We start from the raw sequence: 69690 nt of genomic DNA, 5'->3' as shown, positions 1-69690 counted from the left end.
TGGTAGTGAGCGAAGGCGAGTTATGTCGGAACAGCTTTCGCGGGGAAAAAGTTAGACCGGTCACAACTATGTGCAATTTAGAGCACATCTTATTTTTAATAATACCAGCATTTCGTCGATAGAGCAAACATTAAAGAGAGCATCCCTCAAAGAACCATTGTAAAACGCCGGCCGTTGGTAAGACGCTACAGACTAGAGATTTACCGATTCTCATGCTTCTAACCCGTAACAATGCTCATCTTCGCTTGTCAGCCATGGGCCATGATCACCCATGTTTTACTTTGCAACTTTTATAAAGAATTCACGTTTTCGAGTGACGTAAGTAATTCGTCCCCGCTGCCACTGGCCGACCACCGACCACCGCCTGTCACCTGCACCTGAGCCATCTCGACGTCCTTACAGTACGCCTCCTGGGACCTGGCATTCCATATGGTGCCGTTCGCGCTGGTGGACGTGGACTTCGCCAAGGGTCAGCTCATGCTCTTTCTCCGGGAGTGGTACATGCACCCTAACGGCCAGATACCAGGTGGGCACGGATATATATAAATAGAGAGAGAGGGAAAGCACGACCGTTTGAAATGACCATCTCGAATCGGGAAACTGATGGCGAAACGACCGCAGAGGTCCGGACGTGCTGCAAGCAAATTTCCAGTTGCATTTGGAGTCGCGATATTTATTAAACTCCTATCCGTTTATGCAAGATGTTAAGTGCATTTGCGAGGAACATTATGCATATAGATAAGATGCTAGCAACAGCCTTATCCCTCGTGGAAGAGAACGGAGGAGAAACGCAACTTTCTTTTTAGTAAAAACGCACTTAGATGCATGAACACACACACACACATATATATATATATATATATATATATATATATATATATCCATCCTTCTGGTTTTTCTATGAGGAATAAGGCTACTACCAATGTCTCATGAACTGTTTGTCACACTTCTTAGGTCACCGCTCCATCCGGGCGACGTTGTAACCGGCCGTAAGCGATTGAGCGTCCGCAGTGCTGCAGCTCCGCACGCCCTGTCACTGTGCGGAGCTGCCTGACGGCGCAGGCTTCCGTTTGGCAGCGTACGAGTTCGCTTTCGACGACGTCAACCCACCGGTGCACGCCTGGGCCGTCCGGAAGGTGTTCAAGGGCACCGGGCCTCGCAAGCAGCGCGATACCAAGTTCCTGGCGCGCTGCTTCCAAAAACTCATGCTCAACTTCACCTGGTGAGCACGCCATGTTCGATTACGTGTGTGTGTGTGTGTGTGTGTGTGTGTGTGTGTGTGGTTGTGTGTGTGTGTGTGTGTGTGTGTGTGTGTGTGTGTGTGTGGTGTGTGTGTGTGTGTGTGTGTGTGTGTGTGTGTGTGTGTGCGTGTGTGTGTATCCCACCACGGCTTTCATCATTAGATCCAGGTGGGTGAACCGGAAGGACCCGCGGGGGAGAACATCTTCTCCGGAGGCTTCTTGGGCCTGGACAACATCGGCATCTTCGACCGCTCCAAACCCCTGCCCATCCACGGACAGCTGGAGCAGGTTAGAGATGACGGCATCTAATGACCGTTGGGCCGGCCCACCCGTCCCGACCGTCTCCGCCTGCGTGCACGTTGTCTTGATCAGTCATGTATTCTCCTTAATACTGCCCAGTGATGCCTCTGATCAGAGGCCGTATTAATCGAAACCGTGGACACTCCCTAACGTTCGAGGAAATATGCAACCCCACGCTTTTATCTCTAAAATTGGGCTATTTTGATATGTATCCTGTACCGGATACTACCTATTCCGGTCTAAACGTATGTCCGCCCTCGCCGCTGCACCCCAGAGTGCTCAGTAGCCTCCAACTCCGGTCTTCTCCGCTGCCAGGCGGATGGCACGGCGTGGATGGCCTTCTACTGCGTCGTCATGCTGGACATCGCCCTGGAGCTGGCGGAGGTGGACGCTACCTACGAGGACATGGCGTCCAAGTTCTTCGAGCACTTCATCCACATCATGGATGCCATCAACAGCGCAGGACAGGGAGAAGGTCCGAAACGGAGGAGGGAAGAATCTGTCTCGACAGTGCGTCGTTCATGAGTGAAGGGAGGCACTTCCCATCAGTATGCCGTTTCAATCGTGGTTCAATGCATCATTGCCCGGCGTTCCAGATAAATCCAGGGCATGATGTCGAGCCTCCATCCCACGCTGTAACTAGAAAAGCAAGTGGTAATATTAACGTGTTTTTATCACACTCATGTTCCAAAAGATGCAAAAAGGTGAACGGCACTAATTGTGTTGGTAAAAAATAAATGTATCTGTCAGCGTCATTGGCGTCGCGACCTTTCCCATTGACACCGCGTGGGGCTGGAAAAATATATGTGAGATTCGAACCAGGGACCTCTGGGTCACTGATGCTCGCCTCCCACCGCAGGCCTGTGGGACGAACAGGACGGCTTCTACTACGACTTCATCCGGACCGAGTCAGGCTGCTCGATCCCGCTGCGCGTGCGCTCGATGGTCGGCCTGATCCCGCTCTTTGCCTGTCTCGTGCTCGAGGGCGCGCGCGTCAGAAAACTCACCGGGTTCTGGAAGCGCACGCAGTGGTTCATGCAAAACCGAAAGGACCTCTTTGGAAGGGTACGAGACTGAAAGAGATGACTGGTCACGGATGTGATGTTGTTTAGGTGGACTTGAAGTGGTACTCGAGGCACAGAAAGTGTGTTCTACATAGCTGAATGTGCGAACGTTTGTTCAACCAAAATAGTATCGCTGGGTTTTTGAGTGATAAGGGCGGCTCAGTTTAGGGGCAACCGTAGTCTTGCATTGTAGATGCTGTTGTCATCGGGATTTATAACGTAATCAGCCGCTGAGGCTTTTCGGCGTCGCCCGTCTTTCACGCTGGCGGGAAAGGCGGACACCGCGGGGAATCGAACCCCGTACCTCTGCTTTCCCAGACGCGCAGTGGTTAACGCAAATGCGTTAACCACTACACTATCGCCATCCAACCGTAGTTGACAAGGCATCCTGACCATTAAGAGAGTCGCATCCAACGCGCCACGCGTGCGCACAACATCGTAAGCTCTGTGGACGGCGTTGGCTGATGTCGCTGGACGCCGAGCGGCAGCTGTCTGACGTCACTGGGCACCGACCGGCAGCTGTCTGGCGTCACTGGGTGCCCACCGGCAGCTGTCTGACGCCATTGGCGTCCCACCGGCAGGTGGCCTACATGACGTCTTCGGAGGACGGACTGGACAACTTCCTCCTCGGCATTCCCACCGAGAAGCAGTTGGTCAGCGTCCTGCGCTACCTGTTGGATGAGGAGGAGTTCCTCAGCCCGTACGGCGTGCGCTCCCTCTCGAAGAAGCACAAGGTGGGATCTCAAATAAAGCAGCTTAGGTCACCATTTCCTAGGATGAAAGCACATGACGTGACCATTCCCAACGGTAAAACTACGTCACGTGGCGATTCCCAAGGATGGAAGTACCTCACGTGGCTAGCACGAGACAGTGGCGGGTTACGGGTGATACCTGCATGTGCTATGATCAGCTCCGGTAAAGGTCAGCTCAGCGAGTCCAGCCTGGCATAAATGTGCAGCTTAACGCGCAAAAGACTGTCACAGCTCACCTTCTAATTACATCGAATCGTGAGTTCCAAACATGCTTCGCTCAGTTTGGGGACACAGGAACGTTCGCCTTGTAGTTGTACAAATTACCCTGTCCACTAAGTAAAGGAGTCGCATCCGATACGCCATGAGTGCAAATAACATCCATGGCTCTTTGTACTGTGGAGATATAGCTGTGTTATATACATATACATATACATATACATATATACACATATATATATATACATATATATATATATATACATATATATGTATATATATACATATATATATATATATATATATATATGTACATATGTATATGTATATGTATATGTATATGTATATAACATAGCTATATCTCCACAGTACAATGGAGTACACAGTACAAATATATATATATATATATATATATATATATATATATATATATATATATATATTGATTACCCTTACGTGAACACATTAAAACACGTCCTTATGTCAACAAATATCTGCATTGTCTTGAAGTGATCGTCGTAAAGTAATGTGCGCATGCATCTCCCAAGTACATTTCAAAGCGCTCAGAACGTTTCTCTTCAGTCTGGCGCCTGGAACACGCAGGACGATGTGTTCGTGATCTGAGGTACCTCTCCCACAGGACCACCCGTTCGTGATCTGAGGCACCTCTCCCACAGGACCACCCGTTCGTGATCTGAGGCACCTCTCCCACAGGACCACCCGTTCGTGATCTGAGGCACCTCTCCCACAGGACCACCCGTTCGTGATCTGAGGCACCTCTCCCACAGGACCGCCCGTTCGTGATCTGAGGCACCTCTCCCGCAGGACCACCCGTTCGTGATCTGAGGCACCTCTCCCGCAGGGGCATCCGTTCGTGATCTGAGGCACCTCTCCCGCAGGGGCATCCGTTCGTGATCTGAGGCACCTCTCCCGCAGGACCACCCGTTTGTGATCTGAGGCACCTCTCCCGAAGGACCACCCGTTCCTGACTGAGGCAACTCTCCCGCAGGACCACCCGTTCGTGATCTGAGGCACCTCTCCCGCAGGGGCATCCGTTCGTGATCTGAGGCACCTCTCCCACAGGACCACCCGTTCCTGACTGAGGCAACTCTCCCGCAGGACCACCCGTTCGTGACCGATGTACCTCTCCGGCAGGACCACCCGTTCGTGACATGGGGCACCTCTCCCGAAGGGCCACCCGTTCATGATCTGAGGCACCTCTCCCGAAGGACCACCCGTTCCTGACTGAGGCAACTCTCCCGCAGGACCACCCGTTTGTCATCTCGCTGAACGGTGAGCGGTACTCGGTGCCGTACGTGTCTGGCGAGTCCAACACGCACCTGTTCGGTGGCAACTCCAACTGGCGTGGCCCCATCTGGCTGTGCGTCAACTTCCTGCTGATTGAGGCTCTCGACCGCTACTACTTCTTCTACGGCAAGAGGCTGACGGTCGAGTGTCCGGTCGGCTCGGGACGGCAGCTGACGCTGCGCGAGGTGGCCTGCGAGCTGGCCGCCCGCCTCATCCGGCTCTTCGTGCCTGGAGAGGACGGGCGCCGGCCCTGCCACGGTGAGAGGACGCCCGGTGTGGCGTGCTGGGTCTCAGCCGAGTGTCACAATCAGGTCGCGGCACGAGGTAAGGTGAGGTATCCTAGAGGAATGCCAGGTGACATCCGAACAGAATATCTAGGTAAGGCACAGCGTAATGTCGTTGAAAGAGCGGAGCGAAATAGTGCGGCGACACAACCTGATAATATGGTGAACTCAGCGGAATGTCATGCGCCACGTTTCAACAAAACATCGCTGGAAGATACCAGCGAAGCGTCATGAGAGAGATGCATGAGAAGTCTGATCATGTGTGAGATCGAGATCAGCGTCAGATGTGAGATTAAACCAAAAAGTCATTTAAACATCGCGATCCCATTAAACGCCACGGTCCCATTTAAAAGTCGCGATCCCATTAAGCGTCACGGTCCCATTTAAACGTCGTGATGCCATTAAACGTCACGGTCCCATTTAAACGTCACGATCAGGCTACACTGCCACATCATGGCCAGATCCCAGCAGGAGGCAGCAATTGCATGGTGACCAATAGCTTAATGATACGCAAAGCTGCTGGCATGATAAAACCTAGAAAACGATGAGAATGGCACAGTGAGATCAATCCGACATGCATACAGCTATAACAACTGACCAAATGCCGTGCTTACCACTACCTCTTCAAATCCCGACCACACAACTATGCGCTTAGCTGGAGACCACGGACCACGGATCGCTGCCTTTCAAGCTAGGCTGGTTGTGGGACCTCACAGTACGAGGACGAGTGCCGTCTGTCGACAGTCCTGATCTGGCATCACTCTCCCACCTCAACCCGCGCTCTTCTTCCGTTTCAAGCTAGGCTGGTTGTCGGACACGTTAGACCTCACAGTACGAGGACGAGTGCCGTCTGTCGACTGTCCTGATCTGGCATCACTCTCCCACCTCAACCCGCGCCCTTCTTCCGTTTCAAGCTGGGCTGGTTGTCGGACACGTTAGACCTCACAGTACGAGGACGAGTGCCGTCTGTCGACAGTCCTGATCTGGCATCACTCTCCCACCTCAACCCGCGCCCTCCTTCGGTAGGCAACTCTGCCCAGTACGCAGAGGACCCGTTCTGGCGCGACCTGGTCCTCTTCTACGAGTACTTCGACGGGGACTCGGGCCGCGGCTGCGGCGCCTCCCACCAGACCGGCTGGACTTCGCTCATCGTCAACTGCCTAATGATGAAGCTGGGCGTGCGACACGCCGGCCTCGCCTGGCGCTACGACGCCCAGCCGTGAGCGCGAGGAGCGCTGGCGGGCCGAAGTCGACACGTGGCCAGCTGCGGAGGACCGGACTTCCGGCGGTGACTAGACGCACCGACCGGAGCGGGCCGGTGCCAGCCAGGAGAGTGGCGTCGAAGCGGCTGGGCTACGCCATGCCAAGGGGCGAGGGTAATGTGGGGCCAATCTGGATGGCACCTCAAAACCGCGCGGTGGATTAGCACGAGACTGTAGGGCTGTTCATGAGCCGCGAAGCGCCTCTCTTGAGGCACCGAACGTGGAGCTGATGCGCTAGAACTGGAAACGAGACGGGGGGCGTACGGCATCTCTGAGGTCGTGTGCTGAGACCGCGGTGGAATCCGGAGCTGCTGTCTATCTAGGCAAGCAGCACGGTGAGGGAGCTCTTCTTAAATCCAACGTAGTTCTGAAAGCCTTGTAGAAATCGGTGTAATGCAAAGAGCCATTCTATGTGTTTCTATATATTACGTTTTTTATTGATAATGAACCTTCGTGGGATGTGCTGTTCTGGCATGTTGAATATCGTATTCTTTACGAGCGTGTTGCTGGAGAAGAGATATGGGATTACTCGACCGCTTCTAAGGTGACAAGGCAGTCTCAGCTGCTTTTGTATGCGGAGGCGAGAACACAGTGTTATTGGCTCAGACTGGTTGACGTAGCTGAGACATGATGAAATGCTGTCGACTTAGTTGGTACCATTCGGTCCCGCCTGTGAAGCGGTCGATTGTATTGCGATACTCAGCCGAGTTGAGGTGGAGGGTATCTTTAGCCACGGGATGCTGCCGTATCGTAGTAGTCGGAGCTCTCCGGCCGGCCTGCTTCTCAAATGCACTGCCATGGAAGTGGACTTTACTGTCACAAAATAAACTGAATGCTTTTGCCTTTTGCCAAGTTTCGTGTTTGTGGCCAAAAAACAAACACGTGGAAAGCTTCGTGTCGCCCTGTTGTCAAATTGTATCCATGCTGAAGGCGACAGGAAGACGAATAGAAAGAGTTATTCACAACTTTTTGAGGTTCTTTGGATCGCTTTTTTCCTGGTCAACCTCAGTGGTGTCGGAGTTAACTGTGCTCCTGCAGAATGCAGGGTTGAGCACAAACGGCACCAGTGCACATCGTCCCAACCACTGTGCACCCATCACCTCCACAAACTGCGCTCAGGAAGGAATTCCACGATGGGCAGGCGACACAAAATCAGCAAGCATAACAAATACGTACGTAACACGAAAGTTGCATGCGTGAAGACTTCGGTGCTGCCGACATTAAAGCAAAACGGAACAGAGAAAGAATGAGCCGGAGCCATTAAAAAGTTAACAAGCATTGAGAAACATGCTTAAGATAACGCACCGTGGAATGCCCTTTGGATTTCTTGGGATGCCGTGATCACGACTCTGAGATCGCGGGAGCAGTCAGGATTGGAGGGTTTGACTGGAATCTAGAGGAGACAGGCTGCACTAAGACTGACGTTTTGAAGTGGAAGGTTAAAAAAAAGCAATCTACAAACAAAATGGGAGGGACCACGCGCATGGACATAAAATGCACATGAAGGACGGGCAAAAGTCATGTTTTTTGTTCCCCACTCTCCACAGACGTTCCGTCATCACCAGGCTTGACATGGCAGCCAGAAGGCAACGCACTCGCTTCCAAAGACGACTGAATCTTGACGGCTTTGCTGAATAGAAGCCCACAAAACGAATGTTCATACTTGACAGTTAACTTTGCGTGATAGGCGTACGAATATATGCGCCCATCAGTAATGATATTCTTGTTACTGATACGACGGTAGCCCAATATTCAGCCTGGCTGTTTCCAGCAGTTCGCGCGTGCACGGTTCAGCCGTTCGCGCTAGTCAGCTTCTTATCTGCCACGCATGCAGACCTGTAATCGGCACATTGTCATACTATCCGTTAGATTCTACGCATTTGGCCACTTACTTATGTGCACCCACCACCAACAGTTTCTTCGTTATTGGCATGAGTGCGGTCTAATAACCCGGCCTCCCATATCTGCAGTGGTTTTCACGTGAGCGTTTTCAATTTCCACGTTGATTTCATTGCAATGGTTGGCCGCATCAACTTGCAAAGTCATCTTTTCTCCGGGTAACTCAAAGCCTCGTTCAATGTCTAGATGTCAACATAACAAGAGTAAACGCAAGAAGAATAAATTAAAAACGATGAACGCAACAATGTATTAGTGAAATCAAGACGCAGAGCGAACAAAATAAAGAAGTAATGTGCCCGAAGCGCAAAAGACGCCACCACATACACCTAATTTACGCAGACGGGGATGTCACGGCCCCGAGACGATTCTGGCCGCCAAGTTCACGATTGTTTGCAACCTGGCGACATAGTAGGCGAGTACTATGGTCATTGTACTTGCGAATAATGGATCTCACGACAGAAAAAACGGCTCCGTGGGAGTAATGTGTCTACGGGTAATAATCATATTTGCTGAGATTAATTATACGTGTTGTTAATGACGGCTGCTGGTTAATTGGCCAACGGTACTGATCTGCAGTCAATTGCATGAAGGCAATACTCTATCATAAGCTGACTAGCAGGGAGCGACCGCAGGTGGTGGCGAAAACATTGGCGCGCCAACATCACATGGGCTTTTATGAAACAGATGCTTTCGTCCTAACACGAGCAGCACACGCCACTTTCTCTCGTCACAAAATGATGCCGGAATCCTTCATCGGCACGTCGGAATTCCCCTCAGCGTATTATCCCCAATCGCCAGAATCACACCTCGGCACGCCGGAATCCCTCATCGGCTCTGAGGAGTCATAACGCAGAGCATTTGTGACGCATTTAGCCCATTGTGATAACAATTATTGCATTACACTCGTGGAAAATCCATAGTCGGCCCAAGCTGTGCACAGCATATGAGCCATGCAAGATAATTAATATGGCATGTAAACATGGACCTGACTACGACGCGTCCTCTCATGGCACACAACTCAGGGCGCACATTACTCATTAATAAATACTGCCTTTTTTCCTGTATACTGTTCGCCAAATAACAGGCGGGGTGGGCACGTCAAAGAACAACACACATTAGCGACATATTTATATGTTAGACATGCTGATAACTGCGATGGGATGTAAGCACTAAAAGAGATCACGCCATATAGTGCGATGTACTATCATGTACGGTAGCCGTCCTATATTTTAGTGACGGCTTCCCTTTCATATCGTCGGCGTTCGGTGGCGCACAACGCTTGCATATTGCCGCATGACGCGGGGTCTGAAATATAGGCCGCGTTTCATTTCAACTACTGTGTTATTGGTAGACGAACACAAACCTCGCCCACTCGGATGCTAGGCTGTTTCATACCAGCTACTGACTACTGGAGAGCGTTACATTAGCTGCGCAGTTGTGACCATCAAATTTGGGAAGAAAAATAAGTTTGTGAGTGGGCGGCAGCGCGACCGCGGTCAAAAACCTGTTAGATGAAGGTATGAGTAACGGGAAAGATCTTGTGTGCTTGTCATCCATACCTCAAAAACATACACGGGAATGGAAGCATTTACGTTTGATGAATTACAGAGAGAAACTGCCCCAGTGGCTCCATTAGGCGACGACCCACTTGAAGTCGTCCATTACCGCGATCTTGATGGGTGAGTTGCATCAGACATGATAAATGATAATGCTAGGGGTGCAGTTTCGGAAAATGCTTTCCCACTTTACATCAAACTTGAGGGGAGATGAAGCCCAAGTTGGGGGTGGGTGGGCTGAACCCCCCCCCCTCCCCCCAGCTGAATAGGAACTGCACCCTTGAATTAGGATTTGATCAACTCTATCTAAGCCATGCATTTTTACTCTTCTGGACAAGCTTGCATGATAACATTGGGTGATGAGAATGTCCATTGGCTTTTGCCTAAAATATTGAACATCGTGTTGTTGTTGGTGATGCCTTCCTGATGCTTTCCTGGCATGTGTCTGCAGACCTTACCTGTTCCTGCTGGTGTTAATTTTCCAATCTAATAATACTCCACATGTTGCAGGGAAGTTTGGGACCGAAGGAGATTGGAAAAAAATGAAGACTTTTATGAAAAAACAGTGCCACTACTAACGGACGAGCAGTACGCTGAACAGTTCAGATTGAAGAGGGGCACGGTCGGGAGGATTGTTGGACTCTTGGGGGAAAGGGATGAGAATCCCTCTGGACAGGGGAGGGAACCTTATCCCAGAGAGAAACAAGTACTCCTCACTCTTTGGTACCTGGGAAGCATCATCAGCTTCAGAAAAGTGGCAATGCTCTTTGGTTTGGCAACATGCACTGCTTGGAGGTTTGTGGATGAAGTTATTGAAGACCTGGTCACAATGAGGGATTTGTTCATCAACATACCTCCTTTGGAAAGCATGGCACAAGTGATGGAGGGGTTCAGGTCGCTGAAGGGGGTCCCCGATGTGTGTGGTGCTCTGGATGGGTGTCATGTAGGAATACTACAGCCTCATAATCATCCTGAGGCATACATCAACAGAAAGGGCTTCTTCTCAGTTAATCTGATGGCCCTCTGTGATTCATCCCACAAGTTCATGGACATCTGTGTGGGGTGGCCAGGGTCAGTTCATGACTCACGTGTGTTTAGAAAGAGTACCCTGGGTAAGAGGCTGGCAGACCCCATCACTAGACATGCAATCCTGCCACAAAATGGTTTCATTGTTGGCGATTCTGCTTTTGAACTACAGAGTTGGCTCATGACACCATTTCGGGAAAATCAACTGGCAGAAAATAGGGAAAAGAAAAAGAAGTACAACTATCTGATCTCAAGCACACGTGTGGTTGTGGAGAAAACCTTTGGCATTTTGAAGGCAAGATTTCGGCGTCTCTCCTGTGTGGAAGCTCAGTCAGTTCAGAAAGTTGCGAAGCTCATAGTGGCAGCCTGTGTACTTCACAACATTTCACTTCAGGAGCATGACTTTTGGAAGGAGGATGGTGAAAATGAGGTCACTGAAGGCGTATATGCCGATGAAGAGGTGCGACCGAGAGCTGGAGTACTGCGGGAGCATACAAATCCGGTACTCGTTGAACCATCCGCTGTCGTGGTGCGTAAAGAGCTAGTGGAAAGGCTTTGGGTGCTGTAGCAAGGCTGGTGGTGCTGCTGGATGATCACTGGCTGTGTTGCAGTGTCTAAGGTATTTTCGTTGTGGTGTTCGCTGTAGGTCAGCATGATGTAGATTTTGCAATGCTGTGGAGGTCTGAAGGGCAGTGAACAAAGTGTTTTTTGCTGGCAGGAAATACAACATTTTTGTGATCTATGTGCATTCCAAAAGTCCTTACAGCAGTGACTGAAGCTGCTTCCAAGTGAAATGTTACAATGAGAACAGGAGTCATCCAGAGACAGGTTATCATCAAGACACAAGCTTAAAAAAATAATGTCCCGCTAAATCCCTAGCAGCCCCCACATTAACTAAAATATCCAAAGCACTAACGCCATGTCGCCCGCCCCGCGCGCCGCCATGTTTGTGGATGCCCCGCCGACTACCGAGATGTTAAAGGGTTCTGCCAGTCCAGTAGTCGACAAGTGTGACGTCACACCCTTCACGTCACGAATCCATCATGGCCGCCCGACCAATCATAGAACAGGATTTCGACTATTGGTAGTACGATAGTTAAAATGAAACGCGCCCATAGATGAGGAGCTTGAGCGCAGTACATGGTGTCTAAGACCAATTACTGATAAATAGGACTTGGAAACGGCACCACATGGTGGCAGCGGTGGGATTCGAACCCACGCCTCCGAAGAGACTGGTGTACTGAGAAGGCTGTTCCTCCTGCTTCAGGCGTTGGAGGAACAGCCCGGCCACTCTGAAGTTGGTCTTAGGCTCAACTGCAGCACAATCTAAAAACGAGGGGAGAAATATCTAGCTGCGATAAGCCAAATTAAGGGCTTCAATAGTGCGCGTCACGTACGTCGCAATCGCCGCAGAAGACAAGAAAATGTCTGATTCTTTCATACCTCGAATGGATTGGGAAGCTGCTGACCAAAGCCTTGCCCCAAAGCTCTTCAAGCAGAAGTGTGAACTGTTCTTCTCAGTGAAAGAAATCAAAAAAGAAAAACAAGTGGACCATATCTTGCTGTTCTCAGGAGAGCCAGGCCTGAGATTTTGCAACTCATGGGGCCTCCCAGCAGAGGAAGAGAAGGATCCCAAAAAGGTATGGGACAAGTTCCAGACCCAAGCCGAGCCTAAGACCAACTTCAGAGTGGCCAGGCTGTTCCTCCAACGCCTGAAGCAGGAGGAAGGCGAGTCGTTTGATGACTTTGCATCCAGATGCAAACACCAGGCCCAAAAGTGTGCCTTCAGGGAGGACCAGGATTTAATGAAAGGGTCATGGAACAACTTATCATCGGCACATGCCATGCTGAGGTTCAAAAAGAGCTCCTCAGCAAAGATAACACTCTCAACCTGGACAAAGTGCTGGAGGTGGGTCGCGCACATGAAGCGTCCATGCAGCACATGCAACAAGTGAAGAGGGTCCGGTCCAAAGATGCCAACCAAGTAGTGCACTATGTGCAAAGAAGCCAAAAAGGTAACAAAACGTGCACCAGATGTGGCTACAAGGCTCATCTTCACAAACAAGAGTGCCCAGCCATTGGTTCAGCATGTAAGGTGTGAGGAAAGCTGAACCACTGGAGTACTGTCTGTCGGGAGGCTCAAGATGTACAGCCTAGGGACAGCAAACCAAGGTCACTGAGCCAACAGGGAGCAATCCAAAGGCATCAAAGGTACAACCAGCCAAGTCGCAGACAACAAAACAACCAAAACAGGCCAGTGCATGCCATCAGCAAAAATGATCCGTTCAGTCAGCTGACCATCAAGTCTCAAAGTAGCAGGTGCAAACCCAGTGAGTGAAGACACTCGAGATGAGGCATTCGCCTTCCTGCGAACAAGGCTGGACAAACAAAAACTGTTGGTGAATGTTAGAGTGAAAGTGGACACTGGTGCTCAAGGCAACACCCTGCCTGTGAGAATGTACCAGCAGATGTTCCCTCACTCCCTGACTGCTCAAGGTATGCCACGGGCTGCTGATGTTATGAAATCAGATGTGATCCTCACAGCCTACAATGGCACCACCATCAAACAGCATGGATGCATGGAACTGCCCGCAGGTTTGGCACCAACAGCTGGACCCCAACCAAGTTCTTTGTGGTGGATACTGAAGGACCAGCCATTGTCGGACTGCCAAGCTCCCGCCCGCTGAATCTGGTGACGCTGCACTGTGCGATCACAGCCACAGACAGCAAGGTGAACACGGTTGAGGACCTCGTGAAAATCTACCCGGACCAGTTCAACAAGATCGGCAAGTTCCCAGGGAAGTATCACATCGAGCTGAAGGAAGACGCCCAACCTGTGATACACGCACAGAGGAAGTTCTCCATCCACCTGAGAGAGCAACTCAAGGCGCAGCTGGACGAGATGGAAACCACAGGTGTAATCAAGAAGGTCCAAGAGCCTACAGACTGAGTCAACAGCATGGTCTGCACCAAGAAGAGCGATGGAACTCTCAGAGTGTGCCTTGATCCGAAGGACCTCAACAAGGCCATCAAAAGGTGTCACCATAAGACACCAACGCCGAAGGAGCTGACGCACAAGCTGACAGGCGCCACCGTCTTCAGCAAGCTGGACGCCAAGAACGGCTACTGGTCGGTGACGTTGGATGAGCAGAGCTCGTTCCTCACCACCTTCAACACCCCGTTCGGAAGGTACAGGTACCTCCGGATGCCGTTCGGCCTGGTCATGTCTCAGGACGTGTTCCAGCGCAAGATGGACCAGATCCTGGAGGAATGTCCTGGAACAATGGGAATCGCAGACGACGTGGCTGTCTTCGGCAAGAACGAAGCCGACCACGATGCAAGCCTCCACCACCTGTTCACCGTCGCCAAGAAACACGGACTGACGTTCAACAGCAGGAAGTGCGCCATCAAGCAGCAGTCCATCAGGTTTTACGGCATCACGTATGACTGAGACGAAGCGCACCCTGACCCTGACAAGGTCACAGAAATCAAAGCGATGGCAACGCCCTCCAACCAGAAGGAACTTCAAGAGTTCCTGGGCGTCATCACATACATGTCGGCATGCATGCCAAAGCTGTCAGATGCAACAGAACCATTCCGAGGACTTCTGAAGAAAGAAGCCGAGTTCTGCTGGACATCAGCCCACGAAATAGCCTTCCAAAAGGTGAAAAACCGAATCTGCGAGGAGATGACCCTGGCATACTTCGATCCAAGGAAGCCGACACGAGTGGAAGTCTACGCCTCGCAGAAAGGCCTGGGAGCCGCCCTCGTGCAAGACGGGAAGCCCATCGCGTTCGCCTCAAAGTCGCTGTCAGAAGCCGAGCAGCGCTACGCGAATATCGAAAGAGAGCTCCTGGCGGTCGTGTTTGGGTGCGAACGCTTCCACACGTACCTCTTCGGCCACGACTTCATCGTCGAGAGCGACCACAAGCCACTTGAGATGATCCAACTGAAGAACCTCCGAGCAGCACCACCAAGACTTCAGAGGATGCTGATGCGTCTGCAAAACTACGACGTACAGATCACCTATAAACCTGGCAAGCAGATGCTACTCGCAGATGGACTGTCGCGCCTCCCGCCGGCAGAAAACAGCCACATTGAGCTCGACCTGCAGATCCATCTCGTGCACTTCGGTGCCAGAAAGCTCCAAGAGCTGAGGGAAGAAACGTCGCGCGACAAAACGCTGACGGAACTCCGTGACGTCATCGTCGCAGGCTGGCCTGGATCTCGAAAAGGCCTGCCTCCGTCCCTCCGACCGAGATGAACTGGCGGTGGAAGATGGACTCGTCCTGAAGGGGGAGAGAGTCGTCATCCCCCAAGAAATGAGGGAAGAAATCCTGCAAAAAATACATGAAGGCCACCAAGGACGGGTCAAGTGCAAGCTGCGAGCAAGAGAATGTGTCTACTGGCCAGACATTAACAGAGACATCGAGAGGGAGACGGCAAGATGCGAAACCTGCCAAAAGCACATGAGGAGTCAACAAAAGGAGCCGATGACACAAATGGAGCTGCCAACGCGCCCATGGCAGATCATCGGCACAGACCTTTTCCATCTGAACTCCCAAACGTACCTGGCCGTCGCAGACTACTTCTCGAAGTTCCCGATCGTAAGGAGGATGCCGGAGCACTGCACCAGCAAAGCAGTCATCAACGCTCTGAAGGAAATCTTCGCGGACTATGGCATCCCAGACACCATCAGGAGTGACAACGGACCACAGTACGACTGTGAGTCGTTCGCCTGCTTCACGAGGGAGTGGAGCATCGAGCACATCACGAGCTCACCACACTTTCCAGAGAGCAACGGCTTCATAGAGCGGACCATCCAAACGCTGAAGCAGACCATGAAGAAGGCTCTAGAGAGAGGCAGTGACGTGCTCATGGCGCTCCTCACCCTGCGGACGACGCCCATCGACAGTCACCTGCCAAGCCCAGCCGAAATCCTCCAACGTCGGAAAGTCCGGGGAAATTTGCCCATGACGGCCCGACCGGGAAGAGAGCAGGCCGACGTCCTGCCACGCCTGGTGGAACGCCAGACCACCCAAAAGGCGTACCACGACCGACATGCGACTGAGCTGTCAACACTCATTCCCGGACAACCCATCCGCGTACAGCACCCTCAGAGCGGCCGATGGGAACCAGTGACCGTCGTGGACCAGCGGCCTGAACCAAGGTCGTACACCATCAGAGCGGCCAACGGCGCCGTCTATCGGAGGAACCGGCGACACCTGCGCAGCCTCAGCCCGTCTCCAACTCGCTTGGACAACACCACCCCAGCCAGGACGGTGCCAGCGCAAAGCAGCCCACCTCCACGAGCTGCCTGCGCTCAGACGAGCCCCAGAGCAGTAGCGGTACCAGACCACGAACCGCCGAACATCCCAACTTCCCGTTGCGGTCGAGTTCTCAAGAAACCCGACCGCCTGGACCTTTAGTGTGTAGTGCACATATGTTGAAAAGAGGGATGCGATGTACTACCATGTACGGTAGCCGTCCTATATTTTAGTGACGGCTTCCCTTTCATATCGTTGGCGTTCGGTGGCGCACAACGCATGTATATTGCCGCATGACGCGGGGTCTGAAATATAGGTTAAGAGCTTGAGCGCAGTACATGGCGTCTAAGACCAATTACTGATAAATAAGACTTGGAAACGACACCACATATAGCACAGCAGAATTTAGGTGCGAGCATGTTAACTCGAAAGACCTACCGAACGCTTGTTCCTTACTATCTAAAAAGAGAAAAAGGGGCCGGGATCTCAGAATCGCCGAAGGGTCGGCGATTCCTCCGCCGGCGAGGACATTTTAGCGAGGTGAAGACGTCGAGTGTCCAGCCGTCGACGCGCCAGGCCGATAGGGCTCCCCACAAGGTGCCTGTCTCACTTTCTGAACCCGGCGGGGTCGGTGTTTTTAACGGGCCACCACCTACTGATCGTCCTGGCGCGCATGTCCAGAATGAGCACTCGGGCCTAACGTAACGAGAACCGTACTGGCACATTGAAAAAAACAGCATGTGGCCCACGGCGGATAGTACGCCGCGCGCCGCAATATCTCGCCCAACATGCCCACCATGGAATCCGACGCAACTGTGGCCAAAGCCTGCGGAATGTTTCCCACGAACGTCAGGTAGCGCAGCAGTCAAGACGATGCTTGCCATGAGCGCGAAGAAACCATCCGTGCCAGCGGTGAGCCCACACCCGGCAGACTTTCCGGACGGATGTCACCCGTACCACATGGGATACAGCTATAGCTGACCACCGCGGGGCTCGTTCTAGACGCTGGACTGGCGGATGGTGGCCTCACTATCGCTCGGTGTGAGCACGGCGGACCGTCCGCACAGGCAGCGGTCGTGGAGGCCGGCGGCGACGATGTCTCCACGCGGGGATTTAATGGAACAGAAAAAAAACAACAGATAGGTGTTTCAGAATTATTGGTATTTGGTTTAATCTCCTTAAGCCCTTTCAAGATCGGTTCCAGCTTTCTTTTTTTCGAGTGATTTTCCACAGGACCGCAAGCCAGTGAGCATCGCCAAACTTCTTGTTGTGTCTCCCAACTGTTTATTGATGTTAACGTGAGTCCCATTTACAAGGTGTGAACAAGCAAACGCACTGCACGGCGGCTCCGGGCCGACTGCCCCGCAACGCCCGACAGTGGCGCCACTCGCGGTGCGCCCATGAACTACAAACATGATGTCGAGGCTACGATACAACGCCCTCCGCCCCCATACTGGAGCTTCCCTACAGGCTGAAACGAAGCGGAGGTCGGATGGTGCGCGCTAATCGGCGCGGATGCGTCTCGTGACGCGGCGCGCTGGCCGTGTGCGCCTGCCCCGTCCGCAGGGGCGGCGCGCTGACGGCGCGCGGCTGCCCCGTCTGCTGGTACTCGGCGTCCGGCCCGTCAGGAGCTCGGTTCTGTTGAGCTGATTCCGGCTCCGTGGTGGTCTGGTCGTGACCACCTGCCTCCTCCCTGGCCGGTGCCGGTCGCTCTTCCTCCTCCCCTTCTCTCTCCCCGAGAGAGCTGTGAGCCTCCGGGATCTGATGCTGCTGCCAGCCGGGAGCAGGGTCGGCCGGACACTGCTGCGACGGCTCCAGCGGAGCTGACTCGGTCGGCTGCTGCTCTTCCCATCTTGCTGTTAGCAGGAGCTGGTCCGCATGGCGGTCCCAGACGGCCTCGCCGACGTCTACCTGATACGAGGCGGGGCCCGTGATGCCTACCACTTCGCCGCGCCGCCACCGTCGGGGGCCGCCAGATGTCCGCGCCCACACGGTCTGGCCTACCCTGAACTGGCGCGACCTTCCTCCCGCCGCCTCCCTCTGGTCTTGTTGTTTCTCTTGTACATCTCGTTTGATGCTTGGGTGCACAAGGTCGAGCCTGGTGCGCATCGGGCGCCCGAACATCACTTCCGCCGGCGTCCGACCTGTCATCGAGTATGGCGCCGCGCCGTATGCCATCAGAAACATGCACAGCCGGCGAGACAGGGAGCCCCCGTCCCTCAGCGCCGCCTTGAGGCCGTTCTTAACGGTCTGGACCACTCGTTCGGCAGCCCCATTGCTGCTCGGGTGGTATGGTGCTACTCTGACGTGTCGTACGCCGTTCCCACTCAAGAATTCCGCGAACTGTGACGCTGTGAACTGAGGTCCGACGTCGGAGACAAGCTGCCGTGGTATACCGAAACGAGCGAACATGGCTCGCAGCTCCCGGACCGTGCTAGCTGTGGCCGTGTCTCCCATCGGACACACCTCCAGCCATTTGCTGAAACTGTCATGTACCACGAGGAAGCTGGAGCCCTGAAGCGACCCGGCAAAATCCACATGGATTCGCTCCCACGGGCCGCCAGCCGGCTCCCAGGTGTGCAGCGCGCTCCGTGGCGGGGCTCCTCGCTTTTCTACACATGCGGTACAATCCCGCGCTAGTGCCTCCAGTTATGTGTCCATTCCCGGCCACCACACGTACCGGCGCGCCACTCCTTTCATCTTGGCGCTGCCGAGGTGTCCGGTGTGCAGCTCCTGCAGTACTCGCGACCGCAGCCTCTGGGGTATTACCGCTCTGCTTCCCCACAGTACCACGCCGTGGTCTGTGGACAGCTCCGCCTCCCGGTGTCGGAACGGCGCCAACTCCGGCTCCGTTTCTGTCGGCCATCCGTGTCTTATATATATGAGCACCTTCGCCATCAGCGGGTCCCGCCGGATGGCGTTTTCGATCTCGTGGGCTGTCAGCGTCCTCGACCCGAACATGATTGGTCGTTCCGTGCCGTCCGGCATGCGGTGTATCCGAGCCGCGCCGACTCCAGTGGCGCTGGCGTCTGTTACCAGTTCGAGTGGCAGGGCGGGGTCATACCGCACCAACACACGGCCGCTCGCCAGCAGCCGCTTTACTTCATCTACTGCAGGCGAACATCTCGGCGTCCAGCTCCACGGCGAGCCGCGCCTCAGCAACGCGTACAGTGGGGCTAGCGGGCGTTGACGCGAGCCCGGGCAGGAGACGACTGTAGTAGTTTACCGATCCCAACAGGGATCTGAGCTGGTGAACGTCACGTGGTTCTGGCGCCTCCAGCAGCGCGGCTGTCCCATCTTCCTCCGGCTTGATGCTGTCCGCGGTGATCCGCCATCCCAGGTAAGACACCTCGCTCGCCCCGAGTGCATTTTGAGCGTTCTAGCCGAAGGCCGTGGCGCTCCAGCCGAGTCAGGACCCGGTCCAGCCGTGTCGCCAGCTCTGCCTCGTCTTCCGCTGCGATGAGAACGTCATCAATGCCGCACACGCAGCCCGGCAGTCCCTCCAGCACCTTGTCCATTGCCTGCTGGAACAGGAAGCCGCAGCTGGCGATGCCTTACGGCATACGGATCATCCGGAACGAGCCGCGGTGCGTCGTCACCGTGGTGAGGTCCCGTGACGTCTCGTCCAGCTCCATGTGCTCGTATGCCCGCCGGATGTCCAGCTTTGCGAACACTCGACCTCGTATGTTCGCGAATAGGTCCTCTGGCGCAGGCAGTGGGTACGGATCCACCCGGAGCTGTGGATTCACTGTCAGGCTGTAGTTTGCGCACAACCTGACCTGACCGTTGGGCTTCAGCACTGGGACCAGCGGGGTCCCCCAGCCTGACAGTTTCTGTTCTGGGCCAACCTTCTCTGCGACTCCCTCCGTGATCCAGCGCTCCAATTCCTTGTCAGTTAGAGACATGAGGGCGTACGGCACAGGCCTGGCCTTCCTGTACACCGGACGCGCGTCAGGCTTCAGCGTGAGATGGGCCTTCATCGACATCTTCCCCAGTCCGTCGGTGAACACTGTCTCGTGCGCCTTGACGACCAACTCCAGCGTCGTCTTCGCGCCCGACTCCGGGCGTGGTTCTCCCGTCAGCGTCCCCCGGCCGGCCGACCATGCTAACCGCTCGCCAGTTCAGTCGGAGCTGGCGCAGCCAGTCTCGTCCCAGCAGCGGCGCGCTCCCCTGCCGGTCACATATCACCAGTCGCAGTGACCGGGCCTGGCCTGCGTGTTCCACCTCCACCGTTGCCCCTCCGCGGAGGGGCACCGTCTGACCGGTGTAGGACTGCAGACGTAGCTCCGATGCCCACATGCGCAGTCCCGGGATCTGGACATCTCTGCCGACGATTGTCACCGGCGAGCCGATGTCGATCATCATCGTGATGTCCTGACCGTTGATCCTCACTGTGATGAGTGGCAGGCCATCCCCCTCGCTCGGGATGTCGATTTGTAGGAGAATGTCCTCGAAGCGCTGTGGCACACCTCCTTCAGTCTCAGTCACATGGTCCACTGTGCGGCGCTGTGGACAGCTGCGCTGTAGGTGGGCGTCCGACCCACACCGGAAACAGCGTCGGACGGGCGGGGGACGGCGGGTCTGTCCCTGCTGCCGCCGCTCCTCACGCCGTCCATTATCCCCGAACGATGGCCGGTCGGCAGCGCCACGCTCCTGCACCCCGACCGGGCAATCCCTCTTCAAATGCTGTCTGGATCCGCATCGGAAACACTGGCCTCGCTGTGGCCGTTGTGGCCGGTCCGGCCGCACTGCGTTCACGGCCGTCCCCTCACAGTCGACTCCTGTGACTGCCGGCTGACTCTCAGATGGGCGCTCAGCTGACGCATGTCTCGGTACGCCCGCGCTGTCTGCCGGACGTTCGCGAGCGTCAGCCCGTCTCCTTTGGTCGCCGCCTCCTGCAGTAGCTTTTCTCTCAGCCCGGGGCTGCTTCCGACGACACACCGGTCCCGGAGTTCCCTGTCCATCTCAGCCGCTGTATAGCCGCATTTCTGTGCCTGAATCCGGAATCGCCCGAGGAACTGTTCGAGTTCCTCACCCGCTTGCATTTTCATTTGGTGGTATGCAGCCCGCTCAGTCACAGCGCTTTTGACCGGCGACAGGTACGCCGTGAGCTTCTTATGAAGTTTTTTCAAAGTTATCTGCCGTCGCGTCTCGCTGAGATCTGCGACGTCCGGCCCAACCAGATGGAGAAGCACTGCACATTTATGACTGGTATCAGTTATGTTCACGGCCACCAAATACCGCTCTATGCTTCTCACCCACCTTTCAAAGTCCTCCCCTGTATGACAGGGTGCCACCGTGGGCAGATGCATTCCCGGCAGCGCCATCCCTTCAGCTTTACCACGTCCCGATCAGCTGTTCGATCCGGCGCACTGACCTCAGCTGTTTTCCCACGGTCCGATCAGCTGTTCTGTCTCGCGCACGACTCTCAGTCGTTTCCCACGTTCCGATCAGCTGGCTCGTGCCCGGCCGCCCAGCCGGCCGGCTCGACTCCTTTCCGGCCGATCAGCTGATGCCGTGCTGACTCGCGAGTCACGCCACCGCTGGCTATCACAGCGCCCTTGTCGGCGAGCTGCCGAACTGCGCTTCCGGAAGTCGTTGACCCGAAGACGCAGCGCCTCCGCCGGGCCCCCACTGAACGGCGGCACGCCGTCGCGGCGTGCCGCCCAAAATGGCGGCACGCCGCGACGGCGAAACCACGTGCGTTCTAGGGACTTTGTGGCAACTGATGCCCCTGAGCCTGTCCCAGGGCTATCGGACCCCGTCACTGTCCTGCCCCTGACACACTGACAATAAATGGATGACACGACACTACCCTGTCCCGTCGACCGAGTCAGAAAACTCCCGAAGCCCGCCGATTGATCACCTGCGTTTTCAAACACTGCTGCCATCGGCTCCACGCGCCCTGCCAGTTCTCGCAGTTCCACACGTTCTGTCAGTCCTCGGCTCCACGTGCCCTGCCAGTCCTCGCAGTCCCACACGTCCTGCCGGTTCGCGCGTCACTTGCACCCGTCCCTACTTTAAGATCCTTTTCTCGTCGCCAAGTTGTTGTGTCTCCCAACTGTTTATTGATGTTAACGTGAGTTCCATTTACAATGTGTGAACAAACAAACGCACGGCACGACGACTCCGGGCCGACTGCCTCGCAACGCCTGACAGTGGCGCCACTCGCGGTGCGCCCATGAACGACAACCACGATGTCGAGTCTACGATACAACACTTCTCCAATGTAATCCAGGCTCACGCGGCCTCGGTATTTGAGCCTAACGTGCACAACAGGCGCGCATAGCTTTACGGGTGCCAACGGATTTGCACAATCATCTGGAGACCCTCCTCTATGGTGCAAAAGCCGATTTTCGAGCTATCGGAAAATCTGGCGCCTGATCTGTGGCGGTTATCTTGGTTATTTGGTTACTTAGGTTAGGACCCTTAGGGCCAGTCATGGTGATCCCAGGTCTTTTGGATGAGGAGGAATGGATAACGGTGAGGCAGACCCACATGCATGCAGAAATCCTTTCATCGATACGTAGCCCACACAAGGACTCTTCTGCAAGGTGTATGCTTGGCGCTGAGAATGGCCGGTATCAGAAGACATTTTAGTCTGCTGGAAGCTAGCTCACGCAGCCCGCCCCGGACGAGCGGGACGTCGCGAGGATGCAGGTTAAGGCATGGAATAGGATATAAGTGCGAATGACAATTATCATGGTGCTCTGCTGGCTATGCTCAGTTCACAGTTTTCTTTTACACGCGTCTGCCGCCCTTACATAGTCTCTGGCCGCGCATCTGTCTGTTTAATGCTGGGTCAATGTGCCATCGCTTTCGACAGCTTTTTTAACTTTCTTTCGGGAGCCTTCTAGGACAAAAAAGGGAAAATCCGGCCTAAGGCGCAAAATCCTCTTGGCTGCATCCCGGCGAGCACCCGCCAGTTTCGCAATATAGAATTGGCTGACATGATTTCATTAGTAGAATTGTTGTCAAGTTCAATAGTTTTCTGCAATTAGCTTGCTCAGGATTCCAGAATCACCTGCGCAGTTCCGAATTTTGGAAGGAGCGGACTTTGTAGCGAAGAATGGTCTTGCAACAGTAGTTCAGGAACGTTTCCGGCTTACATTCCTGGCGCGAAACAGGCAAAACACAAGCGCCTTGTTCAGGTTTAGGATATTGAGCGGGGGGTTGGGCGACGGCCGTCCTGCGTCAGGTAGTAATTGGTCCGGGCTATCTCTCGCAGGCTTCATGCGTGCATGGATTGTATTTATAATTGTTTTCAAAGGTCAGGAGCAGACATGTGGGTGTGTGATGGGCATGGCTGTAGTTTTCTCATCAGTTGGACCAGCCTGCAAGAAATTCACCCACCGCGCCGGACACTAGGGGAGTTAGGTGCGTTCGAAATCTCACTTGCGTAGGTCGAACGCGGACCAGGCCTGATTTCCCACAATTTTACGTGATCTCTGTGTGAACTAATGTTTTTGGTGTGTTTTCACCTGAAATATGATCAAATCATCACAGCTGCTTGAAACATTGACTGTTTAAATTATTGCTGTCTGTACATGAGACTAAGAGCTCAGGTGCACAATGTACATGCACTGAAATTGTGGCAGTGGTACTACCATGCTGGACATGTGCATATACAGCATAACCTGTATCTTTGCAGCTGGGTCGGCAAGGTTCAGCCACCCAACTTGGACTCTAGCCCCTGACTATGAGAAGGAAGTTGGCTGACAGTGAAGATAACCTTGTTTCTTGGCATGATCATGGGAAAAGGTGTAGCATTTTTCACCATCAAGCTCCAATTCATTTGGCAAAATTACACCCTTACCATGCCACAAAGAATGAACCTGCCAAAATTTGCATGCATGGTATAAACAGTAGCAACAATTGTATGCAGTCAGAATTAGGTCAATTATGGAAAATAATGAATGATGCAACAACTCTTGAGTGAAGAAACCTCACACCAAGCTTAAGCCTTGAAGTCCTGGTTGTGGGCTCAGATGAAGACCCATTTGTTGTCTGGAGTTAGAATCTGAGTAACTTTCAGATCCACAATACCCAAGATTTGAAAGCATGGTCTTTTCAGCAACCTGTGTTGCTTAGTTCCAACATTGTTTGGTTTTGATGACCTCAGAACTCCACTGGTTGGTGTCCTTTTGTGATGCTAATTGAAATGCACCCATGTCTGCTTCCTACAATTGTCATTATGCAGTGAACATGAATCAGCCTGACCCACTTAATGGGTTGAGTTGGCTGATCTTGCATAACATTGAATAGCTGTTACAAACATTCACTTGGCTACATGTCACTGTGTTCTCTGCTTTGCCATGGTTATCTTTATTGCTGACAAGACTTACCTTTTTCAGATTACATAAGCATGTGGGAAATTAATGGCTAATTTTGTCCATTATCCAACAAGGTAGCATAGACATGTCATTATCTGCATGTGGGGCATCACAAGCAAGTGGGGCTGATGCAAGTCCAGAGGCATCAGCGAAACCTGTGGAAGTGAAAGATGAAGATGGTCCCAAGTGAGTCCTTTTTGTATGTGCTTTGATAGAAGCTTTGTTTACAAATGTCTCATCAGTCCTCCTTTTTGTGATTTTATGCAACTTGTCAGTTAATTTTGAACCAATTTGCAATTTTCAATGATGTTACAGCAATATGTATGTGCGGGAGAAATAAATTATCACATAGCTGGGAGTTACTAGTGAAAGTGAAAATATCTCAACTGCAGCATAACATGTCTGATGCTCCTTAGGGGTTTCAAATATTCCTTAGTTACTGCAAGAATGTTTTTTATATTAAGGGCATATCTTGTTCACTAGCTGGTAGAAAATGGGTTGTGTCAATTGCAGAAGCTTCCATATGAAATTTCCAATGTGGCGTGCCTCCACCTGTAAGACGGCACTTAACACAGTCATTGCCATTTGGTCTTCTCATGGACGTGATCGCTCGTGCTGCTTTCTTTCTGCAAGGCGTGTCATGATCGGGCACAGTCACATTACCATATCTGAATCGCCACATTTGAGTGTAGTCACATCAAATAAAGCTAAACCGCTTTCTTATCGCTGGCGTGTCCCCAGGTTGATAACACCGCGCGATCAACTGAAGGGTTTGAATAAGCTAGCCTCAACTGGTTAAATCTCGCAAAGTGCATTAAAGCTTAGGCCAGTTGAAAAGCATGGAGGCAATAACGTTAGTAGTCAGAGCACAGTTCTCAGAATTATGCTGCATCTTTTATTCCGTACCGCAGCTGCAGACGTCTGGAGCTCGGAGCCGTCGTGTCCGCGATGCAAGGCCGTCAGCTCCCGATGTGCCGTGCTCCTCTGCTGTGGAGACGCCGTGACACCCACTCCTCAAACTCCAGGCCTCTTGGGCTCCTGCCAGACCCTCCCGCCCTCTTTGATCGTCCTTCCTGATGTTCTATTTTTTTTATTTCTTCTCCCCGGGTTGACCGGCCCTCCTTTTCTCACGTGGCCCAATGGTTTGGCCACAATCTCTCCCCCCCCCCCGTCCAATGTGTTGCCGGGCTTGCCCGTCCTTCTTCCAGGGCTCCGCCCCCAACGTGTGCCGGAGCCGGAACCCGGGCAGCGCGTCGCCGGCAGCGGTGCAGTGTCCGCCAGCTCTTGCCGTGGGCGGGTTATGCGCGTCCCCCTCTGACCCAATCCTCGCTTGGCGCCGGCACGACGGGGATCTGGAAGGGAGGGAGGTACCTATGTTGTTTTCCCTCTTGACCGCCGACCGTATGTTGCGCGACCATCTGTCTTATCTGGCCGGTCCGTGGCAGATGTCCGCTTTGAAGCGCTGGTCCGAAACGGTCCAAACTGGTCCGAGCCGGCACTCTCCCGCTATTTCGGGGCGACCAGGCGCAGGTTTTCTCGGGCTTGCGTTGACTTTGTAGGTTCCTTTCGTCCTAAAAGTCTTGCTTTATTCGGAGGGGAGTTCCTGGCCACGACGGCCCGCTTACTGGCCCACGTCCCATCGGCAAGCTTCACCGATCCTGGACAGGCGGCGTGGGAAACGTGAAGTATATAAATGTATGCCTAACACGACGGCACAGCAGAGCTCCCTGCGAGGACGTCACACGATCTGGATTAGTGCGGGATAGACGCATCATAACCTCGCTGCTTAACCCGCTCGTCATACAACACTGAAGCCATGGTCTTCAGCCAGAAGGAGCACTTACCCAAGCAACTAAAAAAAGGCTGATGGTCTCTCTCTCTCTCTCTCTCTCTCTCTCTCTCTCTCTCTCTCTCTCTCTCTCCCTCTCTCTTCTCTCGTCTCTCTCTCTCTCTCTCTCTCTCTCTCTCTCTCTCTCTCTCTCTCTCTCTCTCTCACTCTCCCTCTCCACTCTCCACTCTCACTCTCCACTCTCCACTCTCACTCTCCATCTCTCACTCTCCACTCTCCACTCTCACTCTCCAATCTCCACTCTCACTCTCCACTCTCCACTCTTCCACTCTCCACTCTCCACTCATCACTCTGACCCTCGCTCTCTATGACTGAAATAATGCTTTCCTGACGACTTCATTGACAGTGCAGACAATAATTTCCAGGATTTGTATTTGATGACTGCCGTGTTTTTCTTAGCGCTGTTGTGTTCTCGGCTCTGATTCTGACTTTTCGACGGAATTTTGAAGTGCCTTGTGGGATGCACATCTTCCCGACCCAGGTGTGGTCTGACTTAAGGAAGACAGCGGCTATGGTGACCACGGCGGTGGCTTAGTTTTATTCTTTTTAGAATAACACCCGTGGCCGGTGATTTAAGTGCACCTCAAACACGCGCGCGGGGGGGGGGTCAGATTGATCCCTCCAAGGGTTTTTCCGGCATTGTTTCCGAATGGCGCGGTGTAGCCGCGCCAAATTGTGCTTAGCTGTAGACAATTGAATAGCGGATCGTCGGACATAAAAAATTAGATGTACCTTGCTAAGTCACTGACCTATGATAGGTCAAAGTCAAGCCATGGTTTCAGTGTGGGAAATTTCTAGGGAATCGCTCAATTTGGTCCAACAACGGAGTGTTATGCAAAGTCATACATCTCTGAGATACTTTCTTAGGCAATACAACAATTGAATAAACAAAGTACATTGACCTAGGGTCAGGTATGAAGACCAGGCCAAAGTCAAAACCAACCTGTTTTATTACTCTAGGGCTTGCTGCATGGTGTAATTTCTGGTGCCCATTTCGAATCCATTGATAACAAGAGCCACATTATACACGTTTCATGGACTTCTTTAAGGTCAGAATAGGTCACTGACCTGAAATGACCCAGGTCAACATTTTGGTTTTGGGAACATAGTGCCTAGCGTAATTTTTGTCGCTTATTCAATTGCAAAACACGAAGCATTCTTGTATGATTTTGGTCACCATGACCTTCAAAATGTCAAACAAGGTCACTGATCCTAAATGAGCATGTGACCTTTTGCTTAGAACAGTTGTCTGGGTTCAAGGGGCCCTTTGGAGACCAACCTGGAATTTGACCTTGTTTTACCTTATTTGAAACGAAGGTCATCACCTACGAACCTCAAACTTTGATCTAAGTGAGTTCACGTACAGGTCAACACACCCTGTGAATTTGGTGCCTCTAGCCCTCTTAGTTCCTGAGATTTCAGTGGGTCAAATTGACCCCGAGCGAAGGGTATCCAACCGGCCACCCGGGCGTGTTAAGGCAGGGTTATCACGCGGTTAGTATTGAAGGTGTACGTGTTAAGCGTTCACGCTATTTTTGCCCCGATTGCTTTGTCTCGGGATTTCTGTGGCTTTAGAGCAGAATTTTGAAGCAGACTCCGCGAAAATATGTTTTGAACACTTTGCGGACTATCACTTGATGACATTTTGATATATCTGAGGACGGATATATTATTTTGAAGCAAGGATAGATAAGAGGCCGATAGGCGGGATGAATGACTTGCAGTTCCCCAACTCAAGGAAAAAATCAGTTTTTCATAAATTGGCCCCCTTTTTCTCGGTTCGGGAGGTAATGCCCCTCGACTGAGTAAGCAACTACGCCCTCGATAGGAGGGGAGGGAGACAGGTCTGAAAAGGCCCGCTCCAATCCGGTTGCCGTGTGGCCCCGTAGGAGCCGCGCGAAGTATTCCATCGACCACAACAGGTCAGTGGACCCTGTACAAAGGCCATCCGTCGGCGCGATGAAGTGTGTGTGGAGCTGTCTGGTGCGGGCTGGCAGGATCCGTTTGGGTGTGTTCCAGGGAGCCGCCCGAGACAGCGCGGTCGAGGAGGCTCAACATTGTCCACGGCGTGAAGGAAGACTGCGTGGCCCTGCTAGAACTCTTCGAGTCCAAGAACTCAATGCGGTTTCAGGACTTTGCCGCTTGTTGGAGAGAAAAAATGTTCTCGTACATGCTGAGGTATCTCACTTGAGTTATTTCATCATACTGGTTATACAATGCAAATTGATGCAGCTTGCCTCAGGCTGTTTGAAAGCCCAAAGAGTTACCGATCTGCCATGTTAGCTTATTTGTATCATTAGATGCAAACTGAACCCAAAATAGGCCTTTGTCTGAAAATTATGATTGAGAAACCGTGCGACATTGTCCGTGGCTTGTTTACAGTTCATATTGTGTTCCACCCACGGGTAGCACCTATGCCAAGTTGTAGAGTGGCTGTTCTTTCCACAGTGGGCGGCCTTACATCTGTGAGCTGATCGAATACCTGCAAGAGTTCCTGAAGATCGTGGTAAACTTGTTCGTTTCTGCAGAGCAGCTGACCAGGAAAGTGGGCGCGCTCTACCTGCTGTACGGCATCTACATGAAGGTGCCGCAGGCGGCCAGGTCAGTGTCTGCCGCTGCGGCCGGGCTGGCGCGTGCTCTATCGTCCAGTGGTGCGCGCTCTCGCGCAGGCGACGGCCTCGGTCGTCGGGTTGCGGACCAGCAATGAGTCCCGTGGCGGGCCGCGGAGATCGAGCCCGTGTCTCGCGGGTCCGGCGGCGCACGGCCCGGCCCGGCCGCCGCGGGCCGGAGCCGTGCGGTGAGTTGCTGTACCGCGGACTGCCGGCCGTGCCCGGAGAACGCCGGGCGTGTGCGCACGAGCGGTGGCCCTGCCGGCCGCTGGGGACTGTGGGGTGCGGCGTGGCGCCTCGGCCGCGACACCTCGGCCCGGCCCGCCGCGCGGCCTGCTGGGATGTTCCAGCGCCTCGACCCCTGACGGCACCGGTCGGCCCGTGCCGCAGGCAGCTGGTGCTGATCCGGGTCACACCGCAAACGCTGGCCGAGCTGAAGACGACTCGAGACCGGGCCAAGGCCGATGACCACCACGACGCCCTTTTCGTCATATACCAGCTCTTCCACATGGGCGCGTTCGTCTTCGTAGCTCACCAGCACGAGGTAAGCTCGCCGTTTTGTCTCCGCCAGGGCTGATTGAACTGGAAATGTGTCTTCAGGAACAAACCGGTTTACATGGACATTCTGATAGAAGGATATACTCGTTTCAAATAGCAGTTAATGAATCTCGTGATAGTGTATTTATCGTCAAAACACGAGGTCAAAATACATGAATGCCTTTTAACGACGTGCTCGGTTTGCTCAAGACCAGCGAAGACCTGCAGTCTTCCACAAACGCACTGATCCTGCCCGTGCCTCTCCGGGAATGCGGGCGGGGAAAGGTCTTCTGCCGTCTGCCGGTAACCCCCCTCCCCGCACGCAGCGATTCCCTGCACGGCGGCCAGTCTGCCCCGTCAGTTCAGGTCAGGTCGGGACGTGATAGGGCCCCGTGTTGCCGGACCAACGGCCCGGGTGCGCCGGTCCGGTATGACGCTCCGGGCCGCTTGCAGGCCGGCAGCGAGGCCCTGTAGCTCGGGCGGTGGCGCGCCTGTGGGCTGCGCCTGTCGCTTAGTGGCCGTCGGAAACTGGGCCGGCCGTCGCTGAGTCGAGTGCGGGCGGCCGGCGTCGGCTGGTCCCAGCGGAGCGTTCTCCAGGCGTCAGGCTCGAGGGTGGTCCTCACAGGCTGGGACTGTCAGCGCCAGACGTGGGGATCGGGCTCAAACCTCCGTAGTCGGCAGCGTCGGGAGGCAGCCGGTCTCCAGAGTCCATGATACCGTTAGGGATCTAGCCTCCGGATCGTGTGACGCCATGGGAGATCCGCCCTGCAGAGTTGGGGATGTTGTGAGAAATCCAGCCTGTTTGTTTGGCGACAGCTGACACGATCCGGTCTCAGAAGCTGGTGCGCGGGTGGATCTGGTCCCCGCGTGCTGTGCTGGGAGTGACCGATCACACGGGCCCGGTAGTACCGTGAATAACATGAGAGGTACTGTTGCTGGCAGTGGTTCCAGTGGTGACGGCGTCGCGAGGGGCGCTGTCACCACTGGGGCCGAGCGTCGGCTAGCCTTCAAAGCCGGCGGTGGTGTGTGGGATGCATCACTCAGAAGCGGCGGTGCCAACGAGCGAGCATCGTCCAGCTCCAGTTGATCCCCACACCGCTTGCCCATTAACGGTGCCAGCCGCGCGTTAGACGAGCCACCCCATACCATTGGCGAAGACCTAAACCGACGGGCCAGTCCCTGATGGCGCTTCTTTTTCGGCTTGAGGCCATGGTAAAACTGCGCGACGTGCTGGAGCCAGCGGGCGGCGAGTTTGGCGGCGGTCAGCCCCACCAGCCCGCCGGCCAGCAGCCAGGCCCGCTGCGTCACCATGCCCACGAACGTGACCACGAACAGCGCGCCGGCGGCGGCCGCCAGGAGCGCGCCGTGCCACACCAGCCAGGGCAGCAGCAGCCGGCGGCGGCGGCCGAGCGCGCCGGCCACCATCAGCGCGCTCAGCAGCGCGCCGACGCCGCTGAGCAGGCCGACGGCGCGCAGCTCGCCGGCGTGCGCCAGGTGCTGACACGAGAGCGTCAGCGCCGCCGACGCAACGGCGAGCTGGGCGGCGAGCAGCACGGCACCGATCAGCAGGACGGCCGTCTTCAGCGGCACGCAGCCGCAGCAGCGCGCCCTGCACGACATCTGGCGGCGGCAGGGCGGCGTCCGCTGCCGGTGATATCCTGCCGCAGGCGTGAAGAAAAGATAGGAAGTTAATTTTCAGGACGTGAAACCGCCGCCGTGTGTTGAAACCTTCCTGAGACCTAAGTTGAGGCCACCCGTGACAGGGTTGTTGTGAAAGAACGGCCACTCCTGCTGCTGCTGTGCTGTCCGGATGCGCTGTGTGTCGACACGCTTGCTGTCGCTGCCTCGCCGTTTGGGTGGTCCGGAGCTGGGCCTGTCGTGCCTTGAGACTGTCGAGAGCCGCCGGCCGTCCTCCCCGCACCGGAGATGTCGCCTCCCCGGCCGGTACTGAGAGGCGCCGGTCGTCCTCCCTACACTGGAGCTGTTGCCTCCCTGGTCGGTACCGAGAAACGCCGGCCCTCCTCGCCGCACCGGAGTTGTCGCCTCCCTGGCCGGTGCTGAGAGCCGCTGGTCTCGCCCTCCCTCACCGGAGTTGTCGCCTCCCTGGCCGGTACTGAGAGCCGCTGGTCGCCTTCCCTCACCGAAGTTGTCGCCTCCCTGGCCGGTACTGAGAGCCGCTGGTCGCCTTCCCTCACCGGAGTTGTCGCCTCCCTGGCCGGTACTGAGAGCCGCTGGTCGCCTTCCCTCACCGGAGTTGTCGCCTCCCTGGCCGGCACTGAGAGCCGCTGACCGTCCTCCCTCACCGGAGCTGTCGCCTCTGGCCGGTACCCCGGCACTGAGGGCCGCCGACGGGAATCCGACGGAGACACGTGCCGCCAGCTGCTGGCTCGTGTGATTGGTGCACAGTCGGCCGGCTGTCGGCTGCCCCGCCCGCTTCTCCCCGCCGCCCTTCGCCGTTTGTGTAGGTCTCATTAATATCTGTCATATCTCCAGCCTTGCTTGCGGTGTTCTTTGTTGAGCGCAAAGTTTGTCGGGTGGTAAGCTTATTAAACCTGGGGTTTTGCTGGGTACGAGGTTGGTTGCGCTTGAGCGTGACCAAGTTTCAGTTTGCGGATAGCACTAGCCGTCGTGAGATCGGCTGCCAAATGTTGTGTTGCTATGACCTAACTATGAACTAACCTATGACTAAAAATGGCTTATGACCAACGTGTGGTCTCATATCATGAAATCAACGTGTTTTTAAACTCCAAGAAGCCGATTTTGCTGTTCTTTTTCTCGCACGACCGATGTCGCAAGACCCCGGTAAATTTCCCAATTCAGCCTTGGAAAAGCTTCCCTTGGTCGTCACAGACGGTATAGCAGGCATGAGTTGCTTGCGTAGCATCTTGCTCCTCTGTAAAATCACTAAATATTGACAAAATGAAGAAATCATAACGGTTATGACTTTTGCCTAAGATGAACAACTGCTGCTTGATTTTTTTACGTTTTCCCACCAATATGCAGTGTTTTTCGCATAGCATTGAGCAATTTTCCAATAGTAAAGATGACGTGTGTGTGTTGAAACACGGTTTTAACACGGTTTTTTGAAACACGGTCAAAACACCCTGAAAAATGAAACCTTTGTAAAAAAAACCTAAGCGCCCATAAGCATCTTTGTTAAGTTGATCGATCGAACGAACTGGTCAGTTGGCGAGAAGCCGGCCTGCCAAACAGCTCGTCTACAACTAACCTTGTTGGTAATTTTTTTATCGGTGTACCACCTAAATAGTACGGTGAACCTTTAGGGTGGCATGCCAGGACACGATACGACCACCGGATGGTGATTTTGTCCTCTCTTTTGTCTTATTTGCATTGTCGAGGAAATGTTAAATGCAAATGGTGGAAATGTCGATGCATGGTGAGATTTGTATAACTCGTGACAAACACACTGATTACACATTCCGCGTTGCAGAATATCACAAATTGAGCAAATGTCACACATGCAGGGGCACATCCGGTTCTAAAACTTCCAAAATAACACATGCTAAATCTAAGCAACTTTAACAGGTGAAAAATACAGCCACCAAGGACCAATGCATTCCACTCGACGTATCTAGCCTCATCCCCCCCCCCCACACCCTCCCCCTCTCCCGCTCTCTGCCTGGGTTTCTGTGCGGATTTCGGTCGCAGTCGTGACCCCTTTCTTGATCCCCGTCTGCGTCTGCCTCCCGTGACCCACACGGCTCACGTGAACACACGTGTGCTCGCATGATTGCGTGCGTGTTGGTGCGACGTGACGTAGTATTCAAGAGAACTGATGCTACCGACAAGTGGGAGGCGGGCTACTACACTCGCTTCACACACTGTTCTCTGACTGATATCGTGATAACTCGACAAGTGGTCTGGTCGGCTCTTCACGACCGCACTAGGCGGTCAAGGAATCGGACAAGCAAACTAGGCCGTTTTACAGGCAAGAAAGTCAAATGTAAAGCACGTGCTGGGCCTCGCTGATACATTTGTGCAACACTGTGGCTAATCACGTCCGTATCATGGCCTCTATGGTCCCCTTTTGTCCCCCGTATTATCTGTCATTATTGCTTGGTTGCTTTCGTATTTCGGTGTTCTCTTGTGTCCTCCGTGTTCCTGGATAATTATTGGAAATTCCGAGAGAGATGACTGGAGTTTTAGAGGCTGCCGACGTCAGTGGTCCTTGCACGTCCATGAGATGCCTATAAGCTCTCTGTTCCTCTGTAGGTCTTGATAAGTTCGTTGTACCATGGTGTTGTCTCGCTTATGTGCTGTTTATTATAACCTGCGTCTGCTCGCTTTATGCTATTTAACTGTGATGCGATCGCGGTCCAGCGTCGTCCTATCTCGTAGCATCTGCTTTGTCTCCCTGCGTGCCGACCGACACGCCCCGCCCCGTGGTATCGCCTGGTCTGCTTCGCCGCCGCCCGTGTCATGCTGGAGAGACCGAGCTGCCTTTGTCGGGCCGGTCAATTGAGGGAAGATGGGGCGTGATTTTCTAAACTGGGATGGCCGCCGGTCAGCGATGGCGGCGCGCCAGCGGTGCTGTGTTGGTCGCGGCTAACTGCTCCGGACAGTCCTGAGCTGAGCAGGCGCTGACTGGGTCAGCCGTCTGCAGACGCCTCCACTGGCTGCGCCCCCCCCCCCCCCCGCCCTTTATCCTGCCCTGTCTCGCTCCGCAAGGCGTCACACTGCTGCTGAATGAACGTAGTTTGTGTTGATGTAGCAAACTGAGGTGCGTTTTGCACGGCTGGTCGTTAAATAAATGGTTTGCCTGACTTGCTCGCCAGGTTTTGTCAGTTCGATTGATGGCGAAACTAAGACTTGAGATCATGGTAATGAAAGTAACAATAAGCATAAGTATTATCAATGTGATAGATATTAAAGTGAGCCAAAAATATGTTTTATTCAGGTATCATTTGCAATCGCTTTTTGTCACCGGGCCTGTAAGTTCACATTTACAGCGGTTCAAAAAAACAGAACACAAGTGAACACAAATCTGAACACAAATCCCACGACGCTCCTCACTGATTGGTTCGTTGAATTGAACTACCGTTTAGTGCTGTAACCAGATTGGGTACAAGAGGTGTTGGCGGCTTGGTGTTTAAGGGTGTGCGTTTGGCACCGGTCATTTTGTGCCCACGGTCGAGTACAACAATTGTAATAAATGGTGCTTCATTGCCCCCTCTATCAGCGTTCAGAAGAACCGGTGTGTGACTTTTCGTCCCCCCCGCCGCCACCAGGGATGAGCCGGTGTGTGACCTTTCGTCCCCCCCCCCCAACGCCAGAAGAGATGAGCCGGTGTGTGACCTTTTGCCCCTCCACCGCCATCAGAAATGAGCCGGTGGGTGCCATTTCGTCCCCTCCACCGCCATCAGAGATGAGCTGGTGTGTGACCTTTCGTCCCTTCCACGGCCATCAGAGATGAGCTGGTGTGTGACCTTTCGTCCCTTCCTCCGCCATCAGAGATGAGCTGGTGTGTGACCTTTCGTCCCTTCCTCCGCCATCAGAGATGAGCCGGTGGGTGGCCTTTCATTCCCTCCACCGCCATCAGAGATGCCATTATCGCCTCATTCTCTCGCTCCTCCGGCTCCCGCCCAACTGATCAATGCCCTGTCCGCCGAGGGCAGCGCGCAGAAGCTGCACAAGCGTGGTGTGACCTCGTTTGATCGAGTCTGATAGGCCAAGGCTGTGATAGATGCACAATAACAGTGTGATGAGTGCTGGGCACTGTTAGAGGCTACCGCACCGTTGTCGAGTTTTTTCTCCAGCCCGTCAGGTGTGGAGCTGGGGGAACGTTCCCCGCGCAGTGGAATGTGGTAAAAGCCAGCGAAGGCTCAGTGGCTGTATAGCCGTCATCGAAGCAGAGCATGTTCAAGTTGAGACACTTGCAGCATTCTCCATACTGATGTCGCCAATAATTTCTGTTTAGTACCATTGTCTGGTACCATTGTCGCCAACATACAAAGTATCGGTGCTACGATCGCCGATGTAAGCATTTCACTACCCCACCTGGGCACGTCTTGACTGCGGCACGAAGTTCTCTCCAAGGCAGCTTGCGTTGTTACGGACGACACGACGTTGCCACCACTACACCGTGCTGAAAACAACAATGGTTGGATATTGGGCATGCGCTAGAATGCCATCTGACACGTGCGGCAGCTGCATCGCGTACACGTCAGGAGCGAGCGCGTATGCCGGCGGCGACTGCACATCAGGAGCGAGCGCGTATGCTAGCGGCGACTGCGCATCAGGAGCGAGCGCGAATGCCAGCGGCGACTGCGCATCAGGAGCGAGCGCGTATGCCAGCGGCAACTGCGCATCAGGAGCAAGCGCGTATGCCGGCGGCGACTGCGCATCAGGAGCGAGCGCGTATGCCAGCGGCGGTTGCACATTAGGAAAGAGCGCGTATGCTAACGGCAACTGCACATCAGGAGCGAGCGCGTATGCTAACGGCGACTGCACATCAGGGGCGAGCGCGTATGCCGGCGGCGACTGCACGACAGGAACGAGCGCGTGTGCTGGCGGCGACTGCATATCAGGAGCGAGCGCGCATGCCGGCGGTGACTGCACATCAGGAGGCGAGCGCGTGTGCTAACGGCGACTGCACATCAGGGGCGAGCGCGTATGCCAGCGGCGACTGCGCACCAGCAGCGCGTACCTGCGGCCGACGGCGACCGCACGTGATGACCTGGCGCTCACAGATGGCGCCGGAACTGCGGCACCGCTGGGTGATGGACCAGCTGGGCGAGGAGCGGGAGGCGCCAGACGTGGAGGAGCCCAGCCCCGTCCTCGAGTACCTGGAGGACGGCGGCCTGCAGCAGCTCTCCACACTGCATGAAAAATACGAGGCCATCAAACGGGAACTGTTTCAAGGTACGTGCAGCGTTCTAGCCTCTGGCATTGCCGCCATGCGCCTATGACTGGTGGTACGCCCATGAGAACTGGCGCAAGTATGGCTGATGCAGGCCGCACAACCGCTAGTTTACCGCAATGTGTGGCACGCGTCCAATTGGCTTCCTCCCATCAGAAACATGTATGCGCGTAATTGCTGTACACTCGATGGTAGTTGGGATGAGTTCATCGACACATTGTTGACATTACCGTTGAAAGGTATGCATATCCCGGCTGGCTGCCGCACTGTCGCCGGCGGGTGGATGGCGCCCCGCCGACTAACTCAGTCGTCGTGGGCGAGACCGAGCGGTCTGAGACCGTACACCCCGTCTGAGGTGGTCCTGGACGGCCTGAAACTGTACGCCCCGTCACGTCCTGGACGGCTTGAGACTGCACACCCCGTCACACCAGAGGTGGTGCTGAACGGCCGGAGACTGTACACCACCGTCCCGTCTAGGGTGGTGCTGGACGGCCTGAGACTGTACACCTCGTCACGTCTAAGGTGGTGTTGGACGGTCTGAGACTGAGCACCTCGTCACGCCTAAGGTTGTGCTGGATGGTCTGAGACTGTACATCACCGTCCTGTCCAAGGTGGTGCTGGATGGCCTGAGACTGTACACCCCATCACGTCTAAGGTGGTGGTGAACGGCCTGAGACCGTACACCCCGTCACGTCTAAGGTGTTGTTGGACGGTCTGAGACTGAGCACCTCGTCACGCCTAAGGTTGTGCTGGATGGTCTGAGGCTGTACATGACCGTCCCATCCAAGGTGGTGCTGGACGGCCTGAGACTGTACGGCCCGTCCCGTCCAAGGCGGTGCCGGATGGCCTGAGACTGTACAGCCCGTCCCGTCCAAGGTGGTGCTGGATGGCCTGAAACTGTACACCCCGTCCAAGGGTGCGGAGCCTGAGACGTACACCCGTCCCGTCCAAGTGGTGCTGGACGGCCTGAGACTGTACAGCCCGTCCCGTCCAAGGCGGTGCCGGATGGCCTGAGACTGTACAGTCCGTCCCGTCCAAGGTGGTGCCGGACGGCCTGAGACTGTACAGCCCGTCCCGTCCAAGGTGGTGCCGGATGGCCTGAAACTGTACACCCCGTCCCGTCCAAGGTGGTGCTGGACGGTCTGAGACTGTACACCCCGTCTGAGGTGGTGCTGGACGGCCAGAGACGTGCACCCAGCCCGTCTTCCCGCGGCCAGGCAGCCGCGGGCCTGAGACACGACCGCTTCCCCGCGTCGTTTGTTGGTGTTGCCGTGTCCGGACTGGTGCCTCCCCGCGCTACCAGAACGAGACGCCCCTCCACTATGTGAGGGTGCGGCACCCCTCCCCACACTGAATGGTGACATCATGATCCTCCCCTGTGAGGACGTAATATCCCTCCCCTCCCCTCCCTGTAGGGGGACGTGATGTCCCTCCGTGTATTTGGATTTGACGAGCACATGGCCAAATACCGTGTGTGGTTAATGATGGTGGTCGTGAGTCAAAATATTCAACAAGAAAACGGCCGGGAAAAGTCCCATCGAAATCAATGTCGACGACGAGAAAGGCCGAAACGGAGGATGATAGATTGCAACAACGTTGATCTTAAGAATACCAAAGCGGAAAAAACAAATGACAACACGTAGAGTGAATGATGTTCCATATGAAAAGATAGCGTTACTGAACATAAAGCCGGGTCAGCTTATCCGATCAAGAACTTTTTAAGCAGCTGTTCGAATGGGACACCTTAACCAACGTTATGCTAAATGTGGCCAGCGGTCAAGGATTACAAAGAAGATGACATCACGAACTGTTGACACTGCTTGTGACTAAAAGCACAAAACCTTAAAGACATCTGACCAATAAAGCGCCACAATGGCCCACCGAGATTGGCCTGCCTCATGTTCCATGCACATCTCAGAAACTAATCTGACCTTCTAGACTCTGGCTACAAATTGGATCTTTTAACCCATGGAACTTGACAAAATGATTATTTAATGTTACTAGAGAGCGACTTTCTACAATTCGTTTGACGGTACATTTGAATGATTCACGACTTTTATTAAATGGCATCTGTCTCTCAGTAGTTACTGCTACATTCTGCTAAATGAAGCCGATTTCCTTTGAGTCTCGGCCTAATTTCCAGTGCTCCAAGTAGATCTACCTTGTCCACCCCTTTCATAATCTTAAATACCCTTACCAGATCCTCTTTAAGTCCACAATATTTCATTGGATTCAAATCCAAGGCCTTAAGCTTATCCCTATGTTCCAAGTCGCCAATTCAATTTATTATCCCAGTTGTTTTTCACTGTGCCCCTTGCAACCTGTCTGTAAATTTTTGGAAACTTGGGAATTAGGCCAGATCCAAAGCTAAAAAAGTAAGGCTCTCCTCACATAACTTTAAGCCTGCTCATTTCTGTACCTGACCGGGCTGGACTGCAGCGAGCTAAGCGCTCTGCGCACTGCGGCGTGTTACAGGCGCCGCGGGCCGCCGCCTGTCAACACTCGGTACGGACGTGGCGCAGGAAATCAGCTCCAGACTGAAGACGGTGACTGGCGGCCCCCAGCCGGAGCCGCCGCCCACCTCCTCCTCCTCTATATGTGAGTGTGCCCCGGACAGCTGTCTGGCTGGTGGTCGCCGCCCACCTTCTGCTCTATACGTGAGTGTGCCCCAGACAGCTGCCTGGCGGGTGGCCGCCGCCCACCTCCTCCTCCTCTATACGTGAGTGTGCTCCGGACAGCTGTCTGGCGGGTGGCCGCCGCCCACCTCCTCCTCCTCTATACGTGAGTGTGCTCCGGACAGCTGCCTGGCGGGTGGCCGCCGCCCACCTCCTCCTCCTCTATACGTGAGTGTGCTCCGGACAGCTGTCTGGCGGGTGGCCGCCGCCCACCCCCTCCTCTATACGTGAGTGTGCCCCGGACAGCGGTCTAGCCTGCGGCCGCCGCCCACCAACCAGAGGGCCGAGATCGATGCCGGAACACATGATTGGACAGCGGAGCGTGAGGCGTCACGGCTGCCGCCTGCCGTGTATCTGTGTCCATAGCTGCCGCCGGCTGTGCACGGTCTGTTTACACAGCCAGGCGCTGTCCCGGTAGCGCGGCTTTAGTGAGCACCAAGAGGGTGGATGGGCTGCGATGTTGGCGAGGAATCGGACGGTTTCCACCCTGACAGACCCTGCCCGTACTTGTGCGCTTCATTCATGGAAGGTTGGTCGGTAGGTCTGTCGCTGTCCGCTGTCCGCCTGTGTCCGCATGTGGCGCAGGGGGGGGGGGGGGCAGATGTGATGTTCTTTTTTGTTTGTCTGTTTGTCAGCGCGTCTGACTGTGTGTCTTTTGACCCGTCTGTCTGTCGACTCGTCTGTCTGTTCGTCCTCTGACGCCTGGCCCCGTCTCACAGTGGAGCAGCGCGAGAAGGCGCGCGGGCGGGCGTTCGCTCGCTTCCACCAGCCAGCAGCCGCCGTCCAGTCCGACGACGAGACCTCAGCTGGCAGCCAGCAGTCGCCACTCGAGGACGTCATGACGCGCTCCTCGCGAGCGGGGCGCCGTCGCCGGCCGGCGGGTGCGACACGGGCGCGTGCCGGCCGAGCCAGAGGCGCCCGGGGCCGGGCCGCGGCGGCCGGCGGACGAGCGGCGAGTCCGGACGCGGCCAGGGCCGGCGGGAGGCAGGGAGTGCGCGGCCGGTCCAGTGTGAGGGCGCCGCGCGGCAGGGGCCGCAGACGGGCGCGGACGCCGCGCTGAGCTGGAGCCGTCGCGTGGCGCTGCGGCTGGTCAGCGGTGGGGCGGTGATGCACCGTGCTCGGCCCCGGGCCTTTGTGTGTGTGACTCGGGTTGTGTCTGGCACCGGTTATGGGGTCAGACCCCCGAATGTGTATCATTGCTATTGGCGTGCATTTTGAAATAAAGAAGATACGTTCATAGCGCGTCCATCTGCTAGAGCTTGGCAATTAATGCCATGAAAAGCACAGACGCTTCTGACTGTCCGCTCTGACGAAAAACCATACAGTGCGCGAAAGGAGCCCAGCTGACAGTGACGTGCTGCGCGTCATGGCTATCATGGTGTTTCCATGAACCATGTCCATATATACATATCATGGAAATACCATAGCATGGTATTTCCTTGAGCCATTTTAAGCATTGCATGTGAACCAGTATAACATCGAGCTTAACGATCACATCACTGCGGCGCCGCCCTAAGCTGACGAACGTGGACGGACGAGACCGGCAACCGGTTCAGAAATGGACCCTGCAGGGGCTCCCGGTTCAGCGAACCCTGCAGGCGGCGCCTGTGGGTCGTTTCAGAAGCAGGCCCTGCAGGAGGCGCCTGTGCGCCGTTTTGGCCCTCTGCTCTGTATCCTCCGCGACGGCCACTGCGTCCTGTCCCATCCGTTGGTCTTCCGATTGCTATACGTTGCATGATCCCGTATTCCCGCGATTTCCCGGTGCTTAGTTTTATCATTCGCTCGAACGAATGACCGTGCCTGTTGCGTTATAGCTACCAGTTAGCATGCTAGCTTTTGTAATATGATAGCTATGCATAGCTATTTTCCTTGAAGAGCTTTGCCTCGGACAAGTTTGTTTATCGCTTTTTCCCAATAGCCCGCTTCACGCTCTTTTCTCGACAATCTTTCGTGCGATTGTGGTCATAAAGCACTTACCGGCAAAGGATTTTATACGGCGTCGGACTGATTAAATCACGAGGATGTTTGCCAGCGACGGAGAGATATGTGCCAAGAAGTTGTCTATTACATCCAGACAGAAGCTACCCCAACAACAGAAGACTAGATAGAGTACCTTTATTTTATGCCCATACACATCGGGACAGTCAACAAACATCACAAATAGTATATTTGACTACACGCCCACGCTGCTGACGTAATGACATCGCGGAAACATGATATTCGCGAGACGGGACCCGGTTAGCACAGCGCAGTAGTTCTGCAAGAGCGGGAAGAAACAAGCACGGCCGCGCGTCCGCGGCGCGACGCAGCGCAGCCCACCCGCATCAGGCAGCGGGCTCGCCGGCCACGGCGCAACGCTGCGCAGCCCATCCGCATCAGACAACGGGCTCGCCGGCCACGGCGCAACGCTCCGTAGCCCACCCGCATCAGACAGCGGGCTCGCCGGCCACGGCGCAACGCTGCGCAGCCCACCCGCATCAGACAACGGGCTCGCCGGCCACGGCGCAACGCTCCGTAGCCCACCCGCATCAGACAGCGGGCTCGCCGGCCACGGCGCAACGCTGCGCAGCCCACCCGCATCAGACAACGGGCTCGCCGGCCACGGCGCAACGCTCCGTAGCCCACCCGCATCAGACAGCGGGCTCGCCGGCCACGGCGTAACGCTGCGCAGCTCACCCGCATCAGACAACGGGCTCGCCGGCCATGGCACGACGCAAAGCCCGATACACACACAAGCTGATTGCGGCATCTCAGCGGGGCAGACGTCACAGACCGCGGCACGCCGAAGACCCACAGCGGCATAACCAAACGTGTTAGAAGGCGGACGTCACATATGCCGCTCGCTGGAGGATGTTAGACACCACCCACGGAGAAAAACAATTCGGTGGTGCAGGCGAAATCAGCGCCCGCGGCCCCCCGCCCCAACCCCACCCCATTCACAGCCGCAAGCAACCTGACGCTTTGCCGGCCGCCGAGCCTAGCTGCCTGCTGTGTGCTGGAGGCGGCCGACACTTGCCTACACGCCTGCGCGCTGCCGTCCGCCCGCCAGCGCGCCCCACGCCGCTCACCACGCACGCACACACCACTGCACGCCTCACCCGCGGCGGCGCCGAGTCACTGCAACGTCACGCCGCCGCCCCGCCGCACGCCACACCCGCCCCGCCCGTCAATACACGCCCCCACCTGCCGGAGCCGGGCACGCCGCGCCTCCCCCACACGGCCGGGAGGTGCAGGGTGCCGCCGGCGCAGGGCTGGGCGGGGACCGGCGGAGGCGAGGCGGCAGCCTGTCTGGACGGACACCCCTGATGCGGCTTCGCGCGCGGCGGCGCCGGCACAGCGCACCCCAGACGGCTTCTCATCCTTAAAAACGACACTCGCAGGCGGCGACTGCACGCGTTAAAATATCACGAGTCCCCCGCCCGCCGCGGCGGCCGCGCTCCGCCAGCGCACCGCGGGTGTAAAACGGACGCAGCGGTCCCTCCCGCCGACACCCGCCCTCCCACCGCGCCGCCGCCGCCGTCACTGGCGGAGCTCACTCCAGCAGCTGGGTGAAGTCGACCGTGTGCGGCGCCACGTCCTCGCCGGCCTTGCGGCGCTCCTGCAGGCGGCGGCGGCGCGCGTCGGCCACGCGCCGGCGCACGCGCTTGATGTGGCGCAGCCGCTCCAGCCAGTTGGAGGCGTACGGGTCGGGCCCGGCCACGCCGCGCTGCTGGATCAGCGAGGCCAGGTTGGCGTGCAGCGCTAGCTGGCGCGCCATGACGGCCAGGTTTTGGTCCGAAACGAGCGTCACCTCCGTGTGCCCGAACAGCTCCTGCCGGCGGGGCGCGCTCGGTGAGGCCGGGCGCGTGCTGCCGATCGCGCGAGCTGTCGGCACTGTGGTAGATCCGCAGATTACAGTGCAGGAATTCACGCAAACGCGGCGGCAATTCAAGTAAATGGTTATCTACAGGACACCAAGGCTGCTTCAAGTCTGATCATTTAGAGCTTCACAAAATGATTGAGACGAAGCGATAGTATTACGGATGTAGTAATTGCTCGAACTATCAACCACACCAAACGAGGACGTCAGTTGAAACGATTAGTCCATCTGTAATGCCATCATTTGCTCTCAAGAGAAAACGCAGCGTTATTGAAGGTACCGATGACCCCTCAAGACTTTGAACTTGGTCGACCCTCATTTTACAAAACTAGTACTCAGTGGCACGGGTACAAACGTTAAGGGCCCACTGGCCGGAGTCACGCTAAGATATCCGCATTGTTCGTAGATGTCTCCGAAAACATTGCGAGCCCCTCCTACCGCCCCCCCCCCCTTCACACACACACACACACAGATGGAGCGGCTCCTGTCAACCACGTAGAACATTTGACAGAAGCCACGTGCAAAGCCGTTTGGGAACAGTGGTAGTCACCCACAAGATGTGTGGAAACACAAAACTTCATTGCCCTGCACATCACTCCTGTGGAGCACTACTGTCTGATTAGCACACTGCGCTAGAGCACGGGAGCCAGTCCAACGCACAGCAGCTCAGTCCAACCACGCCCGACGCCGCCGCGTCTCCCGGCGCGGCCGTCCGCAGCAACCTGGGCTACCACAAACACCAAGTCACACAAATAACAACAACGAAGGCGGCACTTCGGCGCCTCTCTTGTGCGGCGCCAGCGAGGCTCCTCAGCGCCAGCGAGGCTCCTCAGCGCCAGCGAGGCTCCTCAGCGCCAGCGGGGCTCCTCAGCGCCAGCGGGGCTCCTCAGCGCCAGTGGGGCTCCCCAGCGCCTGCGGGGCTCCCCAGCGTCAACGGAGCCCCTTAGCGCCAGGCAGGCGCCAACGGCGCCATCAATGACGACCAGCGGCAAAACCCGGATTTGCCACCGAAACTCGCGTCCACGGCGGCCGACCGAGACAGCGGCACGGTTTCTGAAGTGAGCGACAGCGGGCCGCCACGCACCTGCAGCTTGCCCTTGGTGCGGATGACAATGCGGTTTGTGCCGTGGTCGAGCGGCTCGACCACCACACCGGCGTAGCAGAACTGGGCGCGGATGGTGGTGATGTTGAACTCCTGCCCCGACTCGTTGTACACGATCAGCACGAAGTCGTTGCCGATGTGCATCTTCTTGTTATTGCACCGCTCGTCCACGGTCGGCATCATGGTGGCCACGTGGAACAGCACCTGCAGCGGCAGGGTCGTCAGTTGAACAGCGAGATGCGTTACACTACATGGCGGGCGATGGGCCCACGGTAAACGCCGATCGAGAGCTTTTGAACTTGAGTCGACAGCCGCGACGGCACCAGCCACGAATACGTTAGTTACAAAAATGTTCCCGTCGCACGCACACCCGTCACTGAGATGTTCTCGTCACGCGCACACCCATCGCGGAGATGCTCTCGTCACACGCCCACCCGTCACGAAGATGTTCCCGTCACACGCACATCACTGGCAGACCGTGCCTGAGCGAGATAGATTCCAGCTCCAACCCTGCCAACTAAGCTGACTTCGAGCCTGACCCCCAGAGTATCAATGTTCAATTGACTCCAGCCAGAGACTCCATACAGAGACAGCGGGACGGCCAACCAGACGGCGCGACGGCCGAACAGAGACGGTGGGACGACCAACCACGGACGGCGCGACGGCCAACCCGAGACAGCGCGACGGCCGAACAGAGGCGGCGGGACGGTCGGACAGAGACGGTGGGACGGCCGAGCACAGACGGTGGGACGGCCAAATAGAGCTGGTGGGACGGCTAAACAGACGATGGAACGGCCGAACAAAGACGGCGGACCGAGCACACACCTGCATCAGGTCGTCTTCCCACATGATGGCGAACCGGCCGTCGGAGCCGGTCCGGTCCAGGCCGGCCAGGAACGTCTTGTCCGGCTGGGCCTCGGTCAGCTCCACCAGCCGACCCAGGCCCTGCAGGTCAGAGGACAAAAGATCAACACCGCTGCCGTCCTGACCAAGACCTGAGTCAGGGCAGGCGCACCGCGATCTCCGGCGTCACTGACCGACACATCCGGTGGTCAACGCGCGAACTGCAGGGAAGCATCGACCAGGTGACCGAAGCCACCGGCAGCATACACGCGCGAAACAGCGCTTGCGCGCCGTGCTGAAGCGCCGTCCGCCCTCGGCACGGAGCGCGCAGCAACACCGACACACCCACTCGCCACCGACCGGTCGGACGGCGACGGTCCCCCGGCAGCCCCGAGCTCGCGGCCGGGGAGCGAGGTGCACGCGGCGGGGGCGGGCCGGTGGCACACCTGGAGGAACTGATTGTAGCGGGCCGAGCCGCACTGGTTGCGCAGGATCGCCGCCTCGTCGGCCGCCTGGCCCGCGGCCACGTACAGCACGCCGATCTTATGCGTCTCCATTGGCGTGATGCGGTCGAACACGGCCAGTGTGCGCTCCGTGTCCGGCCCGTTCTCCATCAGCATGATGTCGGACTCGTGCGGTTCCGACTGGCTCTGTTCCGCGCATGTGTCCTCCTCCGCCTGCCAGAGGACAGGAAGTGTGAGGACGCTACGGCGGGACGGGACCTTTCCAGGCCCGGCTTCTCCGCCTGCCAGAGGTAATGTGGCATCACAGTGGGACGGGACCTCCCAGGCCCGGCTCCCCCGCCTGCCAGAAGTAGTATGAAGTCACATCCGGCTCAACAAGGCCAAGAAAGCCTTGCGTTCCCAATGGCCAATAGGAACAATCCCCTAGCGCGTCAACTCCATTTGAAAAGCGTTTGGCTCATGGAATGTGAACAAACCAGCGCACCTCAAACATATTGTTACGTCTCTTCCCTCTTCCCCCGGATTTTCACAAGCTTTGTCTGTTCTAATGAGGTAGCCTTGGAATTGTTAGTTATGTTGTTCAAAACTGATATTTCCTGTTCAGCCCCCAGAACAAGAAAGTCGTGACCAATATCACCGCGCAGTTATTCAAATTACTTGGACGTACTCTCAAAGGCATGTGCTTGGAACCATACCGCTATTCGTGTCATGTGAAGCCACGAGTAATACAAATTAGGGGGGGGGGGGGGCACAGCACGCAACCAGCCTTTACGTCCCAGCATTACACAGCCCGGGTGGTGGGGTTGTGCGCGCGGTCCTCACCTCTACCTCGGAGCTGTGGAAGAGCTGGAGCAGCACCTGCTCCGGCAGCAGGCCGATCCGCGCGTCATCGGCCAGTGGGTCCGGCGCCGGCGCGCGACGCGTCGGAGACATCACCGAGATGGTGTGACTGCGGTCGCGGCCCTGGCGAGGCGACACCGGCGGCATCTGTTGGCAGAGATGCGTACTGACACCAACGGTGGCGACACCTGCTGACGGGCAGTCACACTCTACTAGGTGCGTCTGCGGAGTAGCTTTGGTACTGACGGCGCTGACATCTATCGGCTTCCAGCAGCAACGGCAAGGAACGGAGTTGCGATGGCCGTCTGCAGCAAAAGAGCGACACCCGCCACTTACGCCACCACCCGAAGCGGATTCGAAAGCACCGCGTCTCTTCGCCAATCTATCACGCGCCCGTGAGGACGCTGAGTGACCGCACCCGTCCCACGGGGACCCGGGGCGACCGCGTCGCCGCGGAGCTGCTGGTCATGAACCGGGCCTCCTCACCTGACCGCCCGAGATTGACTTGAAAAGGCTATGCCGGCGCGTCTCGCCACTGCGCGTGCGCGAGAGCGGGCGGCGCGGCGGCGCGCCCGGCTCGTCGCGGTCCTCGCCGCCGCCGTCGCCGTCCTCTTGAATGATGTTGATCTCGGGCGGCGCCGGCGCCGGCGCTGGCGGCGGTGGCGAGCCGACGGTCGCCTGGGGCGGTGGGCTGCCAGCGGCCGCCGGCTCCGCCTGGTCGACAGCGGTAGGCCAGTCAGCACACCGAGCGCCGGCCGCATGCGACGACCGCGAACACGGTGATGGCATAGCCCGGGGCCACGACCGCCACAAACAGGCCGAACGCCAGGGCTCTGTCAAAGCGTGACTGTGATGATGACGCATGGAATGCTTTGCCACGATTTACTGTCGAAAGCTGTAGGACCTGCACACAACAAATCAGTGATTGCACACCAATTGCACACAACTGGATCAACTGCACACAACTGATTTGTGCACATGCAGAAGCCTTCTCCACCGGCAGCAAGTGGAAGGGTTCTGGATGTCCACCCCCTGACTCCAGTCGGCACTGGCTCGCGTGTCGGCGATGGGCACTGACCTGCCGGAGCAGGCGCTCCACCGTCTGGTCGGACGTGCCAGGCGCGATCAGCGTCAGCAGGTCTGGCGCCGGCAGATCGTCGGAGCTCACCAGCTGCCGATTCTCCAGCCGCGTCATCCACGCCATGTTGCCGGACGGCCGGCGCACCAGGATCTCGGCCCAGCCCTGACACCAGCAGCTGCAGAGGTGGCCCGAGCCGGAGGCGGCGGCGGCGCGCCCTGGCCAGCCCTGGAGCGGCCGGCGGCACGGGTCAGAGGGCGGACGGCGCGGCGGTGGCGCATTACAGGCGCAGCGCCCGTTCACATCATCCGGCCGCCACCAACCCACCCCGGAGTGGAGCGCCAAACCCAGCGCCAGCAGACAGCTGAAGGGGCGGCAGCCCGACCCTTTACCGAAGCTGCTCGGGGAGCGAGGACCCGCAACATACAGGGAAACAGACCTGACAGTCAGCGCAGCACCACAGGTACCTTTGGCACACTATAGTTTTAAATCGCAATGATACAGCCGCCATCTGTATCCTTTCTGCCCATACGGCGTTTAAAGCGTCATTCTCCGGCCACTCCTCGGGCCACTCCCAGCCACGCTGGTACGTGTAATATAAATAAAGACCACACGAACGCACGCACGCACGTACACTGTCTGGCGCCCACGGTTTCCGTCCAAACACCAGCAGAGCGCTCTCTGGCCATCCCTGCTGCCGCGAGCGGTGCTCACCGGAGCGCTGGAGCCGCCGCCGCCGGCCGGGTCGCCGGGGGAGCGGCCGAGAAGCTGCGAGTCGTCCCGGAGCGGCGCCGCCTCGGCCGCCGGGCCGCCGCGCCCCACCGGCACCGAGATGTGGCGACGCCGGTTCTCGGCCGGACCCGCCGGCGCCAGCGGCGGCGGCGGAGTCGCCGCAGCGTCCGGCTCTGCCGGCGGGCTGGCCGGCGCCTCGTCGCCGCCGCCGCAGCACAGGTGGTAGCACTTCTCGCAGAGGCCGCGCCGGAACACGGTGCCGCCGCAGCCGCCGACTGTCACCGTCACCAGCTTGTTGCCCACGACCCACGTGTTACTGAGGCCGCGCGCCAGCAGCAGCTCCATGACGGCCGTGCGCTCCGGCAGCACCGCGTAGTTGGCGCCCGTGTAGCGGGCCATCAGGTCGACACACGTCTCCGTCAGCTCGCGGTGGAACTTGATGAGCTCGCGCGTGACGCTGATGGGCGCCGCCGGCGGCGGCGGCGGCGGCGGCGCCGGGGCCGGCCCGGGCAGCAGGGAGCCGCGCCGCAGGCCCGGGTCGGCCGGCGTCTCCTGGGCACGCCGCGACAGCGAGAAGGTACGGCCGTCGCGGCCGCGCGCCTGGCTGGCCCGGTCAGAGAGGCTGGACGACCTGCGCCGCAGACGCGGCCCGCACCGCACCGTCAGCTCACCCGCTCAGCCGTCCGCACACCACAAACACCGCACAAGGCCCGTGGCAACAGGTGCGGGCCCGCCATCTATTGTCGATAGTCCTAAGCTCAGCTATCGCTTGAGGCGTGACTCGTGAGGGAGCTGCAACCAGCAGGCACGTCTATGATTATAAAGCTAACATTCCGATGGATGCTGCTGTCTACGCAGGCTCGTGAAAGAAATATTTTGATTATCCTATGACCACGTAAATTTGCTCATGTGTTCGCGGTCAATACGGGTCTGCAAAGGTAGATTCTGCGCCATTCCTGGCCTTTTGCCATTGCATAGAGGCGAAAGTAGGAAGCAAGAAGTGCCTTACGCCTGCCTGTCTCTTCTTAGCAAAGCGAACACAGAAAACGGACACCAGTTATAGCACCCTTACATACGCTGCATTCACATGGGAGCACATTCCAAAACCTCCTCAAAGGGCTGGTTGCACGACCGATATTAGGTGCCGCTCTTCGCCAAATGAAGCCCTCATGTGCCGCACATTGGGTGCGGGGTCGGGAGCGGGGCATGTATCACCCTGGGGTGTCCGGGGGCTTAGTACTCGGCTGCAGAAGGGACAAGAAGTTTGTCCATTCAGCGTGTGGTAAACCCGACTGTGCGCAACGACACGGCAGAACGCCGGCTGCAAAATGGCTAGCGCAACACGGCCACGCAAGGCAGCCTCCCAAGACAGGTAGCAAGGCCGTTCGAGTCAGGCCGTCTCAATGCCGCTAACAAGACCAGCCCACGGGAGCGTTGGCTGTCGCGCCGTGCCGGCGGCGCACCACACCAGCGACCGGACCGTCCCCGACCGTTGCCGCCCAGCGCCACCTCCCCGGTCGGCCCGCTCACCTGCGCCTGTTGCTCGAGTCCTCGTTGACTGCCGCGCCCTCGGCCGTCTGCTGCGATCCCAGCGCCTGCTGCTGACGCCAGATGGCCTGGATGTTGCTGAAGTTGGTCTTCAGCCCCTTGATGATGTACTTGACGAAGCAGCGCCGGTACTTGACCTTGCACTTAAGGAACCACATGGCGATGACGTGGTGTGCCAGCGACACGATGTAGTGGTTGAACTTGGCCGGGTTGGTGTACGGCAGCACGATGGCGAAGATGGACATGTACTGCTCCTCGTTGAAGCGCGAGTACACCTTCGGGATGCGTATGAGCGTGGAGAGGAACTCCAACACGGAGTTGCCCATGGCCACGGTGGACGAGAGTCTGGACATGCTGATAAGCACATCGTGTATCAGCTTGGCCATGGCCTCGCGCATGCCCAGTGCGCAGACGGTGAGCGCCGCCATGCACTGCGGCGCGCACCGCGACCGCAGGCCGCTCTCCAGACTGCCGATCAGCCGCCGGTGCATCGGCATGCTCATGTTGTTGTGGTAGGACGTGAGCGACACCAGGATCGGGTACACTAGCGACTGCAGGTCGGACGTCTTGAACGTGTCGGGCAGGTGGGTGAGCCTGCCGCAGAGCACCGGCGTGATGTCTGCCGACAGTTGGCACATGGCCTGCGCGAAGTAGTCGACGTCGCCGCCTTGCTCACTCAGCACCAGCGCCTTGTTCTCCAGCAGGCGCGGCACGCGCAGCAGCAGCGTCGACAGCAGGTCGTAGTGGCGCTCGTGACCGAGCGCGGCGATCACGGCCAGCCGCAGCGGCGTCAGGCTGAGCCGCGTCACGGTCGGCGCCGGCTCGGCGTGCCGCTGCTCGGCCAGCAGGTGCTGGCTGAACCGCAACGCGCCGCTCGTCCGGTCCGGCAGGCCGATACGGCACTGAGCGTCCACCCGCAGGCTGAGCAGGCAGAGCAGGAGCGGCGTGCGCACTGCCGGCACCGCCGACAGCACGTCCGGCGCTGCGTAGTGCCGATGCAGGTGGTCCACCATCACCCGGTAGGTCTTCACCGCCAACGACGACGGCAGCGCCGTCAGGTGTCGCTCCAACACCTCGGCCAGGCCGGCGGCGGCCGCCTCCAATGCCGGTGCCGCCTCCAGCTCCAGCGGCCGGCCAGCCTCCAGCGGCGCTGTCAGCACGCGCTCCAACAGCGCCAGCACGTCCAGGCAGTGCGGCGAGCGACACGAGGCAGCCACGCGCACCAACAGGCACACCATGCGCGCGCGCACGGCGGCGTCCGGCTCGGCGGGCAGCGCGGCGGCGGCCGGCAGCAGCACCGTCTCCAGCAGCGGCGTGGCCTCCAGCCGCCGGAAGCCGTCCCAGACGCGCTGCAGCACGTCACAGACGGCCAGCCGCACGGACGTCCGACCATCCTGGTCGTAGTAGCGGGTCACTAGCTCGCGCAGCTCCGACAGCCAGGTGTACCTGCGCCGCCGGCGACCAGGGCACAGTGAGCACAGGTGCGCGCGGCGCCGCGGCGATGCAGACCGTGGACGACCTTACGGCTTCGGCTACACCGCCAATCGACAGCTGTCTGAAGAAATGCGGCCGCGGGGTGAAACAGTTTTTGGATTTGTTTGCAATACCATTCCGGCATACGTATCTGCGGCACGTTTCTTTGCAAGAACTTCCGCTGCTAATAATGGTTTTAATTCGGCAGCCTGCTCAATAAACCCATCCTAAAGGCACTCTCTGTAACATTTCAGCAACTGCGCGCGTGCGTTAAGTGCGAAACACATCAATGTGAAATTTCAGACTAGCAAGTACATTGTAGCAATCCGCGCATGTTCACATGGGACATCAGCGTAAAAAGCGGGCCTACTTTGCAGCATGAGCTGTGCAGCGGTGTATGACAAAGCTGGCCGCCGACCTCACCTGTACGTGAGCAGGTGATCAGCCGCCCGGTGCACGGCGGCCACCACGCCGGCCTCGGGCCGGTCGGCGGCGCACCGCTCCAGCTGTGCGGCCCAGGCGCGCCTCGTCGCCGCCGAGCCGCCCGTCGGCCGCCAGCCGCTCGGCGCCGCTCAGCAGGGCGCCCAGCTGCGCCAGCACCTGCTGCGCCACGGCCGGCGGCAGGCGGGCGCCGCGCGCCTCCGTGTACAGTCGGTCCACCAGGTCGAGCAGCAGGTCCCAGGCGTGCGGCAGCAGCTCGCCGCCCTGCGCGCCGCACACCAGCTCGCGCAGCTCGAGCGCTACCTCGTGGCTGACGGCTGGCTGCCGGGCGTCGAGCGCCACGCCCAGCGCCGGCAGCAGCGCGCCTGGCCGGTGCAGCAGGCTCGTCACGCGCTGATCGCCGCCCCACAGCGCCATCGAGCCGAAGAAGATGCAGCCCTTGAGCAGGGCCGGGTCCCTGGCGTTGGCGCGGTTCATCAGCAGCTCCGTGAGCACCTGGCGGCGCCGGCGCAGCGTCAGCGCCCAGCCACCCCCGCCGGCGCCAGCACAACAGTGAATACGGGCACAGCCCGCAGCCGACACAACTCGGACAACTCAACACCAACCCCGGAGATAAGTGAGTGCGCGCGGTAAGCGTGCCCGTCTCGACCCAAAGAAGCAGCAAACACAGTGGATTCGAACCACATCGTTGCTCGCCGCCCACCTGCAGTGTGACGTGACCCATGCTGGTGCCGAGCAGGTTGCGCATGAGACGCCAGGCGGGGCGCGCGTGGTGCGGCTGGCAGACGAGCCGCGCCAGCAGCGCCGCCAGCCGCACCAGCGCGGCGCGCGGCAGGTCACTGTAGCACAGGATCACGTCGAACAGCGCCAGGCAGGCGGACGTGTCGACGCCGCCCGGCTGGGCCGTGGCGCGCGTGTAGATCAGCTCCACCACCTGCTGCACGTGCTCGGACTCCACGTAGGCGGCATTGAACTTGACGCAGTTCTGCAGGAGGCGGAGCAGCGCCGTCTGGCCGCCGGCGCCGGCCGGCAGCTGCAGCGCCTCTGGCAGTAGCTGCAGCAGCAGCGGCGGCACCGCCTCCTCGATGTAGGTCAGGTTGCGACCGTCCTCCGTCAGCGCCGACAGCATCCGCACCTGCGGGCAGCGAAGGCCGTTACCGTCAAGAAGCAGCAGCGGGCGACCACGAGGGGCGCGGGCGGGGTGGGGCGGCGCCCTCGCAGGGTGACGGCTCGCACCGCAGACAGGCTAGCCGGTCACTTCCACAGGCCAACGCAACAGCGGCGTCACGAACGGAAAGCTTGGGCTTTGATTTCTGCACTTGGCATCGTCACTTCGTAACAAGGCCTGGGAATCCCGCAGATATTGCAAGCACTGACACCTAAACGGCGCCCGGAACTGCATAACGACCCACAACATTTCGTCGGCCGTGTGAGCACCTCCGGCCGGTGCAACGACCCAGCACGGCTACCCCTGGTGAAGCCATCAAGGCGTACCAACACCCACCCGGATCTCAAAGTCGTCCGGCACGTTGTGCCGCGCCACCATGTCCAGCAGCTCCTCGCGGGCGGCCGTCATGTGTTCCAGCTGGCTGTTGACAAGGCTGACAAGCGCGGCGAACACGGCGTGGCGCAGGTCGCGCGCCGTGGAAGGGTGCAGCAGGTCTTGCACGTCCGAGAGCAGCGTCACCAGCTGCAGGTCGTCCAGCCGCAGCCGCTTCACCCGTTCCACCAGCTCCTGCGCCAGGGGAACCGCACCACGCGGCGTAAAGCGCGGCCGGGGGACGGCCAGCCAGCAGGTGCCCGGCCTGCTTCAGCTCAGGCCTCCGGACAGCTCGTGATAATGCGACGACCACAGATCTCAGGCGAGCGCACTCGGGCCTCCGAACAGCTCGTGATAATGCGACGACCACAGATCTCAGGCGAGCGCACTCAGGCCTCCGAACAGCTCGTGACAATGTGGTGATCACAGATCTCAGGCGAGCGCCACGCGACGGCCCGCTAGGTGGGCAGATGGTCCGCAAGGAAGGCAGCCCTTCGCCACGAACAGCGCACAATCATTTGGCGGGATCGCATGTGGAGACATACATGACACATGAGCTGATCATGTATGCATAACAATGCACACTGTGTGGCAATGCTTGGAGGAGATTCTGACCTGCAGGACACGGACCCGGGCACCAGGGGCCGAGTCGGGGCGGAGACTCTGCCGCAGCTCCGGCGTGTATTCAAATGGTTGACTGAGGTATTGGCTGCAAACATATGCCATTAACTCTGGTGAATGGAATCAATTGGGGGAGTGGCACACAGAATAATCAAAATACAAGTTAAGCAGTATTCAGCAGGAAGGCATTGAGAGCACACTTTCTAAAGTTACTTACAAATATGCAAAGATAATGTAAATCATATCCACCTGTAATGCAAAAGTTATGGATAATGAATGGTTCCATTAAGTCTGCTGATGTTGGATTACACCACTACCAGTGATGATGTGACATGATTGTGCAGCACATTAGGACAATGAAGATTCATGATTCATTCAAGATTCACATTCACAATCACAAACAGACAAAACAAACAAAACAAAACAAAACACAAACAAAAACAAACACACAAACAGACAATCAAGATTCAAGATTCATGGCATTATAGCACAAACTCATTAAAAACTCAATAAAACACCCGACCTGTAGCCGCCTCCATCACGATTTTGCTTGAAGAACTTCTTTAAGCGATCCTGAAAATGTTTTTCCTTTTCTTTAGACATCTTCACAAATCATCCAACCTAGAATATACCATATGTGTCAATGCATTACATGGAACAGAATGCATATATCAAGAACATTGAGCCAAGAGGATTAAAAAAGTCACAAATTGTACCACATAAGTAAGATAGAGCAAGTTGACATAGCAAGTGACAAAATCAGTACCATATCTTGGGCCAAATAGACCAATGATATCTGTCCCTAGACTGTGCATGCTGCTTATTACTTACTTCTTAACCACAAGGGGAAATGAAACACAGATAAGTGGCCCCACAAACAGAGGCAGGTTTGGTTGATGCTGACTACAGGCCTTTTCCAAGATGAGGGGTGCATATCAGATGATGGTGGCTCTCTGTAGCCAAGGATGGTGGTCCTAGCCACTGGTGATAAGATTTCTGGTGTATCAGATGGTGTATGACGATTTAGGGTGATATCCCCACCAAATCATGTGCATGGTGCAGTACTGTTGAAACCATTTCCTGCATGCAACTGTGCCCACATCATGTGAAAGTTGAGCAAGTCAATCAGCTTTGCAAATACTCAGTAACCTGTTTCTACAGACAGTGCTTCCGGAATCAGTGGTATAGTTCCAAAAAATGAGTGGGGGGGGGGGGGGAGGAATGGGAACATATATCTTCAAGATAGGCACAACTCATTCATAGGACTTTGTACCAGTGAGTTTCCTGGGGACACATCCTTCATTTGTGTCCTGTGAGGTGTGACACCTTATCAGGTACTGCAGCAAAATGTGTGCAATATATAAGTCCACAATGAAACACAAATATTTACAATGTGAATTAAAAAAACATGTCCTTGTAGGTACACTAAGGATAAGAGAGAAGTGGGACATGAGAGAAAGGTTAGCATATTAATGGCTGACCTTACAGCTCCTCATTGATGTCAAGTGTTCCAAAACACCCAGTTCTCTATGCATACCCATTGGTGATGTAATTCTACCTTAAGGTATTTATTTCCATGACCCTGGTTACCATACCATACCAATACCAATAAGAAGGCAGGTTTGCGATAGCTGTGGCAATGTGCCTCTAGAACTGTGTGTCAAGAGAAGACCTATGACAGTGTGCTGTGACTATGATGGATGGCAATCTAGTGTAAATACAAGACATCACTTTTGCCATAACAATGCCAAATAGGATACTTATATCATGATGCAACTGGATGAATGAATTCAAAGTAGGATACAGATTATAGTGCAAATGTATATACATGTTCACATATCCCAGTGCATTCTTTTAATCCGGAATGCTCAACTATGCCTACATATCCCAATACATCCCCTAACATTCTGAAACTTGAGGATCTGAAATGCTATGAAAAACTTGTGTATCTCATGACTACTATGCAGGAGGAAAGAGCAATTCCTTTGACACAAACCATTTTTGAGCAGATGTCACCAAAGTATAAGGTAATCATGATGTTAGAAGTGCAAGTCAGGCAAAAATGCTCTGAACATTAGAGCAAGGCTCAGCCCACCCATGTTGAGTAGGCATCTGGTGCAGTGGATAATGTTTTAGCACACCAGCCAAGTGGTATGTGAAAGGTTGATAGCTGTCAAACATGAAAACCCACCATCATTACCATACTTCCACACCATACAGGTATATCACACTACCCACTTACTGCCGTAATATTGACACCACCCCACTGATGTTGCTTTTTGCCATCTTATTGTGGGCAAGTCAAAAATAATGAAAATTGAAATATATTATAAAGCTGCCCCTCAAGTGTGATTTGATGGCCTTGACTGATACATTGAAAATGCAAAGGACCCTTTCATGAGCGATACGAACCAAGTGAAAACGGATGCTGAGCAAAACAGAGCAGCCTAAATCCCTTGAAGCAATAAGTTGTAAGGGGAAAATAACACCTGAGTTTGCCCCAAATCCAACAAGCATGTGCACAAATCCACGCCCCATCTACCCACCTACCTACATAGATGATTAGACCGCCTCTGCCCAAACCGGCTGCCTGTGAAAAAACCGCAGAGAACCTGGCACGAACAATGCCACTGAACAGAGGCCAGCGACTACACAGTTTCCCTCCGGACAGGTGCAAACTGCCGGCGAGTGTGGCGCGATTGTTCCTAGACCGTACTTTGTAGATTGACAAGCCAGCTGTTGATGACGTCATAATAGCTTTTAAAGGCAAACCAAATGGTAAAATCTGTGTTGTTGGTAATGCAAATTTGGAAAACGGATCATCCAGACAGAGAGGCATAGTCCCCTCTCCCTACCTTGAGCCGCCCATTAAAATCTGGGGACTCGAAAACTAGCGAAAATGTCATGGTGGAGGGGCGCCGAACAATTGGTGCCACCACCAAAGGCCCTAAGTCTTCATTTTGGGGAGAAGTTAAGCTCCAGCCGGTCAGCACACACAAATGGACACCATACCGACTTAAAATAGTCCACGTGGGCTTAATTGGGTCCATGGACGCAGCATGGGGAAGGTGTGTTTCAAATGCTGCCCAATGGATCGCGCCAATAAACGTTCATGAACCCCTATAATAAACACAACCGAGGCAGCACTTGCATCAGCATGAGTACTCAGAGATGAACCCCCCCCCCCCCCTCTCCCCGCCCCGCCGCTAAAAAATCCAGGCTGCGTCCTGCCTCCGGGAAGCCACAACAGTCGGCGGCAGACGGTGCCAGGACGTGGCTGAAGAGTGCAACGCCCTGCGCGCCAATCCAGCAGTCACACATTCCTTCTGGCTGTCTCAGCTAGGAGGCGGGCGGCCCCAAAGCAGCGACCACCACTGACCTCGTGACGCTCACACAGCGGTGCGAGTTATGGGCAGTAACCGGACCACCAGTGGGGCGTGCTGTTTAGGGCCGTGAAGGCGCCGATACTGAACTTCTGAACTGGACGACCTGGTAAAACCACATGCGTGTTCAGCGCTATGGATTACCTTGACGACGAAGAGTTTCATGTAAATCTAAGCAATGAGTTTGCAAGGCACCGGCCGACCTGCCCTGGAACTCCGCCGGCAGATCTGTGCGTCCGCCTTGCCCTTCCAGCGGATCTGTGCGTCCGTCCCGCCCTTCCAGCGGATTTGTGCGTTCGTCCCGCCCTTCCAGCGGATCTGTCCGTCCGTCCTTCCGCGCAAGTGGATGCGTGCTTCCATCCCGCCAGCGGAGCTATGCGTCCACCCCGCCGGCGAATCTGTATGTTGTGCGCGATGTCACGACGGTGGTAGAACACCTGTATGGGCCTGGCCCGTGTCATGAGCGAGAGGCCAGATGTTTCTGCCGCGGCTGATGGCTGCCGGCGCTCTGTAGCGGCTGGTTCGCGCCGTCCCCGCAGCTGCAGCGCCGCCCGGTCACCGGCCGCCATACAGCTGATGCCCGGGTCTGACCCGGCGCCGGCGGTGACCTGCATGACACCCACGCGAATCCAGATGAAGTCACAGTCATGCTTTGGGTAGTTCGTTATGCCCGCCATTGTTAAGTAACACTGGGAGATGAGCGCAGAGCACATGGAAATAATGTTCAAGCGTGGTCCGGCAGCCCAATATACAAGTCGGATGGACCCGTGGCGTGAACGTTAACGGTGTATGCTCTTCCATAACAGAAGACGAATAACACGTGCGCCTGAAGCGCATTTCCGAAGCAGTACCTTCCGGCTGTGCTGGTGAAGCTTCCGTCCGCTGCGCACGAGGCGCGCCGCAGCTGCGTGTCCGATGGCTGGGTCGGCTCCTTTCACACGGCGCTCTTCGTGACATGTCCGATGATGCTGAATTGCGTACGAATGAGTCCGAGCTCGAATTTATTGACTACTTCAAATCACCGACAGGCAAATCGACATGCATATTGATGATACCTTCCGGTGGGTTATAAACACTGGGAGATATTACACAACCCTGCCAATGGCAATTCCAACCAATGTGCAGGGTTCCCAAACGGCTACTGAAGCCTAGCAGTCTGGAAGAGCCATAGAGGAAGGGAGGCGCCCGTATAGAGAGGGCGGAAAGGAGGAAACTGAGACCGAGCAGGGCAAGGAAAGCTGAAATCGTGCGCCGCTGCATGCTGGCTGAGACACCAACGCACCCTACATAAATTTCGTATCAGAAAGGGAGAAATGAAAACAAAAATAAGGGTTATTAGTAACATAAAGATCCAAGAACGCGTAACCCACGACTAGCGCAATATTTCCACACAGCCAAACAACCGGCGATTTCACGACAGCTCGGGGCGCCACAGTAACAGAGCGCCCCTCCTCCGTCGGGCGCCGTAGAAAAGACAACAACCCACCGCTCCCTCGCCCGCTAACCCAGGAGCAACCTCTCGGCGCAGACTGGACAATCGCTGGCTGGCCAATGGCAGGCGGTGGGACGACACGCCGCAGCTCGCTGCACTGTCCAGAGTGACACCGGCACTCCCACACCCACACCCCATGCCAGGCCTTGGCGCCTCCATCCCTGACGCGCATGCGTGCACAACCTCTCGCATACGGCCACACCAGAACGGCAAACCATTCGCCACTACCTTGGTTCGGGCAGAGGGGGTCGGAGGAGCCGTCGGCAACGATCGCCCCCAGATTCACGGGCCATTTCAATCGCGGCAGGGGCCGAAACCGGGGACAGATAAGAAATTCCGTGATGCGTGCGGGCGGACGAGGGGAGGGGTCGTACGCGGTCCGACTCCACACCGACGGACAAGCGCAGGCACACGCCTCTGATTTGGTACGGGAGAGCTGCTGCTGCTGCTGCTGCTGGCGGTGGTGCTGCTGCTCTGCCAGCGGCGGCGGCGGCGGATCGGACCGGTCTACATGACAAGTTTGCCTACGATGACGCCGATGACTAGCGCCACGGCGGCCATCACATAGTACATGGTGGTGTCGGCGGGCGCGGCGTCGGCAGCGGCGCTGCCCGGCGCGCTGGCCGCACTCGACAGCTGGCGCCGCAATCGAATGCCTTCCTCCTGCAACGGCCAAGGGTGCGTCAGTCAGCGGGGGCCGCCGGACGCGACGGCAGTCACACCGCAGCCTGCCGCTGTCGCTGACCGCCTCACACGCGGCCACACACTCGACACGGCCAGAGCGGGGCCAGCTACAACTGACGGCGGCAAAACAGAACTCGAGAGGACTGTTGGAACCCTCCAACTCAGCAGGGCCAGTGTGACACTGCCCAGAGGCAAGGGGTGGAGGCTGCGCTCACCCGGACTAGTGGTCTAGTCCGGCGGAGCGGCGACACGATCAACAGGGCAGGTAGTACCCAGTGAGGTAGGACCGGTGGGACCAACAGTGACAGGGTCAGCGGGACCGGGATTACCCAGTGAGGCAGGACCGGTGTTAGATCCGGCGGGACCGACGGCATTTGGAAATGATTGTTTTAAGGCTTGTATCTGATTCTCGGCTTGTACATTCAATATCTGAATTGACAAGCCTACCATAATGCAGCAAAAGACTATCATAAGACTAAGGACGCAAAATGGCCACGTAGTCAACACGCCCAAAAGCAATAAATACTATCATCATAACATCAGACTAAATTGACATCGTTCCTGTGGACTCCACGTTTTCCCATCCACTCTCCTAACTTGACTACATCATGTTCTTATCCCATGTTTACACACAATGGCCTTGCATTTTGCCTGTTCGTGACGCCATTGGCGTTCGCGACCACACACCACTGGTGAGCTGGTGTATACTCCCCCTTCTCCCCCCCCCCCTCCCTCTCCCAGGCTATCCCAGAACCCGCTCAGCCAATTTGAATTATTCCAACATGAATTAAAAACAGGTCAAAATCATGGAATTTGAGGTGCTTTTTACAACCATTGCACGGCACGAAAATTTACTAGCTTTGCATTAGGGTTCAGTGAGGCTACAGCTGACCGATCGGCCACATAAGTGTGGTGCCGTCGCTCGACTTACACACTGGCGGAGTGCATCAAACACGGACTTCGCCAATACCTTCATGATCGATAAACGACGCACTCATGCGAAAAGCAGCATCAAAATCGCCGCGTGGATCGCAGTCGGCTTGAGCTATTAAAGAGTGCGGTTAAATTTAGAAACGCATCCGATCTGGTCAGCGAAACCACACACATCTTTTACACGGTTGGACCCAGGCAAATCCACGGCCAGCGCTAGAGTGCCAATGACCTGCCGCTGATATCGCAGATTCTTTTACCAACACGATCTTGCGATGTGTCTTCATGATTCGTGTTGTCACTTCTACGCCTCTGCCGCAGTGACGTAATGGTGGCACCACACTACGCAAACACAAACGAAGTAAACTTACAATGTGAACCGATGCTCTGGGAGGGATCGGGCTTGTTAACCCCGTCTCCAACAATTTCTTAAATTATTGAGCATGACGTGCGAACAATGCACTTGAATTTTCAACAGCAGTCGCCCAGACGGGTGCAGCTCATCTCAGCAACTCGGGCAGCTCCTTAAGATTAGCATTGTAGCTTAACGGTCAGCCGCGGAAGAGGCGCCGTATGGGCGCAGGTTCGACATCCGGCATCAAACCCGACCGCGCACGCTTGTGGAATGGTGCGAAAAAGTAGCCCACCCGCATCTCGCCATCTCCCAGAAGCCACTTAAGAAAGATGACGACCACATACACCGACGCATACAAAGAAAGATGGTTTTGCCATTATTCAGCTTGAAGAATGGCACAACAAATGATCAATTATCTTTGTCTTCGACAATTTTACGACCTTTTATTCAATTAAGGAATAAAGGGATACACCACCGGCGGCGGCATTGGGCCTAGTGCAGCACAGCACATATCTCACATACCCTGTCATCGCACCATGATCGAGCCGTCTCAAGCGGCGAATACGGCTGTTGCCAATGATCAGGCGATGTCAAAGTGACGCCTGACGATCCCACGCGGACAAACTCACCTGTGTAGTCTGCACAAGCATATTTCAGTGCAAAGTGTGAAGAAATAATTATTTGACAGAAACCTCGGCAACATTCTAGTCTACATACCTGCCTTCAGTACAAAAATCAACATCTGATCCTGATGGCAGCACAATGAAGCACTCATTGTGAGTTTTCAGAAGGACTGCCCACGACCGTTAAGTCAAGAAATGTCACTTCCCAACCGCGAGGTTGATCCTTATTGCCTGAGGCTGGGCCGTCTGGCCGCAACACAAATGCAGAGATGTGTCACGAACATTCCGTAAAACAGAGCAAACAACTGAGGGCGTCGCGGAAAGCATCGCGGAGTCGGCGGTGGAGTCGGCCGTCCCGAGCACTCACCCTGAGCTGTAGATTTTCGCCGCGGGCACTGCTCAGGTCCTCCCGCAGCTTGCGCAGCTCCTCCGTCGCCATCTTCATGTCCTTCGGCTCCGGCTGCCGGTCAGCGCGAGCCGCCGTCAAGCCACTGGCCCCGGTGCCGACGGCAGCGACGACGACGGCACTCATCGCGCCTCGCGCAAGCGGCACAACGCTCGACGCTCGCAGCCTGCGCCGAGGAGTGGTGCGCAGCACACGGCGGGTGGGAAGCTGTTACTTACGATGCTACGATGCCACATACGGCACGGAACACCCCGCAGGTTACTGTGACGACCCAGACGTCGTCGAGCGCTTCTGTACGTCACTATCGGTTATTAAACATACTCCAGCACATGTCGTTGCACATTCGCTGGGAAAATGCACACAAAACTTTCCAGCCGCCGTGACCAGGGGCCGACAGGTTGTGCCGAGGCACAGGCCGCGGCCGCGCGGCACACCGGGGCGACGTGACCCCCGCACGCACCCTGTTGACCAGATCCTCCTGTGCATCCGCCGGCAGCTCGAACACGCAGCGCATCTTGTTCGAGGTCATGATCTGCTCCGGACTGGCAGTCTTCCACTGAAACCAGCCGCACCGAACTCGGTCAGTCCAACGTCTGCACAATACCGCTCCTCTATGGGTTGATAACACCGCTTTGCACTCATCCCAGAGGACTAGCAAAACCATTTAAACCTGCCAGCGAACAGAGGGGCCCCATCTCCGATAGGCAAAATAAAGAACAGACGGCGAAGAGCCCCTTCACTGCAGTACATCTGCCTACGCACTGAGGGACACATTTCATAAGCTCTTCACATTGCTCTTTATATTTGCCCAAACACAGTAATTCAAGCAATTAGTTTCACGCCAATCGGGCAATGCTTCTGGGCCACGTAAACCCGTCCAGCAATGAGCTTTCATGGCCCACGTGAATTGCGTTAGCTTCCAGCATTGATTTCAAACCATTTCTGGTACTATCGGCTCAAGCTGGTTAATGTCAAAAATGTAACGCGAACATAATCATAATATACAATGGCAGTGTTCGGAATTCCAAAATATTTCGTGGTAGCGGAGTACAAATTTTCTACAGTGAGAGATAACAGTACAATGGGTAGCACTCAACAAAAGCGTCACTTTTCGTACGCAGCAATTCATGCAAAACCACTTTAAAGGAAAGAAAACATAAGCATTAAACATGGCACACTGGAAACAACACGATCGCATACCCTGTGCGATGAAACACATGTTCATATACATTGGTTTGCAATTTATGAAAGGCTCTGTGTATACACTCTCCAAAACGGAGGGTAATTACGCATCGGGCTGATACACTCTCCAAAATGGAGGGTGGCTACACACCCGGCTTATACACCCTCCAAAATGGAGGGTGGGTACCATACCCACAGCCAGACAAAAATGGTACACAAAAAAATGCAAATGAACATGCCACGGACGGCCACCTACTCATGCTCCACCATGATCACACTACTACCACTCCACCACGGTCGCACTACTCACGCTCCACCAGCAAACTGGTCTTAAAAGCAGCTAAACATACATGTCCTCCACCTTCCCACTACCGACCAACACACGAGGCCCTGCACGTCCCATCCGAAAAATAGAGACAGGCAACACTCTTAAGCCATTTACCGACCCAGCGCAAGTACAATGCCTGACAGACCCGTGTAGGCCGGCCAAAGGGATCAGTCAGTCACTCCGCTGATTCCCGCGGATAATGCAAGGTATTCATGGATTTTGATGCGCTTTAATCGCTACTGTTGTGAAATATGATCATTTAGGTTGCAATTAATTAATGTTTTTGTCCTAATAAACCCTTCTCCATAATTTGCCGAGCCAAAGTTATGGGCTCATGCTACTCTGGTGTCCTGGTGCTTTTGCCGGAGTGAGATGGCTGTCTCCGAAGTTTTTTTTGGCTATCTATAGCAACGTTTTTCGACTTAAAAGGTTTTCGCAGAGCCTGAATTACCAGCTTTAATTTCACACCCTTAAGTGACAAATTCAACTTGATTTAAATCCACAACTGACATAACATTTTTGTACTCCAGATACCAGGAAGTGACCCAAAATCCAACCACATGGCGGTTCTGGATAAGTGCAAATAAGTCCTTCATAATCATGATGTCCATCTCTATACATCCCTCCACATGTTTACGAACCTGTTCAAGGCATGAGCGTGAGCAGAATATTTATGCTCTTGACAAATCAGTCACGAGGAGGTGACTCATTGAAAACAATCGGGGAGTTTTACTATGTTCAACCTCCAACCTGAGCTGGGAGGCGGGCGCGAGCCGCTGAATAGTTGAAATGTTTCCGACGCCGAATTGCGACTGATTCTGTTATTTGTATTGCTATGACACAGCGGTGGCGCGTGGGTAGGCGGCCGTCTGTGGTAGGTAACTGGGTATGCGGTTTTCCATGAACGTTTGTTGCATCCTTGGCAATTAATGCGGCTCCTCGTCAATGGTAGGTTAAGCCATGTTCAAGTTTGAGTTGGTCTGCGTAGGGCATAGGAAGTAAGAGCTTTGCTAATCTAAAGACCTGTGTGATTCTGGTACTCGTTTCTCATTTCCCAGTATTGTTCAAAGGCGATTCCATTGAACATTCACATGCTTTATTTTTCACATTTTGATACATGGTTTATCACATACCTAGAAAGCGACACAGGCTGCTTCCTATTGGGCATCTTAGTCTGGTGGGTACACAATTTGTGCTCTTGCAGATATCAATACATGGCTTCTGATGGAAGCAGCAAGTCTCAAGCCGTCGCACCTTCTGGTTTTATTTTTTCCTGACACAAAGAGGTAAAATGAGTTTTTCCAAAGGCTGTTTTTGTTGCATCATGATGGAGTACAAAATATTTAATTAGACCTAGTCACAATCCTGAAGTAGGAAACCTCCTGGTATACATTATACCAGGAAATGTCAAGTTTTCCAACACTGTACAATAAAGTTGTTGAGCTGGGCCCAAATACATAAATACATCTAGCTCAAGAGGCGAACCGAGGCCAGCATATCGATGCTCGTTTATTGTTTGCAGTCGATGTACCGTTGTCCTTTTCGGTAGAATTCAGCCAATACCCAGCCATATCATACCGAACAAATGGGTCCATCTGTTCATGAACTGAACATCTGGAAACATCTGTTCCTGTTACACAGGAAATAACCAAGCACTCGTCCCCCTCCCCAACCCTTGCTTTCAGCATGTCAATCATGCTCGGCACGGTGAGGTGTCCGAGCTACAGGCAATACCTGAACAGTTCCGGCTTTCCTGCACACATACCAGGGCAGCAGATCTAACCCAGAAACATATGGGTGGTGGCCCCCGGACTCTACATCCTCGCCTATCGGGCTTCAGACGTCACCGTAGTTATTATGATAAAGAAGACGGCCACCGGCATTGTGACAGCTACACGCGCCCAATCAATGTCTTACATACTCTGCATTGCAGCCGCGTACAACTATCTCAGGCAGCAAAATCCCTGAAAAAACATTTTGGCTGTTTTGTTCACTGCCATCCTTCCGGCTTGCACCCGATCTAAGTTCCCACAGAGGAAAAGCGAACAAATAACTTCTCTCCACATCACAAATCACTTCTCCGTATCCGCACATCACGTCAACATCGCAAGAACCAAGCCAACCAACCAACAGGCACAGAGTTCTAGGGCCTTCCCAGTCTCTAGCAAAAAGGTGCACATTAGCTCTAAATGCAGACCATCTAATCATTCCCTCCCATGAGTTTGGCACCAATCTGCCTCCAGGAACATCTCGCTGGTCTGCTAGAATCTCAAAATCACAGATTGGTTCCTTTTATGCAATGCAGGGAGGTAAAAGCCTGAAGATCATGACAACATTTCCTCCTCAGAGTGTGTAATAAGTGTTTGCAGAAGCTCCAATGACAGGAATGCTGTAAGCCTTCTTGGCCTTCATCCAGCAATGACATAAATCAAGGGGTCATATGTCTGAACCATGCAAATGAAATAAATTGCAATCTAAATGCATGCCAGAAACATGGGTATCACAGTACCTACCTCAACAGATCCACCTTGATGACATAAATGTTCAAACATTGCCTGAGGTACCTCATGAATGTACATTATGGTTGTGCCAAAATTAGTTTTCACCAGTACCTCCAATATTATGGGCAAACACATGTCCAACTCACCTTTGGATAAACTGTGACATCATGGGGTTTCAGTGACATGACTTACTGACACATGATCAAAACACAAATGTTCTTTTTCCAGTGAAAACAGTGGCATATGCTAGGAATCTCTGTGAGTGCTGAAGTCCATAAGAGCTGCAATGATCCCCAACTAACATACCAGGGTCTCCACTCCACCTCCTCTCCCTCAGGCAGGAACATCGTCTGTACCATGAACTTGTGTTTGTTTTTCTCTCCGCCGGATCGTAATCGAATGGCTGAAGCATTACTGCAAAACAGAAAATGGCAGTAGCATTTGAATGATGGGACAAGGGAAACATGATCACAATGCAATGTAATACCATTACATGGCCACCTCAGCCAGGTTCAGCACCATGTCCAGTGCCATTTAACAACAGGACAGAAAAATATAATCACAACACAACACAACACAACACCATGGGCAAGTCACCTCAGGCTGGTTGAGCACCATTCCTAACAGCTGGCTCATGATGACTGCATAATGACAAAATAGCTCACCTCTCTCTCTATAAAAAGTAGACACCCACCTTTGCATCTGTCATGAGGCCCCCAATCTTATCTCCTACATGCAAACATCTGCACCTGGTGTGGATTTTGAAGCTGATTGGTGCTTACATGCATGCAAAGGTTTCTCTGGATAATTCAACACAAACACTCAGTCAACTGAGCCCTAATTTTACAGTTCAGTTACAGCAGGTCCACACAGTGTTCTAATATTGTGATATTCATGACTTAATTCTAAGCACCCTGAAGCCTTCACACTAAATTGATTGGATAATCGGGTTGCATCTGAAATAGGTTATGGGCTTGATTACAGGGGTGCAACTGTAGCACAGGCCCTGTTCAAAATGTCATCCTTAGTTGTCAATAAACTGCTATTAAAACACAATAAAATGCAGGCTCCAACAATTTGGTCCCAAATTATTGTAAGAAACACATTGTGCCTAAACAAGTTATAAATAATAAAAAAATGATCAGTTTTTACACCAAAAAAATATTGGACACAGGAAACAGATGAATAGTTTAAATAGCTGTCCACACTGGAGAAACATAAATCTGTGGCATCATGGCATGTGATTTTCCCTCACAGTATATTCAATGATAATCTGGGTTGAGTGCCCAAAACAAACATATTGTACAAGCTAGCACTCAGAATGCAAAAGGGTCAATACCACTCATACCTGCAATGTTGACTGTGGCTCCTGGCTCCACTATACCCTGGTTTGGTCGCACACAATATCTCTTTGGTGCAGTGGTCTTGATCTTGAAAGTGATCTTCTTGTCTGATGTATTGGTAAGGGTCAAGCTACTGCTAGACACTTCATCTTTAAATGGGCCTGAAAAGTCATTTGCTGTTAAATTCTCTATACAACACTTCAACAGAAAACTATACTCAACATCCAAGGGCCTATTGTTACATCCACATATGCCATGCATGACAAAGCTGATACATCCACTCAGCTGATATTTTTGAAATGGTCAAATAGCGTACCTGTGCAACATATATGAACATAGCAAAATGACAAGTCAGCAAACTCAAATGTGTCTGCCAGACAAAGACATCAGTTCCAATCATGGGAAATCTTTAAAGGACAGAACACAAAAAGCAAATCAACAAGCTTTGATCACATCTGATGGCTGAGATAACAAAGTGTTGTTCAGAAACCCTTAAAGACAATAATGAATATCACAAATTGGTTGCAACAATAATGTCCATTTCATTGGTCTCTTAAAATTATCCTGCCTTTGCAACTGCCCTCAGCTCTCTGGAAAGCTGTACATGAATATATTCACAAATATGAATTCAAAATGAGTCAAGGGTCTGTCTGCACATGACAAACATTCCTTTTTGCTCCTGTGGGTTAATGTGGAGCCATTCCATCATGCATGCTTTTGATGTTCCAAATGGCAATAAACCATGCTACCAATAGTGCTCATTATTTGATCTTCAATTAAGTTGCAAAACAACCATGCTAACAATATTTCCTAGTTACTTGAGATTAAAGCAGTCATAAAGTAAAGAAAACTTTTGAAGTATGCCTTTCTCCAACTTTTCTCTGACCAAACTACATTCTTTAAACCTGCCTCTAAAGCTGCACAATTATGTAAAAGTAAGTAGATGTTACTATGGGCACTGCATGACCTATGGCAGTTGATGCGCCCTACAACCCCAAATCATCATCATCATCATCATCAAGTAATGTTACTGAATCAATGGTAATTTTGATCTTACTGATAGCATGTCAGAGATCTTCCTGGTATCAAATGATACTCAAGTATCTTTCTAACCACTTTTAAGTAAGAGCTTGGATCTTATTTCTGCTGCAAAGATCTCGACCATTTGCACATTATGTTCTTACAATCGGACATTTCATAAATGTATGTCATCCCAATATGCAAAGCCTGCTGGGAGACATTGCTCATTATCTCTCAATCAAAACACTTCAGCAACATAGCTAGCGAAGCACCCTTTAAAATAATCTCAAGTGATATTTTTTACCGTCAAATATGGACACAAAACCATGATATAGTTGAACTTGTGCCCATCCCCAACTGCAGCACACCTATCGGCGAAACTGGCGCACACGCATTACCTTTGAATCGCAACTCCTGCGAAGGCTCGATGACTAAGAAGTTATCCGACGTCGACATGTTGGTACACTATTCGCTAGAAAACAACTTATAACCAAAGAAACACTGATGCACAACAAATTTTCGATCGCGCTCCGCGTCCCACTCCACCTCCACCTACCACAAACAAGCGAACTGTACTGAACGTAACTGCGCATGCGTTGTCAGTTGTACCAGAGAAAAATGCTTTTTTTTCGTTATTCAAGAGAACTTAAAATAGCTTTATGAAACAACGACAAAAATTATGCGCAAAGTTTCAATGTTTATTTAACGGCCTAAAGTATACTGAGTGGTACTGGTTACCCGGCGTTGCAGTGCAAAATGACAATAAATTTGACGATGTTCAAAATTTCGAGTTGTCCTCACTGCTTATCGTCAAAGGGTGACAGAGTTGAGAAAGGCTGCTTGAAAATAAAAGACGCGAATCCGGAAAACGTTCCTTACCACGGGTGTCAATTTGTAATATTTTGGGTGGGTCATTTGCTCCCTCCCCTCCCCCATCCACCCACTCCATGTCAAAGTTGGCCTCCCAACTGTGAGTTTGCCTCACCCCCAACTTTCTTGAGCCTTGAGCCCAAGTATAAGAACGAGTGCCGCACATTAAAAACAGGAGCTCAAAAATATCATAATTTCAATGACGGCTGTTCATAAGTATTTCATTTTTCAATGGAAAAGAAACTGAAACCTGTGATGTCATGTTTGGTTAAGTGCAACTGACTGATGTGCACACTTTTGGAGCTCCGCTTTTGCATGGCGTTACGATGTTTTGTTGACTCTGGTTTAGTGTTGTGGCATTGTTCGAGTGTTTTGTCACTATTCAGCAATGTTTCCATGCGTTACATATTGCAGCATGCTGCGTTATTCTGCCTCGACGTCTTATCGAAGAACGGGACAAACCGGTTGAATATCAGCCCCCAAAACGTGACAAAGCCGTCTAAGTGCCGAACGAGGGTGCCGAGAGTCCAGGGCCATGCGATTGTGTCGAAGATGGGATCTTTCTCTCGTACATTGCACAGTGGGTGCGGTCGGCGATGGCCATGGACCATCACATATTTAACTAGATGCACGAGGACAGCCAGACATCTCGTGCGTCAAGTTCGTCAGTTGTTGAGACTTCTCCCGCTAACCCAGATTGTATACGCACTAGCGCTCCAGTTGCCCAGTGAAACTGAATCATCACTGGACGTGGTTGTCAGCCAAACTCCCCCGAACGTATACAACACACGGGTATCGTGCCCAGCCCCTGCAATGGCCCACTTGGCCACTTCTACACCGAACATAGAACGCGAGGAAAAAACAGAGAAACAACATGCACATCCATGGTCGAACGAACACTGATGTGCTTCTACAGGACCTGGCTGGGGCCGACTGGAGCGCTGCCCTAATGCCTTTTCATCAGATGAACAGAG

At 54.9% G+C, this 69690-nt stretch overlaps 5 protein-coding genes and 1 long non-coding RNA gene across 6 annotated transcripts in view; 3 read left to right on the top strand and 3 right to left on the bottom strand.

Moving 5' to 3' along the window:
* LOC119098792 (uncharacterized protein YMR196W-like) overlaps nucleotides 1–7045 on the top strand; it is a gene marked incomplete at its 5' end in the record, with an annotated part of 7654 nt that extends 609 nt beyond the window's left edge. Inside the window, 9 exon segments of the mRNA XM_037221834.1 lie at nucleotides 403–526; nucleotides 1078–1222; nucleotides 1410–1429; nucleotides 1432–1529; nucleotides 1857–2016; nucleotides 2401–2606; nucleotides 3187–3339; nucleotides 4839–5139; nucleotides 6192–7045. Of these exon segments, the coding sequence (XP_037077729.1) occupies nucleotides 403–526; nucleotides 1078–1222; nucleotides 1410–1429; nucleotides 1432–1529; nucleotides 1857–2016; nucleotides 2401–2606; nucleotides 3187–3339; nucleotides 4839–5139; nucleotides 6192–6388 (1404 nt within the window).
* A 6822-nt stretch (nucleotides 7046–13867) lies between these two features.
* Nucleotides 13868–14359, top strand: LOC119098354 (uncharacterized protein K02A2.6-like). The gene has a single exon (XM_037221275.1). It carries the CDS (start codon nucleotides 13868–13870, stop codon nucleotides 14357–14359), a length of 492 nt encoding a protein of 163 aa, XP_037077170.1.
* Nucleotides 14360–28515: 14156 nt separating this feature from the next.
* LOC119098353 (snRNA-activating protein complex subunit 1) lies at nucleotides 28516–40796 on the top strand. Its single transcript, XM_037221274.1, has 7 exons — nucleotides 28516–28535; nucleotides 28806–28958; nucleotides 29357–29510; nucleotides 36214–36385; nucleotides 38859–38981; nucleotides 39778–39914; nucleotides 40680–40796. The coding sequence occupies exons 1-7, from the start codon at nucleotides 28516–28518 to the stop codon at nucleotides 40794–40796; spliced, it is 876 nt and encodes a 291-aa protein (XP_037077169.1).
* Nucleotides 40797–41586: 790 nt separating this feature from the next.
* Nucleotides 41587–56261, bottom strand: gig (TSC complex subunit tuberin). Its single transcript, XM_037221273.1, has 19 exons — nucleotides 56150–56261; nucleotides 54123–54220; nucleotides 53594–53687; nucleotides 52943–53173; nucleotides 52142–52573; nucleotides 51829–51933; nucleotides 51637–51702; nucleotides 51421–51503; nucleotides 49507–50970; nucleotides 48194–48607; nucleotides 47245–47422; nucleotides 46772–46880; nucleotides 46653–46735; nucleotides 46149–46313; nucleotides 45309–45539; nucleotides 44845–44964; nucleotides 44002–44223; nucleotides 42678–42869; nucleotides 41587–41619 (listed from the first exon to the last, which is right to left on the bottom strand). The coding sequence occupies exons 2-19, from the start codon at nucleotides 54200–54202 to the stop codon at nucleotides 41587–41589; spliced, it is 4302 nt and encodes a 1433-aa protein (XP_037077168.1). The 5' UTR covers nucleotides 54203–54220; nucleotides 56150–56261.
* A 1705-nt stretch (nucleotides 56262–57966) lies between these two features.
* On the bottom strand, nucleotides 57967–62051 carry LOC119098657 (vesicle-associated membrane protein/synaptobrevin-binding protein). The gene is made up of 3 exons (XM_037221636.1): nucleotides 61933–62051; nucleotides 61434–61526; nucleotides 57967–59137 (listed from the first exon to the last, which is right to left on the bottom strand). Exons 1-3 carry the CDS (start codon nucleotides 61999–62001, stop codon nucleotides 58982–58984), a joined length of 318 nt encoding a protein of 105 aa, XP_037077531.1. The 5' UTR covers nucleotides 62002–62051; the 3' UTR covers nucleotides 57967–58981.
* Nucleotides 62052–65861: 3810 nt separating this feature from the next.
* LOC119098658 (uncharacterized) lies at nucleotides 65862–68390 on the bottom strand. Its single transcript, XR_005094278.1, has 3 exons — nucleotides 68245–68390; nucleotides 66832–66987; nucleotides 65862–65897 (listed from the first exon to the last, which is right to left on the bottom strand). It is a non-coding gene; the product is annotated as an uncharacterized LOC119098658 (long non-coding RNA).
* Nucleotides 68391–69690: the final 1300 nt, after the last annotated feature.

This window comes from Pollicipes pollicipes, unplaced genomic scaffold (assembly GCF_011947565.3).
Source record: "Pollicipes pollicipes isolate AB1234 unplaced genomic scaffold, Ppol_2.1 Scaffold_4740;HRSCAF=5597_pilon_pilon_pilon, whole genome shotgun sequence".
Classification (NCBI taxonomy): Eukaryota; Metazoa; Arthropoda; class Thecostraca; order Pollicipedomorpha; family Pollicipedidae; genus Pollicipes; species Pollicipes pollicipes.
This window is presented reverse-complemented; position numbering and strand designations above follow the sequence as displayed.

Excerpts from the sequence above, each read along its gene's own strand:
- LOC119098354 (XM_037221275.1), top strand. The coding sequence starts at position 13,868 with ATGGTCTGCACCAAGAAGAGCGATGGAACTCTCAGAGTGTGCCTTGAT.
- LOC119098353 (XM_037221274.1), top strand. The coding sequence starts at position 28,516 with ATGTTCTCGTACATGCTGAG. Across the intron at positions 28,959-29,356 it reads AAGGTGCCGCAGGCGGCCAG|GCAGCTGGTGCTGATCCGGG; the intron begins GTCAGTGTCTGC and ends CCCGTGCCGCAG. Across the intron at positions 36,386-38,858 it reads CAAACGGGAACTGTTTCAAG|GCGCCGCGGGCCGCCGCCTG; the intron begins GTACGTGCAGCG and ends GGCGTGTTACAG.
- gig (XM_037221273.1), bottom strand. The coding sequence starts at position 54,202 with ATGTCTAAAGAAAAGGAAAAACATTTTCAGGATCGCTTAAAGAAGTTC. Across the intron at positions 51,934-52,141 it reads TGGGTCACGTCACACTGCAG|GTGCTCACGGAGCTGCTGAT; the intron begins GTGGGCGGCGAG and ends CGGCGCCGCCAG. Across the intron at positions 45,540-46,148 it reads TCCACAGCTCCGAGGTAGAG|GCGGAGGAGGACACATGCGC; the intron begins GTGAGGACCGCG and ends GTCCTCTGGCAG.
- LOC119098657 (XM_037221636.1), bottom strand. The coding sequence starts at position 62,001 with ATGACCTCGAACAAGATGCGCTGCGTGTTCGAGCTGCCGGCGGATGCA. Across the intron at positions 61,527-61,932 it reads AGGAGGATCTGGTCAACAGG|CCGGAGCCGAAGGACATGAA; the intron begins GTGCGTGCGGGG and ends GCTGACCGGCAG. Across the intron at positions 59,138-61,433 it reads GCGAAAATCTACAGCTCAGG|GAGGAAGGCATTCGATTGCG; the intron begins GTGAGTGCTCGG and ends TGGCCGTTGCAG.